Genomic DNA, 72,089 nt, shown 5'->3' with positions numbered 1-72,089 from the left:
CCGAAATGCGACCATGTTGCTGTCGGGACAGGCACAGTAACACACAAGGCAGACATCAAAAAATTCCAGCTAGCAACAAGGAAAAGAGCAGAAGATAAGATCATCGGAGGCAAGATCATCCGAGTGGAGGCGCATCCCATCCCCGAACACCCCCGACCCCGAAGACAGGGAGGGTGGCCCTTGTGGGGGATGCAGCCGGGTATGTGACGAAATGCTCTGGCGAAGGGATCTATTTCGCGGCAAAGAGTGGGAGAATGTGCGCAGAGGCTATTGTGGAAGGGTCGGATAATGGGAAGAGGATGGTGAATGAAGGGGATTTGAGGAAGTACTTGGAGAAGTGGGATAAGACATATTGGCCTACGTACAAGGTGTTAGATGTGCTTCAGAAGGTGTTTTATAGGTCGAATCCGGCAAGGGAGGCATTCGTGGAGATGTGTGCTGATGAGTATGTTCAGAAGATGACATTTGATAGCTACTTGTATAAGACAGTAGTCCCTGGGAATCCATTGGAGGATCTCAAGTTGGCCATTAACACCATTGGGAGCTTGGTCAGAGCAAATGCTATTAGAAGGGAGATGGACAAACTCAATGTATGATCAGTGATCAATCACAGTATACTTATATTATCTATGCCCCTATATATCATGTCGTCTTGATATATACAAGTGATTATAACTATAAGCTAGCTTTAAAATTTACTGCAATCCAATTATCGGCTCTTGGCCAAAGGTTTACCCCTTACAATAGTGGAATGGTAAATTATTTCTCTGAGATTTAGTGATATTACACTATTATTATAGTTAAAACTTAAAAGTGATACTACTATTTCTTGAAGTTTAAGTAAGGATATTTTACATGATACTTTCATATTTTGCAAAATGTAAACACTTAATTCCTTTGAAAAAAAATGACATTAAGTTGATGTAGAAATATAGATAGGACTAATCATGAGTATCTATGCAATGCTCATGTATAAATGGAAAAGTACAGGGTTAACTATGTTATAAACCAACTCTTCTATATATGTGCATTGAATAAATAATTTCATAATAAATTTTAGTATAATAAAATTTAGTGCTAAAATAAGACAAATTAGTTTACTTCAAAATAATAAAAAAAATTATTGCAGACCAAAGTGTCTAATAAAAAATAATCATACTACATGTACTAAAAAAAATTAACCATTAAATCACTTACATGTATAAAATACATATTAAAATATAAAATATATAATAAAAATAAACTAAATATTATATATTTATATATAAATATATATTGATTAATTTAATAATTAATTTTGATATACATATAAAATTTTTTATTCCAAATTTAAATACGTTCCACCAATTTAAATATTTACTCTTTATAAGTTATTACTTGTGTTTCTTTTTCTAGTCTATACCATTCTTTTAGTTAAAAGTATGACTAAAATAATAAATAGGACAATTTACCTAAATAAATAAATTGGGTGAAAGCTTTACTCAAATACACAAAACAGAAATTCCTTACGTACATGTGCATTTTCACACTTCTATGTAAACCGTGGGAAGCTACCACGGTTTCTGATCTTAACATAAACCGTGGTAAGCTACCACGGATTATGGTGTTTGTGGTTTGTGTGTAAACAGTGGCAAGCTCCAACGGTTTACGAAGAGAGAAAGCTAAGCATAAACCGTGGCAAGCTCCCACGGTTTATGAAGGAAGAATTTTTATTATAAACCATTTATTTTTAGATGTTTGATTGCATCAATGTGGTATCATTTAGACTGCGCATGATAATTGTAACAGAATACATGTATATAATAGAAGCTCAAACCGCTTAAACTATCAAATACATAGCAGATAATATATTAGACAATTCTCAAACCTTTTTAACTATCATTTTCTGTTACTTCATTATTGTGTCATGTCATGCACCCATCAAAACTAAATCTAATGTAATCTAATCTTCACTCTCAAATCTCAATACTCACTGCTCAATACACAATAGTAAAACAATTTTGTTAAAACATTCATCGTATTTTTTTTAAGTTTTGGATTATAAAATTAAAGTATCAATTATATGTATAAAATATGTATTAAAATGTAAAATATATAATAATTGATTATATATATATATAATATTTTTTTTTTGAAAAAATACAATATCAAATTTTTGAAATGTTAGACAATGAATACAATAACTTTTAAGGAAATTTTTTTGTTTTTTAGGACAAAAAAAAAATATTCTTCTTAAATTAACATTAGATCTCTGACAAGTACTCTTGAAACCTCATTAGATCTAATGTTAATTTAAGAAGAATATTTTTTTTCTCTTAAAAAGCCAAAAAATTTCCTTAAAAGTTATTGTACTCATTGTCTAACATTTCAAAAATTTGATATTGTATTTTTTCAAAAAAAAATTTATATATATATATAAAATCAATTATTATATATTTTTGTATAAATATATATTATTTTATTTATTTTTAATATATATTTTACATTTTAATATATATTTTATACATATAATTGATACTTTAATTTTATAATCCAAAACTTAAAAAAAATACGATGAATGTGTTAACAAAATTATTTTACTATTGTGTATTGAGCAGTGAGTACTGAGATTTGAGAGTGAAGATTAGATTATATTATATTAGTTTTGTTGGGTGCATGACATGACACAATAATGAAGTAACAGGAAATGATAGTTAAAAAGGTCTGAGAATTGTCTAATATATTATCTGCTATGTATTTGATAGTTTAAGCGGTTTGAGCTTCTATTATATACATGTATTCTGTCACAATTATCATGCGCAGTCTAAATGATACCACATTGATGCAATCAAACATCTAAAAATAAATGGTTTATGATAAAAATTCCTCCTTCATAAACCGTGGGAGCTTGCCACGGTTTATGCTTAACTTTCTCTCTTCGTAAACCGTTGGAGCTTGCCACGGTTTACACACAAACCACAAACACCATAATCCGTGGTAGCTTGCCACGGTTTATGTTAAAATCAGAAACCGTGGTAGCTTCCCATGATTTATATAGAAGTGTGAAAATGCACATGTACGTAAGGAATTTCTGTTTTGTGTATTTTAGTAAAGTTTTTACCCAATTTATTTATTTGGATAAATTGCCCTAATAAATAAAGATAGTTTACCAAAAAAAATTATAGAATGATAACATAAAATAATAAATTTATGTTGCTAGGTCTCTTAGATTACTTAAGCATCCCTTGTTGGTTAGCAGCGGATGTACATGTGTTATCTTACTATAATTTGAAATTTTTTTAAATAGTATATGATAATAATATTTATTTGTTCTTACTAAATTATTGAATTTGACCTTATAATAATTTTTTATTCAATTTTTGATACTTTATAGCCAATTTAAAAATTTTATATTAGATCTCATTAGAATGACCAATTCTCAATTTAAATAAAATTTGTGTTTTCTCTTAGAAATCGACTCGAAAGAATATTATTTATCTTTTTTATATTAGTTTTAATTTTTTTCTGTAACAACCGCATTAATTGAAAGAACTTTTTTAACTATAAATTTCAATAAGAGTCTGCTTTTAATTGTATGAGAAGTAAATTTTTAAATAAGTATTTACTTATTTATATATATATATATATATATATATATATATATATATATATATATATATATATATATATATATATATAAGAGTAATACTACACATCTAAGTTTTTCTATGAACTAAGCCTAACTAAATTAAACAATAAGGCTTGGAATAATATTAATCATTAGATTAATTTGGTTGGACTTAGTTAACCAAAAAAACTTGAATGTGTAACATTATTCTATAAAAAAAAGAGATATTTTGATTCTATTGTTAAAAAAAATTACTCACTTTTTTTAAAATATAAAATCTAAATAACAAAATTCTAAATTATATGTTATTATTTAAATTATTATTTTAGTATTTTAATTTGTAAATTAGATATTTTAAAGACTAATCATATTATATGTATATAAAAAACACCTAAATAAAATTTATCTTCTCCAAACCCTAGCAGAGAAAGAGTACGTACTCCGTACTCAGAGAGAATGAGAGAAGGAGAGAGCGGGAACGAGTGTTTGAGGGCGAAACACAGTGAGGATGGCGGCCATGCCGTCGGAAGAGATAAGGGGGAGAGTGTGGGTGGGGGTGCATTCGGTGTCAAGGAGGGTTTTTCACGAGGGGGTTTTTCAAATCCTACAAAGATCTCCTTTAGAGATAAAGTCATTGGTTCAGAGAAATCGAAGGCGTTTGCACTTGCAGGATCTCTATCTGGGGATAGTATAGCCACGGTGGTGGGCAAGCAGGGCGATTCCCAACCTCCATGTGTAAACTTCACTGAAGAAGCCAAGCTTTGTTTGGCAGAGCCTTATCGAGAAGCTTTAGTGATTAAGGTTCTTGATAAAAATTATAGTTACACAGCTCTTTCACACAAGCTTCGGATGGTTTGGCGCATCAAAGGTGGCTTTGATCTGCTTGATGTGGGGTTTGGGTACTTCATGGTAAAATTCGATGCATGTGAAGATCGTGAGAAGGTCATGCTTGGTGGCCCGTGGTTGATTGAGGGGCACTATGTTGCTGTAAAACCGTGGGATATAGATTTTCGGCCATGTGAGCAATCCTTCGGGTCTACGCTTGTATGGGTTCGGATTTCGGGGCTTCCAATCTGGTGCTATCAGGAACAGGCCATGATGCGTATTGCTTCTGCAATAGGAGTTCCCATCAAAGTGGACTTAGCCACTAAATTGGCTGAGAGAGGACGATATGCCCGAGTATGTGTTCAAATAAATTTAGGACTGCCAGTGATCAAGCATATCATTGTGGAAGGCGTAACTCATGTAGTGGAGTATGAAAGTTTAAATTTAATTTGTAACTCTTGTGCACGTTATGGTCACGATATGGCACAGTGCTTGGGTAGAGACTCTAGGGAAGGAAAGAGTGTTGATTCCGATGCCACCAAGCCACGGGATGGTACAAAGGCAGTGCCACATCCTGAGACCAAAATTCACAATTCAAATGAAGTAGAACCTAATGTGGTAGGTGGCGTTACTGGCGAGAATCCTGCATCGAATTTGCAAGAAGATTTGGAGGCTAATAATTTGGAAGGAAATAATGTTGAGGAGGCTTGCATGCATGATGAACCAGGCTGGGAGCAAGTTGTGAGGAAAGGTAAAACCAAGCTGGGTCAGAAGCAATCTAACAAGGTCCAAAGAGGTATTCAATCCAGAATCGATTCGGGTAGAGTAATCAGGCCCACCATTCACTTCTCTCACACGAATGGATCAAGCTCCTATCGTGCTAGGGTCGGGTCACGAGTCAAGGTCGGACACAGCGCTTCCCGTGTTGGTGAGACGTCGATCTCCTCAACCCGATACACCCCAGTGCCTTGCGGGTCCTCTCTCCGGAAACGACCAAGGCCGGGGTCCCTACAGAGCTCGCCAGTTGAGAAGAATGGAGGCACGGTGGTGGAAGCATCGTCATGTCTTCCTGCAACCGTGAAGGAGGGTGTTACCGTGGCGGTTCCATTGGAGAAGGAAGGCGTATTGCCGGCTGTTACTGCGTCGGTAGGCGGGATTAAGGAGATATTCCAGGGAGATCTGGCAAACCTGAAGGTCACGGGAGTCACTTCCACTGGGCAAGCCTCGGTTTGAGGTTGGTGAAGCACTTTGATTTCCTTGTTTTATATTTTTATATTTTATATTATGGATAGTTTAAATATAATAGCTTGGAATATTAGGGGTGCTTCTAATAAGTTAGCCCGGGTGAATTGTAAAGAGCTGGTTAGGAAATTTAAACCTGTAATTTTTATTGTGGTTGAAACTCACTGTCCTTTTCAACACTTGAAAATGTTCTGGGAAAGACTTGGTTATCACCCTATTGGTATAGTGGAGGCGTCAGGACACAAGGGGGGTATTTGGTTACTTTCTGCAATACAGGGTGTTCACTGTAAATGGGTTAATGCTTTCGATCAGTGTGTTACAGTTGAGGTTCAGGTAAATAATGTGATTTGGAGGTGCAGTGGTATCTATGGTAGTCCTCAATTTAATACCAGAGTTTTGCTATGAGATTATCTTGTTACTCAGTCTTCGTCTTTCTGCGGGCCATGGATTGTTCTTGGTGATTTTAATGAAGTACTATTCTCTCATGAATCTAAGGGTTGCCTCTTCTCGAGTCATCATGCAGATCGGCTTGCTGCCTCTCTAGGGGATAGTAATCTGTTTGACTTGAAGACTATTGGAAGACAATTTTCTTGGTACAGAAGGGTTAAAAATGGTGTTGAGGTGGCGAAAAAACTTGACCGGGTTTGTATCAATAGTGGCTGGCTATCTCTCTTTCCAGAGGCTTACGCAGAAATTTTAAATAGGCTTCAATCTGATCATTGTCCTATCCTAGTTCGCTGTACAGGTCGTCCCCAACCGAAAAAGAATAGACCTTTTCGGTTTATTGCAGCTTGGGCAACTCATCCGGGGTACAGAAATATTGTGAACCAGTCATGGCAGGCTGGCTACAGAGAGATGCATGGCAAGCTTTCAGAAGTGCAGAAGAACTCTTTGGAGTTTAATTCTAAAGTGTTCGGCAATATTTTCGTTAGAAAATGCAAATTGGAGAGACAGATTAATTTTCTTCAGAAGCGACTTGAAGTAATGGAAGATTTGTCTATGCGACAAAAAGAAAAACAGCTGATTGAGGAATTTAATAACACGCTTGTGCAGGAGGAACTTCTATGGTTTCAAAAATCCAGAGAGCAGTGGGTAAAATTTGGGGATAGAAATACCAAGTTCTTTCATGTCCAGACTCTTGTGCGGAGAAAGCATAATAAGATTCATGGTCTCTTTCTTCAAGACGGGGTGTGGGAAACGGACCCGGATGTCCTTAGAAGGGAAGCTGAATCCTTCTATAAACGCCTATTCTGCCAGTCGGAGGATGTAGACTTAGGTTGTCTTGGTGATGTGCCGCTGCCTTCCCTGAATGATGAAGCCTGTTGTAGCTTCACAGCGCCAGTTACTCTGGAAGAAGTTAAGTCGGCTGTTTTCAGTATGCATTCTTTTAAGGCGCCGGGCCCTGATGGGTTTCAGGTTTTCTTCTTTAAAGAATACTGGAAGATTGTTGGTTTTGATGTTTGGACTATGGTTCGTCATGCGTTCTCTGGTTTGGATATGGATCCAAGGATGATGGAAACTCTTGTGGTTCTTATTCCGAAGGTAGAAAACCCGGTTTCCATGAAGGATTTCCGACCAATTAGTCTCTGTAATGTGGTTTACAAAGTTATAAAGAAGGTCCTGGTCAATAGACTTCGTCCCCATCTCAAAGAGATTATTGGGCCCCTTCAAGGAGGGTTTATCCCGGGGAGAGGAACCCCTGACAACATCATTGTAGCACAAGAGGTTCTCCATTTCATGAAGAAGACAAAGTTAAAGAAAGGCACCCTGGCCTTTAAGATTGATTTGGAGAAAGCGTACGATAGAGTGGATTGGGGATTTCTGAAACAAACCCTGGTGAGTTTTGGCTTTCCTCCTCCGACAGTCAATCTGATTATGCGTTGTGTCACTGCTTCCTCACTGTCTATCCTCTGGAATGAGGATAGATTAAATAGCTTTACTCTGAGCAGGGGTCTTAGGCAAGGAGATCCTATATCACCGTATCTGTTTGTGTTGTGTATGGAGAGATTGTCCTGTTCTATTAATCAGCAAGTTGATAAGGGCTTGTGGAAGCCAGTTGCGGTTTCTAGAGGGGGTCCAAGAATTTCTCATTTGATGTTTGCCGATGATTTGCTTCTTTTCTGTAAAGCTGAAAAACAGCAAGTTCAAACTGTAATGGTAGCTTTGGAAAATTTCTGCAGAGCCTCTGGGATGAAGGTTAATGTGGAAAAATCTAAAGCGCTATGCTCCAGGAATGTTTCAGCGACAAGAAAAGAGATTTTCACTGGAGTCTCCTCCATCAGATTCGTTCAGAACTTGGGCAAGTATTTAGGGGTGAACCTTAATCACTCTCGGGTGACACGCGCAACTTTCAACGATGTTTTGGACAAGATTCGGGGAAGGCTAGCCAGCTGGAAAGGAAGATTGCTTAATAAGGCAGGCAGACTCTGTTTGCTCAACTCGGTAGTGACTGCGATTCCTACTTATCGCATGCAAGTATCTCTCTTCCCTAAAGGGGTAACTAATAAGATAGAATCCATGATGCGAAACTTTCTATGGAAGGGTCAAGCTGATGGTAGAGGCCTGAATCTAGTTAACTGGAAAGTGTTGGTCACTCCTAAGAAGTTTGGAGGTCTAGGAATTAGAGATCCTTTTTGTGCCAATATTGCTCTTCTTGGAAAACTAGTTTGGAAACTTTTTCACCATCCCAACAAGCTATGGGTTCAACTGTTGACGAAAAAATACCATTCTTCTAAGGATGATTGTTTTAGTCAGTCTCGAGGAAGGGGATCTTATGTTTGGAAGAGTATATGTCGAGCTTGGGATATCCTAAAGGAAGGTTTTAGTTGGTGCATTGGGAATTTGGAACAGAACTTTTGGTTTTCTAAATGGAGAAGAGAGGGGCGACTGTGTCAGGAGATGGATTATGTTCACATTTCTGATTCGGATCTCAGGATCTTGGACCTTTGGTCATCTGGACAGTGGAACCTTGAGAATATCTATTCTCCTCTGAATCAGTCTCTGCAGAGCAACATTAACTCTTACAACCCAGATGTTCAAGCTGGTTCAGAGGTCGGTTGGGGTTGGACTGGTGCGGCCTCAAAGGTTTATGATGCTCATAGTGGTTATTTATGGCTCAGTAAGAAGATGTTTAGTTGGGAGGATAGGGGTAATTGGCTTTGGCTTTGGCGTCAACATGTTCCGAAAAAGCACAAATTTTTGGCCTGGCTATGTCTTCGGGAGGCTCTTCCTACTGCTGCATTTCGTTTTAGAAGGGGCATTTCGCACACGGATAGCTGTCCACGATGTTTCTCAAGTCAGGAGTCGGTTTTACATTGTATTTGGGATTGTCCAAAAGCCCAACTTGTTTGGCAAGCTTTAGGGATCCGATCAACCAGTGGATTTGATGAGTTGGTTCTTACATAATAGCAAACAGCGCCCCTTTAGATTCTTTTCTGGTCTCTGGTGGATTTGGTGTTCGAGAAATAACGAGATCTTTCATCCTCACGAGCATTGGACCACAGACAAGGTGATTGGTATGGCTTTGTCCTTAGAAAAGGAGCTCCGAAATATTTTTGAGTTGCAACGACTATCTATCCCCTCAACGATTAGTGGCTCTTGGATTCCCCCCTCAGTGGGTACCTTTAAGATTAATTGTGATGCTAGCTATCCTGGCAGTGGTGCTCGAGTTGGTTTTGCTTGTGTTAGCAGAGATTGGAAGGGAAGGTGGCAACGAGGCTGTCTGGGAACAATTGAGAGTCGTAGCATTTTGCAAGGAGAGTTGTTTGCTATTTGGAGAGGCTTTCTTTTAGCATGGGACTCGGGACAAAGAGACATTATATGTGAGACAGACTGTGTGGAGGCTTTTACTATTGTCAATAATTTACAAGATTGCTCTGGGTTTATTGATCCTTTGGTGTTAAAAATCCGAGATATCATGTCTTGGAAATGGCGTGCTGATCTTCGGTTGATCTTGAGAGATGCAAATACAGTAGCAGACATCATGGCAAAGTCTGCAATGAGGACTATTTCTTCCCAAGTGGAGCTTCCATTGCCTTGGAAGGAGTTTGAGAGTAGTATTCAGCGGGACTGCCTTTCTTAAGCAGTTTCTTGTTTTTTTTTTTTTTCTTTCTTAGTTTTTGTTTATTTTCTTTTAAGTCACCAAAAAAAAATATTATATATATATAAAAAATAACCATCTTTATACATATTGAAATAAAAAATACACATTAAAAATAAATTAAATAATACATATATATTTATATATAAATATATAATAATTAATAAATAATTTAATAACTAATTTTTATATACACATAATATTTTTATTATAAAAATTGTTATTATATTATATATATTTTACCTCTACTGTTAAAATTTTATGGATCCGTCCTATTGGTTAGTAGTGGTGGGTTTCAGATTTGGGAGAATTTAGAATGAGAGAATTTTCCAGTTTGATGATCTTACAAGAGTAAGTGAATAACACACTCCATGGATACGTGGTTTGTTGAGAATTCGAATCAAAGGGCCACCTCTCTGTATTCCTCAATTCAATTCTTCATGACGGAATTTCAATTAGCAACCACGTGACCAAATTCTTTGGACTTAATCAAACATTCACATTTGTGATCATATACTTACAGCATTGTAACAACAAAAGCCTTAATAGAAGCCTTGCTCAGCCAAGCCTCCCTTGGTATGGTATTGATTTTGGTAACGGATTATCCAATGGACAATTTACTAATGGCCGGACTGTTGCTGATATTATTGATAATTATGTTGATAGGAGAAGGCACATAAATGATCATATTTTTAATAATTTCAATTTTTGTTATGTTATTCAAAATATCTGTTGATACGTCTCCCACATCCTCGGTCGTCCGGAATATTCGGCACGCAAATATCTGAGGCTGACGTCACATCAAACAAACTCGAAACAAGAGCAGATAAGTTCGGCCTCACCTACTCAAATAAAAATACACGTGCATCATAAAGCTCGGCCCCGTATCAGCCGTCCGAAAAACTCGGCACGTGATCAGGACCAAAACAGCATCACTCAACTGAAAATAAGAAACGTGCTCAACTAGTTTATAGCACCAAAACAGAATATCATAACCAACCTACAAACTAGGACTTATCCACATAAAAACGGTAAAACAATCCCTATAAAACCAAACTAATAGTCTCGACTAAGATCAGGTTCTATCACTCTTATTCTCTCACCCTTTTCTCTTAACTCACTCACCGTGAATCACTACTGACTTGAGCGTCGGAGTATCTTGTGCAGGTATTCCCGCCGCGGTGTTTGACTTCCGGCCGACGTCAAGCTCTTCCTCCTCGGTGTCAACTCACTCGGAAGCGCTTAAGCTCGGTCTCCCTAGTGTTCGGACGAACCACTTGGCGCCCACCGTGGGGCCCGGAGTACATCTAACCCCATTTTTTCCTTCGTCTAGTCTTCTATTTTATTTTGCAGGATTCCCGATCCTCGGACATGGCTGACAAGGAAAATCCACAACTCTCACAGGATGACCTCCTGGCTCAGATCGCCGAGCTTCAGGCAGAGGTACGGAGGATAGCCGAGCTCTCAACACAAAACAATGGAGAGAACTCCAAAGGCTCGGCTCAAAGTGCGGCGGACCCTTTAAACATCGTCCCGCCAAAGGAAAAGCTCACCCTCGACAACCCTTTCTCCGAGGAGATCACGAATTACCAGATGCCAAAAAACTTTACGCTGCCCACCGCGCTGGAGCCGTACAAGGGGTTCGACGACCCCCGAGCCCATGTGAAGAAGTTCCAATCGATGATGTTCTTCAACGGCCCGAACAATGAGCCCGTCCTCTGTCGAGCATTTCCCACTTACCTAGATGGTGCTGCGTTACTCTGGTTTTCTAAACTTTCTGTAGGTTCGATTTCCTCCTTTGAAGACCTCGCCAGATCATTCATTGATTACTTCGCTGCATCAAGAATCTATGTACATGGCTCGGACTATCTCGGCACCATCAAACAAGGTCAGCACAAGAGTCTGAAAGACTACATGACCAGATTCGCTGACGCCACTATGGAGATCCAAGACTTGGACCCGGCCGTTCACCTGCACGCTCTCAAGGCCGGCCTCAGGCCTGGCAAATTTCGGGAGACCATTGCCATAACAAAACCAAAGATGCTAGAGGAATTCTGAGAAAGGGCGGCTGGGCAAATGGAGATTGAAGAACTCCAAGAAGCCCAGAAATCAGACAAACAACCACATCGGAGAGATGAGGAAAGGACTTTCAGATCACCAGGCAACAGTGACACCAAGAAACCTCCCAAGCCCGCGTCAAAGTACAACACATACACCAGATTCAACACCAGAAGAGAGAACATCATCAGAGAAATCCTCAACGCCAAAATCATAAAGCCACCAGCCCGAGCAGGGAACTACCAGGATCAACGATTCGTGGACAAGACAAAGCATTGTGCCTTCCACCGGAAGTTTGGTCATACTACAGATGACTGCATCGTTGCAAAGGACCTCCTGGAAAGACTAGCACGCCAAGGGCTCCTGGACAAATACATCGAGACCCGGAAGGGCAGAAGAGGAAACTCGGACAGGATAGAGCATAAGCAAGCAACGGCCGACGACAAAAAAGAGAGGACGACTCCTGATCCGCCAAGAGGAGTCATCAACCACATATCGGGAGGATTCGCAGGCGGAGGAGGAACAAGCTCGGCCAGGAAGCGAAGCTATAGAGCGATGCTGGAAATCGAAGGAACCATACAACCAAGGAAGGACAAAGAACCAGACGTCACAATATCCTTCAACCAAACAGACTTCAAATCGGCAAGCCCTAACCTCGACGACCCCGTGGTAATTTCCATCCAGGTCGGAGAGCTATTGGTAAGAAAAACATTGTTAGATCCAGGTAGTAGTGCTGACGTTTTATTTTACTCTACTTTTACAAAAATGAAATTATCAGAGAAATTGATACAACCCTCCTCTGGAGAGCTAATTGGGTTCTCCGGAGAGAGAGTCCCCATCATGGGGCACATATGGCTAAAGACCACAATGGGAGAGATCCCTATATCAAAATCAATTGATATTCAATATCTAATAGTAAACTGTTACAGCCCTTACAATATTATACTTGGGAGACCCGCACTGAACATATTCAGGGCAGTGGTGTCCACATTACACCTGTGTGTCAAGTTTCCAGTGCAGGAAAACAAGATCGCTACGGTGTACGCCGACCATCAAGAAGCTCGGCAGTGTCACAACGCTGGTCTAAAACCAGTCCAAACAGAACAGGAAGCTCGGCCCCAGGTTCAAGCAATCCACACGACGGCCAACTCAGCAACACTAGCCGATCTAAACCCAAGGGAAGACCTCGGCCAATGGACAATCTTCAACAAATAACACTAACAGCAGACGACAAACAAAGCACATATGTCGGAGAGGCATTAGAAGGAGCAGACCGAGCAAGACTCATTCACATACTGCGTCAGAACGCCGACCTTTTTGCATGGACACCAGATGACATGCCCGGAATCAACCCAGAAGTCATCTGCCACAAGCTAGCAATCGACAAAACAATCTGACCAGTTGCACAGAAGAAAAGGAACCTCGGAGAAGAGAAAAAACAAGCAGCACTCGAAGAAACCCAGAAGCTCCTCAATGCAGGTTTCATCAGAGAGATTCGCTTCACCACATGGTTGTCCAACGTGGTAATGGTAAGGAAGAACTCAGGTAAATGGCGCATGTGTGTCGACTTTACAAACTTAAATAAAGCTTGCCCTAAAGATGCATATACACTGCCTTGCATTGATAAATTAGTTGATAACGCCTCTGGTTATAAAGCTTTGAGTGTTATGGATGCATACTCTGGCTATAACCAGATTCTAATGCACCCAGAAGACCAAAGCAAAATAGCTTTTATAACAGAACACGGGAATTTTTGTTACAAGGTAATGCCCTTTGGCCTAAAGAATGCAGGTGCGACATATCAAAGGCTAATGGACAAGGTGTTCCAACAACAGATAGGCCGCAATATGGAGGTCTACGTAGATGACATGGTAGCAAAAACACCTATGCAGGGGTCACACTGTGACGACCTAGTAGAAATCTTCAGACAACTCCGAGCATATAACATGAGACTCAATCCAGACAAATGTGCGTTCGGAGTACAAGGAGGGAAGTTCCTGGGATTCATGTTAACATCTCGAGGCATCGAGGCCAACCCAAAAAAGTGCAGGGCCGTGCTGAACATGACAAGCCCAAAAACGGTAAAGGAAGTCCAGCAACTTGCAGGACGAATAGCTGCCCTGTCACGTTTCCTACCTGCAGTGGCAAACCGATCTTATCACTTTTTTCGGACATTCTCTAAAGGCAGGAAGTTCAACTGGACAGACGAATGCGAAAATGCTTTTACCGAACTCAAACAACACTTAACATCACCACCAATCCTCCAAAGACCAGAGACAGGTAACCCACTGTATTTATACCTATCAGTATCTAACCATGCTATAAGCTCGGTTTTAGTAACAGAAACAGGAAGAAAGCAAAGCCCAGTATACTTCATCAGTAGGGTGCTACAACCAACAGAAACCAGGTACCCGAAGATAGAACAACTGGCGCTAGCATTAATCACCACAGCAAGAAGACTGCGGCACTATTTCCAAAGCCACACAATCATAGTACGAACGGACCAACCGCTAAGGCAGATATTAACCAGACCCGAGCTCGCCAGCAGATTGATAAAGTGGTCGATCGAGCTCTCCGAGTTCGACATCCAGTACGAATCAAGGAAAACACTGAAGTCACAGGTGCTACCCGACTTTATATCGGAGATGACTAATGACACACGTAATACAGAGGTCAGTTGGAGCATACATGTGGATGGAGCGTCAAACAAAGAAGGCAGTGGGGCAGGGATACTACTAAAAGAAGGAGACAAGGTGGTGGCCGAGCAGTCCCTACAGTTCCGCTTCAACGCAAGCAATAATCAGGCAGAATATGAGGCCCTACTTGCTGGGCTAAAGCTCGCCCTACAACTACAAATACCCCGAATAACAGCCTACTGCGACTCTTCCTTGGTGGTACATCAAATAAAGGGCGAATTTCAGGTAAAAGATCCTTTGTTAGAGAAATATTGGCTCATAACAAAGGATCTAATTTCAAAATTTAAAGAATTTGATATTATCCATGTAAACCAAGAACAAAACACCAGGGCCGATGTGTTATCTAAGTTAGCCACAACACGGCAAGCCGAAAACACATCGGCACTGTCCCAGCTCACACGTGACAAACCAAGTTTTCAGCAAGATACAATTTTGAGTATTACACAGGTCCCAGATTGGCGAACACCTTTTTTAGATTACATTAATACAGGCACCATTCCAAATGATGAGCCGAACTTGCCGCTCTTCCTCATCACGTTGTAGAAATAACATATTTTATAAAGCTAAAACAGTCATTGCCAAACCGAGCTGCTCGGAGGCCAAAATACAACTACTCAAACAAATCTTAAAGCGCCTCCATTCACAAACAGAAGTACTACATTAGGACATCTACTCTCATTCCTAACAAGCTCACTCAAACAGAGAATCGCTTTCACCATCTTCAATACGATTGTTTCCAACACATAACAATGAACATATCCAAGCTATCAGTTTTTATAAAACAAGTCATAATCAAGCCGAGCTATATGCTCGGCAAACAAAAGTATCGCAACCGAGCTATATACTCGGTACCCAAAACATTATCGCCAAATATTCGGAAACAAAACCCAAGATAAACAGCCACAAGTTTCAAGCAGGCTACAAATATACAAAATAAACAAATACTAAAGGCCTAGTCTGCCTTATCACCTATGCTAGATCCCTCACTCTCAGCAGCACCTTCATCTTCAACAAGTTCACCATTAACAACCACCTTCATGACATCAAGCTTCGAAGGATCAGCTTCCGGGTACACCACCTTGACCTGGGAGACAGCACGGTCAAACCCTTGGGCAAAGGCCTCATAAACTCCACCTTCTAATTCCTTGATCCGAGCAGAGAGTTGCACAACCTCGAACTCCACAACCTTCAATTTTTCAGAAGACTCTTTCTCTTTCTTCTCCATGGAAGCAGAGAGCTCAGCAATCCTTTGATCCTTCTCATGAATAATCCCAGACAATTCTTCCACTCGTGAAGCCTCTTTTTCCTCCCGTTCCAAGGCGAGCTCCTGAGACCGACCAATGGCGACGATCCGAGCACCAATAACCTAGAAGAAAAATAACTTAGTAAACAAACAACATTATAAAGGAACATTCAGCAAGCGCAAATACTTAAGTCATACCTGGAGAAAACGACTAACACCAGCTCGGCCCACCTCATCAATCATTTTCATATCATCAGGAAAACAGCAAAGCTCGTCAGCCATAACGCCAAAAGGATAGAGCTTCGCCCATAAAGATCTGCCATGCTCGTTCTCATCATATCCGTGAAGCCTTTTCTGCGATTCATAAGCAGATTCAACCGCTTGAAGTATCAGCAACGACTCCCCCTTACCATCCAGCACCTCGGCAAGGCTACCTCTAGCCTGACCCCTCTTTCGTTTAGGCTTCGGCCAGGACCATATTGGGCTACTATAGCGGCTGGCCCCTTCCCCACATTAGACGACACTTCCTTCTCACCTTTTTTCCGTTGGCTGAAGTACGACTTCAACCCCGCAATAGTGATTGCAGGAGCTTTCTCAGCTGTAAAATAACATGCAAACAAGTCATAAGAGACAAGGAAAATCAGAAACACAATACAAACATAACAAAGTGCAGTTACCTATATGATCATACACAGCTTGCCTATCGAAATCCCATTTCAACATCTCGGCAACTGACAACAAACCCTTCGGACCCAGAGACTTAAACAAAAAATCCATGACAATATCATCATCAAGTAACCTATCGTCTACATCCAGGGCCTGGTAAGGTTTGGAGCACCAAAACAAGGGAAACTTTTCAACCAAATGCTCGTTCAGATAGAAGGGAAAATCCTCGGGAACACTCCTAACCTTAACAAACATTGATTTGAAATCCTTAAATGAAGACTTATACAAACCGAACACCGCCCGACGAGGATAGCTACTAAGATTTACCCACAAACCTCTATTCACTCTCTTTGCTTGAAATAAGGAGAAAAACAACCTAAGAGACGGCGGACACTCTAAAAGCTCCATCAAAACCTCAAAAGCTCGAATGAAACCCCAGGAGTTGGGATGTAATTGGGTTGAGGCACAGTTCAACCAGTACAAAACACCACACTCAAATTCGGTAAAAGGAAGTCTTACCCCCAGCTCTGTGAAAAGGCAACTGTACATATAAAAATAGGACCAGTCGTCTAACCGGTCACAAACACGATCCTCCTCCCCACAAGGCAGCAACTCAATCCTAATATCACTACCCGGCCTAACCCAGACACCCGACCCTAATAGCTTCACAGACTCTTCATCATCAAACTGGGATTTGCGTTCTCTCACCCTAACATCAACCCAATCGTATGAAGCACCCACATTACAGTTCTCCATCGAAGACAAAGAAAGAAAAAAGCAAGTAGATGAAGACGAAAGAAGAATTGACACTGACCTTGCTTGCTCATTTCTCAGACAAGAAGAAGAAAATAACCTCTATCCCAGATTACAGCAGTTGGAAAGAAAAAGAAAACGCAAAGTAACATAAAACCCACAAAAGAAACGGTTACTATGCCCTATGCATTTACTTCAGATTGGCAAAAAAAGAGGGAAGCATTGAAACCACCACACAAACCAATGGACAAGGGTACCTAGAGAAGCGGAGCGGTTTTTCACATCAATCATTTCACACTGGCGCGAAGTACGAAGCCACTCACACCGCTCTGATTTCCCAGACAAAACCAAGCCGAGCTTGGGGGCTACAAAGACCATACGCAACCAACAAAAACTCGGCAACCGAGGATTACAATATTCTTGGTCCGAAAGCTCGCCTTAGTCTTGTCCAAACCGAGGCAAGCTTGGGGGCTATGATACGTCTCCCACATCCTCGGTCGCCCGGAATACTCGGCACGCAAATATCTGAGGCTGACGTCACATCAAACAAACTCGAAACAAGAGTAGATAAGCTCGGCCTCACCTGCTCAAATAAAAAGACACGTGCATCATAAAGCTCGGCCCCATATCAGCCGTCCGAAAAGCTCGGCACGTGATCAGGACCAAAACAGCATCACTCAACTGAAAATAAGAAACGTGCTCAACTAGTTTATAGCACCAAAACAGAATATCATAACCAACCTACAAACTAGGACTTATCCACATGAAAACGGTAAAACAATCCCTATAAAACCAAACTAATAGTCTCGACTAAGATCAGGTTCTATCACTCTTATTCTCTCACCCTTTTCTCTTAACTCACTCACCGTGAATCACTACTGACTTGAGCGTCGGAGTATCTTGTGCAGGTATTCCCGCCGCGGTGTTTGACTTCCGGCCGACGTCAAGCTCTTCCTCCTCGGTGTCAACTCACTCGGAAGCGCTTAAGCTCGGCCTCCCTAGTGTTCGGACGAACCATCTGTCATTTTAAAATTTCGATAATAAAATGATTAGAAAAATATTTGCTGATCGAATTATACACTTTTAGATGACAACATTGGCCTCCCTAGGCCTCCTGCATTCCTAGACCCATCTTCAACCCCAAAAATTATTCTAGAAAATGGAGCAAACTATGCTTCTGGAGTTCTGGTGGTGGTGGCATTTTGAATGAAACTGGGCAGTATTTTGTGAGTTCCACTGTTAAGTTGCATTCTTATTGCTATAGTGTTTGTTTTGTTATATATTTTAGCCATTTAGAATGCACATTTATAAGATAATTGTGCATGTTTGCAGATCCAGAGGTTTTCTCTGTACAAACAAATTGAGCTGTTTACAGGAAGCTCGATATGTTGTTGCATTAGGGAGCAACGATTTTATCAACAATTACTTGATGCATGTTTACAGTGATTCATGGACTTATTGGACTACTTGATAGGAACACTTAGACACCAACTCAGGGTTTATTTTTTTCATTAATTTAGTTTAATTATTACTCTAACACAGAAAACAATTTCTTCTTTCTGAAATTCTGTCAGCTAATGACAAAATTCTCGTGAAAAAAAAATCATGCGTGCTATTTTATGAGGTACAAATAAATATAAAGAGTGTAGTTAATATATGTTTTAATGATACATGATAAGATTATGTGCTATTTCTCCATCGGCGATCCACAGCTCCTCCGTTTATGCCCGCCTCCTTCATCCCGGGTCTTCTCCCTCTGTCACACTCCTTCACCGTCTCTGATAAATTTGCTTGCACAACTATATATGATTGGAATTTTTTTGTAATATGAATATAATTTGGATACGCCAAATCCTAACTTTGTATGTGTTTATGTTATTTAATTAATTGTAGATGTGTTTGTGTATCTGTATAATTTACGTATAAAGTTTGTGAGATCAAATAGTGAGTTTGAGTATTTGTTTTAAGGGGGACGCTTCAATAAAGACGTCTAAAACGTCTTTTTTTAAAGATGTTTTTCAATAATTAAAATTTAACACATATAATCGGTTAAATCGTGTTACTTTTTGTCAAAATTAGGCAGATAAATTAATTTGACCAAAAAATGGTTAATCAAATTTTGAATCGGTCTAAATTAATATTATTTTTCATAAAAAATGATTACAATACCTCTATTATAGAAAATGACTAAAATACTCTTATTATATATATTAACTTTGAAAATTCTAAATTCTATCCCTTTTTTTCTTCCGTCGTTATAGGATTAGGATTTAGAGTTTTTAATATATATAGGGATATTTTAATTAGGGATATTATAGTTATTTTTTATAAAAAAATATTAATTTAGACCGATTTAAAATTTAATTTATTAATTTTTTGGCTAAATTGATTTGTCCAGTCTAATTTTAATAAAAAATAACATAGTTTAATTAATTATATATGTTAAATTTTAATTTTTTTAAAAACATCTTTAAAAAAAGACGTTTTTAACATCTTTATCTAAGTGGCCTCTTTGTTTTAAATGTATTATGCTTGTTATTTTAGATGTGTCATTAAATATCTAATTTTTATTATTTTGTTGATTTTGGATTTAAAATATTAGTGTAGTTTTAGATGTGTAATGATCTAATTTTAAATATATTTATGTTAATATTATATGTGTTTATATTTTTGATGTGTCATTTTTAATTATGTGAGTTTTAGTTATCTGCAGAGAAATATTTATATAATCAATTCCGTTAGGAATTAAGAGGGGTATAGTCAACAACAAGCCAACAAGCATATATAAACTACATTTTATACTACTTAATTGTCATTAATTATTAATTATTTAAATTTTATTTTTTAAAAATACAAAATTAATGATTATTAATTGCCTTTTTTTATTCTAATTCATATTTTGCCATTTATTACGCAAATCCTAATTTCTCTTTTAAGAAAAAAACGTCCAAACTCCAAAAAATACATCAAAACATAAGATAAAGAATCATCCAAATCCTAAGAAAAAAACATACAAAATATAGGAAAAAGAATCATCCAAAACTAATAAAAAGAATCATCCGAAATTTAGGAAAAAGAAACATAAAAAACTAGTTAAAAGAATCATTCAAAACCAAATAGGAGAGGAGAAGAAGAAGAGCCATAGAGTGACCGGCGACGACATCTTGGACGGTGTTGCGTGGATGGTGGGAGACTCGTGGTGGCGCGTTGCGAGGAGGAAGCCACGAAGGTCACGCATCGCGAGTGGAGGAGTCGCCATGGATCGGAGTAGTTGATCGCGCGTCGCGAATAGGGGACCGGCGGTGGCTGCGTTGCAACGGATGGGGCTATGGCGGTGCAGATGCGTCGGAACGGTGGGCGACAGCGTCGACCAAAGAAGGACAGCGATGGGACGCGTGGAAGAGGCCGCGCAGCGCGACGAAAGACGCAACGGTAGTCGATAGGCGGCGGAATAAAAAATGTGTGGAGACGGCAGGCTTGTGGAGGGAGATTTTTTACTGTTTCTAAATAAATAGAAAGAAATTAAGTTTTTTATGGATTGTTTTTATTGTGTATTATAAATGTGATTAGGATAAATGTAGAAAAAATCTTTTTCGAATTTTAAATTTTAATTTTTAAATTTTTATTTATTTATAAAATTTAAATTATAATAGAGTTGATTTATGTTGGCTTATAGAGGAGTTGTTTTTTTATACTTTTCCTTATACAATTAAAAGATACTTGAAGTTTGGATACTTTACCTCAAAACAGAAAAATTCAAAGGAACACTAAAGTGATGCAGAGAAGAGAAAGAGATTGAGAATTAAGAGACACAGTGTGGTGTGAGGTTATTAGAAGAGAGAGAAAATAAAAAATAAGTAATTTTTTTTATTTTTTAAATAATTTAAACTATAAAATAGATATTTAAATTAATTAAATAATAATAAATTTTAAAAATTAGGAGATATAATTAATTAAAAATTAAAATAATATAATATTAAATTTTAAAATTGAGTAAAAGATAATATTTAAAAGATGAGTAGCATTTTTATTACTTAATTTAAGACTTTAATATTTTTTTTCTAAAAATAAAAATATATTGCATTAAATTTAGTAAATGAAATATAGAGTCCATGTCAGGACAAAAATAATGAATGATGGGAATCTTTCAAATAAACCACACTTAAAAAGAAATATAACAGTGAAAAATAGAAAAGAAAATTGTAAAAAGTGAAAGTAGATTTCTTTCCAAAGAATAAGACTTGTGAATTAACTCAATGAGAAGCTACATGGAGGCATTGAATTTCTCAAAAGAGTTTACTAGAAGTATCAAGAATAGAAGTTGGGACAGTGTTGGTTCCTTCAAAAACAAAGAGATTCCTAACTTTCCAACAGTTCCAACATAGAATAGCAAGCAGTTGTTAGTTCCGATTGTCACTACCCATTGAATGAATCTGCTCCGTCGTGGTGTTCCACCAAGACCAAAATTCAGTAATTGGATGGGTAGAGAGGCATAAACTCAGAGAACTATTGGACCAAGCATCTCTTATAGCTGGACATTGCATAAGACAGTTAGGGATTGTTTTGTCCTCTTCTTGACAACATGGACACAGTGTCAGTGTTGCAAAAAATCTCCGGTGAATCTAGGCTAGAACCAGAAGCCGACCATCAAGGCACTTCCAAATAAACAGTTTGATTTTGTGAGGGAGCTTCATCTTCCAAAGGTTTCCAGGGGGCTTTTTGCTGCATATGGGTTGGACAGAGTTCAAGCGAAGGGTGTAAGAATAGGTACATCATTCTATAGCCTAATATGGTATCATACTTCTTTTATTTGTTCAGTTCCCATTGGAGTGTGTCATCTCCACCTTAAATTTTCAAAGATAGAATTCTAGTTGAAATATCACTTGAAAAGATCTCTGTAATTAACGGCTGATTCTAAATTCTTTCTTCAATAATCAGGTCTTTTACTCTGGGAGCAACAATGGCCGAGTGTTGAACATTTATTGGCATAGTGAATGGATTTGGGAGAAGCAGTTATGGGTCATCAAACGTACGAATGTTTATATCGTTACCTATTCTCCAGGTAAGTCCTTTCTCCACCACATTTCTACCTTGCAAAACACTTCTCCATCTCCAAGAAGGGAGTGGTCCAGGTTCTGCATTTATAATATTTCTGTTTCTGAAATATTTACTTTCGTAAATTCTGGCCAATAGAGAATTAGAATGTGTTGCTATTCTCCAATACTGTTTGCCTAACAGAGCAATATTTTGAGCCTTAAGGTCTTTAAAACCAAGACCTCCTTCCTTTCTTGGGCGGGTCATAGCGTCCCAGCTGATCCAGGCTAGTCGCCTTTCATTTCCTTTTTGACCCCACTAGAACTAAGTCAGTAAGGAGTGAATATCAGAGATTAGACTGTCTGGTAATTTGAAGCAGGAGAGAGTGTAAATCGGGATGGCCTCTTCAATTGCCTTTAATAAAACTAATCTTCCCCCAACAGAAAATAGGTTACGCTTTTAACCTTGAATTCTTTTCTGTACCTTCTCCTTAATCATGTTAAAAGTGGCTCTCTTTGATCTATTAACAACATATGGTAGCTCAAGATATTTATCTTGAGCTCTTATGTGTGAAATGTTTAAGGAGGAAGCCAGACGAGCACGAGAGTCAAGAGGAGTGTTATGACTGAAAAAAACTGCAGACTTGCCAAGATTAACTTTCTGACCGCTAAAGCACTCGTACGTAGTTAATAAATCAAGAATATTTCCACAAACAGTTGAATTAGCCTTACAAAAAAGAATAGAGTCATCTGCAAATAGAAGATGATTGACCTTAGGACAACGCCTGTTAATCTGAATGCCCTCAACGAGACTGTTTTATTCTGCTTTGTGTAGCAAGAAAGAGAGACCTTCTGCAAAAAATAAGAAAAGATAGGGAGAAAGAGGATCTCCTTGGCAGAGACCTCTTTGTGGTTTGAAAAAACCATAGGGTTGTCCTTCCACAATCACAGAATAAGAAACAGTTGTCACTAGTTCACGAATCCAAATAATCCAAAGGGATCAAATCCTATTTTCTCCAACATAAAACACAAAAAGTTCCACTCTACTCTGTTGTAGGCCTTACTCATATCCAATTTGAGGGCCATCTCATGTTCCAGACCTTGTTTTTTATTCTTGAGGTAATGCATACATTCAAGTGCCACTGCCACTGCCGCTATATCATTGTGACAAGAGGAGGAAAAAATATCTCTAAAATAAGATTCTGCCACTGCCGCTATATGCCTATATCAGCATTTGAAGAAAGTAATTCGCCATAATTTCCGATCAAGTGCCAGATTTTATTCTGACGAGTGTGGTTACAAAATTTCTGGTGAAAGTAACTAGTATTTTGATCTTTCACCTAAAGCCATCTGACCCTAGACTTTTCATTCCAATATAATTCTTCATTATGGAGAGCCTTTTCTAGTTTGCTTTCTAAATTTGAGATGATATTACCTCCATGGACCTCTTGATAATGAGAGATTCGTCGTGTCGGTCTAGAATTTCTCTTATAGAAATAAGAACTTCGTTGTAAGCATAGCTCCAAACTAACAAATAATTCTCACATAAAACATTTGAGTTGTCACAAGTACAAACCCCAATGAAAAATTAACTGAAGTATTGAAACATCGGGTCGTCTCACAAGGAATTGCAATGAAGTGGTCAATTATTGGCTATGAAAATGCAAGGGGGGTTTGATTTGATAAGAGAACAAGAAAATAAATGGCAAAAAAAGTAAAGAAAACAATTAAAGAAAGCAAGTAATAAAGAGAGACATTCATGGCAAAGATTGAGAATATAGGCTTTCTATCCTAGTCACTAATGACAATAATTAACAAGAATTTATCTTATTTCGTCATCTCCAACAATGGAAGAAGGTAAGAAATGGAAAGAAGAGAAGAAAAGAAGTGTGTGAAGCAAGGCAGTCCACGCGTACGCGTGCGCGTGGTGAGGTGAAAGAGGATCGACACGTACGCGTGGGGTGATGCGTACGCGTGAGTGGAGGCATAAATCTGGCACACTTCACGCACAACTCTCGGATTTTTGGCTGTGAGGTGAAAATTTGGGATCCACGCGTACGCGTGGGCGAGGCGTATGCGTGGATGGTTGAAAAACTTGGTGTCACGCGTACGCGTGGGTCATGCGTACACGTAGATGGTGCTCTGTTTTTCAAAATTTTTTCATATTTTTGCACCAAACCAAGCATTCCAAGCCTCCGAACAACTACCAAAACATCATAAAACCTTATTTGACCTACTAGACTCCCAAATAGACTCAACTAACTAAACAAAACATGAAATTAAACTAATTTTACCAATATATACAAAAGAGAAAAAGGGAAAGATGTTACCATGGTGGGGTGTCTCCCACCTAACACTTTTGTTTATTGTCCTTAAGTTGGACTTATGGGAAGCTCTCATCAAGGTGGCTTGTGCTTGAATCCATCCTTGAACATCCACTAATGCTTGGACTTCCAATAAGCTCCATCATTCAAAGTTGATATCTCCAAGCCTTGATGGAGTTCTTCACAAACCATGAGTTCCCAAAGTTGCTCCACACCTTGTAATCCGGGATCCCACACTTTGTTCTTGCACCCCTCTTCAAGTTGATCATGGCGATATCCTCCGGGTGGTAAGCAGGATGAATTCTCATGAGGGCACCAAACTATCCTCCTAGACCCATCCAATTGAGCACTACACCAATCCATGCTCCTAGTCTTTGAAGCCTCAACCATAATAAGCCTAGATTTATAGCTCCAACCACTAAACATCCTTCTTTTACGCTTAATTCCACAAAGCGCCCTAAGTTGGCCATCCGTCTCAAGCAAACCAAATTCAAGTGGGATAATAAAGCTAAGAGTTAGAAATTTTACCCACTCAAATGAAGAATTAGATGACAACTTAGGTAGAAGAGTTTCCAACGGTCTTGATAAAGCGCGTTCCACTCCCGTCCATCCTCTTCTAGAGGCTTCCACCACTCGGCAAGGTTCTTCGAGCTCTTCCTCTTGCCAAGCTTCCTTAAGTTTGCATTCTTCTTCACCAATGTCCTCTAGCTCTTCCCCATTACTCAAGTCATAAATAGGAGGTTTAGTAAAATCGACCTCCTCATCAATTCCAAGTCCACTGGGGAAGGGTTCATCAAGCTCAAAAGGATCATATGTTGATGCAGAATCATCATATATAAGGGGGCTAGTTGCTTGTACCACTTCTTCCAATCTTTCTTCTTGGTAGCTTTCTTCCAATTCCTTTTCTTCTTTATTGCTCACCAAGTGGGTGGGAAGTGGGTATCTTCTTCTTTAATCCCTATGTCAAGCTCAATGGGAGAGGATTCGATTGTAAGTAGAAACTCATTAATGATTGAATCCATCCCTTGATAAACCATTTCAAAGTCTTCAACCATGATATGCTTCAGAGGTTGCACACTCTCTTCCTCAACACCAATTTCATACTTCATGGCAGAAGGCTCTCCAACTTATGATTCTTCCATGTACTCAACATATCCTAAATCTCCAACCACTACTTCTTCTTGTTCAATAATCTCTACCTCCTCCTCTTGTTGGACTTCTTGCTTTAACTCCTCTTCTTTTTCTTGAAGCTTCAAGTCCATTCTCTCACTAAGCTCCTTGAGTGCTTCTCCACATTCAACAATGGGAGTGCCTTGATCGCATAGACTTAGGCGGGATGAGACCATGTTGCTAACGACTTCCATCATAATAGCAACCTTGGCTTCTATCTCCTCAAGCTCTTCATCTTGCTTCAGACACCTAGCTAAAAGTTCTTGTTGCTCTCGCATTAGATCGTCTGATGAATGTGGTGGTGGAAGAGAGGGTTCATTGTTTGAGGGAAAGGTATTGTAGTTGGAAGGTGGTTCATATTGGTGAAAGTCTTGAGGTGGTGTTTATGAAAATTGTGGTCCTTGGGAGTATCAGTGTTGGAATGGTGGTGGCTCTAAATATGGTTCATATGGTGGTTGGTACGGTAGATCTGGGTTAGGGTCATATGGGGGTGAATGGTGGTATGGGGCTTGTGAATATGGTTGTTGAGGACTATGTTGAGGGAAAGGGTCATATATATGTGTTGGTTGTGGTTGACAATCACAATAAGGGTCATCGCACACATTAGATTGGTATGCATCAAGAGTTGGATTGTACCCATAAGAAACCGGAGGAGGTTGTTGCCAAGAAGGTTGTCCATAAGCTTGGGGCTCCTCCCACCTTTGATCTCCAAATCCTTGATGCAAATCCTCATTAAAGCTTCTATTTCCTACAACATAGTTTGAATCACACTCATAGCCAAAGTGATGAGAATTCATGGTGACAAGAGAAAACAAAAACAAAAACTAACAAGAATTAAAGAAAGCAAAGTCCTACAACTAGCAACAACTAACAAAGAAGCAAAAGGCAAACATATTCACAATATATACAATAGCCAATAACATAGCACCATTGTAATTTTCCGGCAACGGTGCCATTTTGGTAATGAGAAATCGTCGTGTCGGTCTAGAATTTCTCTTATAGAAATAAGAACTTTGTTGTAATCATAGCTCCAAACCAACAAACAATTCTCACATAAAAAATTTGAGTTGTCACAAGTACAAACCCTAATGAAAAATTAACCGAAGTATTGAAATCTCGGGTCGTCTCACAAGGAATTACAATGAAGTGGTCAATTATTGGCTATGAAAATGCAAGGGGATTTGATTTGATAAGAGGACAAGAAAATAAATGGCAAGAAAAGTAAAGAAAACAATTAAAGAAAGCAAGTAATAAAGAGAGACATTCATAGCAAAGATTGAGAATATAGGCTTTCTATCCTAGTCACTAATGGTAATAATTAATAAGAATTTATCTCATTTTGTCATCTCCAATAATGGAAGAAGGTATGATGTTATCCTCACATTTAGAGAAAGTCAAATAAGACTAGCTAATCTCAATCCAAAAGTCCTAATCAACTTACTAATTGAATTAGCAAAAGATTAGCGTCAATGGAAACAATACTAGCTAACAACTCTAGATCACCAACATGAGTTGGGTATTCATGACTCAAGATTGCCTAATTCCTCTTTCCAAGCCAAGAATGCTCAAAATCTACTCTAACATCCTTCCAAGTATTTTGTCAAACACTTGGAAGGCATAAAAGGAAAGCATAATAAATTGCAAGGAAGAATAAAATCTACCAACTACCAATTGCAAGGAAATAATCATAGCAACTCCAATCAACAATGAAAGAACATCAAACATCAATTTGCATTAAAGGAGATCCAAATCCACATGAGCATTTATAAACATAAAAGAGGCATAAAAGGAGAATTAACACTACAACTAAGAGAATTAAGATGTAGGAACAAGAAATTGAAGGTAGAACAAGATGAAAACGAGAATTAAACCCTAGATCTAAGATGGAAATAAGCCTAAGAACCCTAATTCTAGAGATAATGGGGAGCTTCTCTCTCTAGAAACTAAACTACATGATGCCAATCCTACAACTAATTGCTCTCCCTTTGCCCAAGCTTGAATTCTGCATGAAATACCCTCAGAAACGAGTTGGATTTGGGCATGGGCAGCTCAGAAATCGCCCCCAGCGATTTCACTTTAAGTGAGTCACATGCCAAGTGTCACGCGTACGCGTGGCTGACGCGTGCGCGTCGCTGGCCAAAACTCCTACTCACGCGTACGCATGGATGACGCATGCGCGTGGCCCTCAATTCTCCAAATGCTCATTTCTTCATGAACTCTCCACTTTGCATGCTTTTCTATTCATTTCTTTCATCCATTACTTGCCTTATGATCCTGAAATCACTCAACAAACATATCAAGGCATCGAATGGAATTGAACTGAATTAAAATCACCAATTTAAGGGCCTAAAAAGCATATTTTTACACTTAAGCACAAATTAAGGGAGAATTACAAAACCATGCTATTTCATTAAATAAATGTGAGAAAAGGTGATAAAATTCCCTAAATTAAGCACAAGATAAACCACGAAATTGGGGTTTATCACCTCTGCTGCCCGATACTCCTCTAATTGAGATTGAAGAGAATCAATTTTCTCTTTAGAGTTCGTTCTATTAGACTGCTACCATAAGATAAGACTGTGTCGACACTTCTTCAATTTTTGAAATAAAATAAACATGGGGCTGCCTTCTATTCTCTCCTTCCATAACTTATTCACAATCTGTCTTACCTCATCATTAGAACACCATCGTTCTTGAAATTTGAATCACCGTTTAGTTCTCTCTATTCTCGGGCTTAAATCAGTGAGAAGAGTAGCATGATCAGAACCTGATTCAGAAAGCTGAAGAACAATAGTATTAGGAAATAGTTGCTACCACTCAGAACCAACCAGCACACGATCAAGCCGTTTCTGAATTAAATCTGGACCAGACCTCTGATTTGACCATGTAAATGGTCTGCCTACTATTCTAATATCCATTAGAGAGTTGTCATCAATAAACGAATTAAAGGCTTCGATAGAATCTGATGACTTCACTCCCCCACCCACCTTTTCATTCTGGTTAGAAATAGTATTAAAATCATCCATAATTATCACTCGTCCTTGAAATGATTGAATAATAGGTTGAAGAGCCTCATACTGTATCCGCCTACCTTGATCATGAGAGGTCAAATGAACTCCAATAATACCCCAAGAAATATTAGTGCCAACTTCCACCATTGAGGCCACAATGTAAAAGTTGTCATAATTAATAATCTGAACATTGCATCTTTCCTTCCATGACAAAGCAAGGTCACCAGCAACTCTCGATGAATCCGCAATGAACCAATCTTTGAAACCGCAAGATTTAAGCTTTGCTTCTACTTGTTGAGGTTGGTTTTTAGTTTCACAGAGAAAAACAACCTCGAGAGAGTGAGATTTACAAATTTCTTTTAAATTATAGATTGTCTAGAGTCTCTCCAAACCCCAACAATTTCAAACTAGTAGCTTCACTCTATTTTAAGACTCCAATTGCTTGCTTTTTTATTTAGTCGAAGTGAAACTATTATACACTAAATAGTTTTTATGTTAATTTGTCTCATTCACAATAGCTTATTTTTTTGGATGAATCATTCACAAGAACTTGTGAGCCTCCTTTTTTTTTGTTAAAAATTTGAGAGTTTTTTTAATTGTTCATGGTATTTTTTAAGTCTAAGAATTAATTTGTTGTAAATCCAAACTCTATTTAGAGATTTGTCATTGGTCAATAGATTACTATATAGTACATACGCAAAGTAAAATTTGAATTTCTAATATTTATTTAAACAGACTAATAAACTAATTACTAAACGAACCCAACTTAATTAATTGTGAGCCTTCTTACTTTGAAGGCATTAAACATTGGCCCATTTACAATGACTTTAAGCCCATTGTAAGCAAAGGGATTGCTTTAGAGAAAAAATGGAAATTCACGTCCAAATAAATAAATAAATAAATGGTGAATAATGAGATTTTACAAAAATAAAAAACAATGTTATATTAGTTACCAATTTTGGACGTCTTCTATTTTTAATATTAAAAATAAAAAATATTAAATAAACAATTTATTTTTATAATTAAGTCTAATTAATTTTTTTTCTTTCTTATGTCTCTTTTTTTTTTCAATTAAAAATTTTTATTATTAATTTTTAAACTATTAAATCAATTTAATTGAATTTAATTATATATTAAAATAATTTAATCATATAAGTATCACTGTAAAAATAATTGCTCAAAAGTAATAAAAAATAAAAATATCTTTTATACCATAAAAGGATGTGCAAAAGAAATATATAAAAAATTGTTCTAAATATGATTTATCTTCACAAAATGCATACAATTTTATTTGATATATATATATATATATATATATATATATATATATATATAGGGTAGTTGAATAGAATAGATTAGCCACCAATACAAGTTGTAGGAAAATGACCCAAAAGTTTGGCAGCTCTTTTAATATTATTTGGTTTAGTGACACGTAACGTTGTAGGATAGAATAATAACTTCTTTATCACCATGAAACCAAACATATCTCTACTTAACATTCAATCAATGGAGATATCAACTCAAATAAAATACAAATACTGAACCAAAGTATGTCCTTTTTGTTGTCTTTTCTCATCCCTTTCCACAAAGTTTTTTTTTTCAGTGTTTAAATATTATTATTATTATTATTATTATTATTATTATTATTAAAGTCTTATTAATAAAGGTTCTAATGATGTTAATATTACAATTAAAATATGTGGATTCTTTAATAAAGAATGAAATTACACAAAAAAATAAAAAGTATAACTAAAATTTGTATAGAGAAATTAGCAATGCACATAATGTCTTTAAACTTGTTTTGAGTGTCATTCAATTTATTTTTTAATCTGTTTGATAAATTTTTAATAATAAAAATAAAAATACTAAAAAAATAAATAAATCTTTTTAGAAGTTATGATTTAAATATTTTTTAAAAAGAATATTCATTACTTAAAAAAAATAATTTCACATAGTAAATAAATAAATAAATATTTTTATATTATTGTATTCAAACATAATTAATAGATAACAAAATTTACATGAGATATTTATATACAAAATTATTTTTACTTTTCTAAAAAATATTTTTAAAAAATAATTTTAAAAAATATATTTTTTTAAAAAATTCATTCAAACAAATCTTTTATATTATTTATTTTTTTATAGAAAAAAATAATAATCCACGCTATTTATTAAAATATAATTTTTACAATAACATGGTCGAAAAGGTTTACATAAAAAAATATAAGTTAAATATGAAATTTTAGGTTTTTATACATTAAAAAAAATAAAAATTTTCTACTTTTATCCTCTCAATCAATATCTTTAAAACACTTTTCACTTTTCAGTTACATCTCTATTATTGTTATTATTTTTATTATAGTAAAATAGTATATATTGGTGTTTAATTATAATTACGAAGCATACATTATATATATCTACAAGAATTTATTAGCCATTATGAACATATGTGATGAAAGATTTTTATATAAAGCTAAATCAAATTGAGGAATAATCAATAAAAAAGTAAAAATAATATTTGGTAACTAAAAAGAATTAATTAAAAATAGCTAAAATTTATTTTATTTAGTATTTATTAATTATTGTAACAATTAATAAATAATAAATAAGATAAATTCTAATTGTTTTTCTTCGAAAATATTTGGTAAAAAAAAAGTTAATATAATTTGTTTTATAATAGAAGAAATAATAAGGGGAAAAAATGTGTATCCCTAATTTCCTATCACATATTCTAATAATGTTACATTGAAAAAGATGGCCATTTTCAGCTGCACTTTTTTTTTTTTTTTTCTGTGAGAGCTGAAATCTCAGTCAGAGGTATTGTCTCTGAAAATTGTGATGGAGATTTGATACTTCATTCGCAGGGAGATCCATACTCCGCATAACATGCAAAAAAGTAGTTTTTATGAAGAAAAAATAAACAAATCTTTAATATCAGTGACATAAATATTTTCATGGTTTTTTTTTTCATATCTATATATGAAAGTCCCATGGGACTTCCTTAGATATTATTCACAAACAGAAAACCCATCAAAATACAACGATTTACATATAAATTAAATAGGACACCAATATAAAAAGAAAGTTTAATTAGGACAAATAAATAAAAATGTTTTCTAATCATTTTATTAATGTAAATTACTCATATATATATAATTTCACCCGAACAATATCAACTGAATCCTATAACTTACAAGCACTTGATAATTCGTTATTATTCTATGTAAAAACTAATTAATTATATATACTATAATTTAGACTAATAATAAAATATTTAATTTTTGAATTGGTCGGAAAATCAGTTCATTTATTTATTTAAACACAAGCGTAAAACTTCAAGTTTTGATTTGTGTATGAAAAAGCATAAAAAAATAACTGATTATAAACAATGTGAATAATAATAATAAAATAAAGGTGTGATAAAGTAATAAAAAAAAGGGTATGATATTATACATTTGAGTTTGTTACCAACCAAAAACAAAAAATAAAATAGAAAAAAGCAAAATACTTCTACTATTACCTGATGTGGTCCACACGATGTTTAAATGTGGCGAAAAGTCGTAGGCTAATCATTTTTATATTTTTTTCATATGCTACGCATTACAATTTAAAGAATATTTTTCCACAGCTATATGGTAAGAAGTGCATTAAATTTTGAACTAGTAAATTCAGTATGTGTTGAAATCTTGCAAATCTAGATTCAATTCCCTATAAAGGAATTTTTGTCCCAATCAATATATATAATTTATATATGCTAACTTTACATCCTTTGATGGGTATTATTCAATTCAATTTCTTAGTCATATGGTTCAGTGACCATTCTAGATAGGTGACATGTGTATGATAAAGAGCAATAATAGTACTTTGCCCCATAAAATTTAAAATTATTAGTAACAAAAAATCGCATAATGCATGCTTCATGTGATGATGATATATGATGCCTATGCCTTTGAGGACAAAACATTTGTGACAACAAAAGCTTTTGGCTTCTTCTTTGAATTGTAATTATTTAATTTATTTATCTTTGGCTATTAGCTTATGTTCAATTGCAGGCTGAACCCCTTCTTTTTTTTTTCTAAAGATGATTTCAAGAATATGATCTCGAATTGGTTTTATGAAAAATGCTTCTAGAAAACAGTAATTAATTAAAATAGCTGCAATTTTTTTTTAAAATCCACTGACCAAATAGCGGCGGTTTTGAAATCGCCGCAAAATCAGTTATTTGATTTGCGACGGTTGTGCCGGCGGTTCTTTAGAATCCCCACAAAATCAAATTTCCACCCCCTAACTTGCAACGCTTGTTAAATCGCTGATATGTTGTTTTGCGGTGGTAAAAAACCGCCGCAAACCCTATAAAAACCGCCGCTATTCGACGTATTTCTTGTAGTATAAAAATACTAAAAATAATATTTCATGAAAGGAATAATTCTGCTAATATATATATAATAAAATGTTCAATTCTTATTCGGATTGGGTTAATGATTGGTCCATTCTTTTCTTACTTTAGTATTTATAATTAAGATAGAATAATACTATTCATTCTTTGAAGTAGTTGTAAAATATATATAAATATTGAAAAAAATAATAAATTATTTTTGGTAACACATAAAATTATGTTAGTAGTAAAAATTATTTTTAAATATGTAATATATGTCATTAATATTCATTTATTTATTATAATCGAAGTGATTATATATCATATAAAAATTAATATGTAGGTTAACTAATTTTGTAACACGTTCTTTTGGAGGAAAAAATACTGTTGTAATTATATATCTTTACCATAAGTGTAAATTGTTTTGGAGCTAATTAAATCCCATACTTTCTAGTCACCAAAAAAAAAAAAAAAAAAACCCATACTTTCTTTGCAATAATTCTGGTAATAACCTTTTAGGCAAGTAACAAGAAATTTTAGTTTTACTTTTTCTCCATTATCACCCTTTTGCAAAAAGTGTGTTTTAGCATTTAGATTTTCAACACATCATTTCTTGATCCGCCATCACTTTAATTTGTTCTAGAAAATTCAGTTAAAAGTCATTGTTATATGTTGAATTATAGTGTGTGTTAGTTCCTCTTTTTATCATTGTCATTAATTTAATTGTATAGGTGATTTTATTTGTTAACGTGTTTTCCCACCTTTTAGTGAAAAAAAAGGCTCAACAAAAGGGTCTTGGTACCGTGGCTTAATTTGGTTTATATCTTAATGACGACAAGGCCATAAATTATTCCTTTTTGAATACGAGTTGTTTAACCTTTTTCAAAATTGTTTTTCATTTTTTTAAAAAGAAAAAAATATATATTTACGTAATATTTAATTATTATGAAAAATCATGATAAATATAATTATATTACTATATATATCATGTATAATTCAATTGGTTGGAATCCCAAATTTATTTAATAGTAAATGATAATATATATCCCATACATAATTTGAGATGTTAATAATATGTAATATAAAAATTTAAAGGAAATAGAAAAATGTTAGGTATACAAATTATTTTTTACCCTTCATCACATATATACACATAGGAATATTTACTTTTTGCTATTTTAAGATTTGAATCTATTAACATTTATTATTGACTTATAATCTCATTATTTTCATCCTAATCTAGCTAGAAGGTGTCCATGCTGATTTAGATATTAATTAAAGGGAAGGGATGAAGATAAGTATTGTGATAATGACCCTTTAACTCTAGCTTAGCTTGATTGTCTGCCATCTTTTTATATTTTAATCTTAATTTGTTGAGTTATGTTGATGTGTAACTCATTCGAACAAGGAGAAGGGTTCTTTCAAAATTTTTTATTATCAATTGTTTTAGAACTTTATAGAATATCACCAATTTTACATGATTTTCTCGTTAATTATTTCTTATCTCTGGAACACTAATAATCTTCTTATATAAAGCTCCTTAAAAGGCGATTTAAATTGAACAACCCTCAATTTGTTTTGCAAGTTATGCTTCAATACATGGTAGAAATATGACAATTTTTTAAATGTTTTGTATGTGAACACCCAAAGTTTTGCATACAATTCTAACCCATATCATTGCACACCTTTGAATTTCATTATATAGCTCTAAACTAATTAATTGTTACCCCTTAAATTATATTCATGATTTTAAAATTAATTATGTTAAGTATATATTAAAATTAACTACTAAAATTAATTATCGATATAAAATAATTTTTAAAATATAATTAATTTTAATATAATAGTATTTTTATTTTAGAAATTAGATGCGCTCCCATTTTTTGAATTAATCACCAAATTTAGTACTTAGCATTTAGCAATGCAAATGTAGCCGGCATCTATCACCCTAACACACAGATAATAACTATGGTTATTCTATATTATCTGTTTTTTTAAGTTTGGTCAAAGCAATGCATAGGAATTTAAAGTTTATTCAAATTGTGTAGTCTTCTCTTTATAATTCATTAATTCTATCATTGTATTAGGTATACAGAAAAAAAGGGTTAATTTTTTTCAATAATGTGAACTTTTTTTATATGCAATTCTAAATCAATTACACGTGAATAAAAATTCTTGGTTGACAATTATTTGTTCTAATTCAAAACTTGTATTGCCACTTGACCAAAATTTTTATAAAATCTTTTATTTACGCTAGAAGGAGGGCTTGAACCTCCGACCTTGTGGTTAACAGCCACACGCTCTAACCAACTGAGCTATTCCAGCTTATTAATAATAAATTTCGAAGAAAAAAATTATAATGTAATAAATAAATAAAGAGAATGAAGAAGCGGTTAATTGAATAATGGATGAACTGAAAAACCAACGACAAAACGGCTCCCACAGTCTCATTCTCTTCTCTCTTTCAGTTTCCTTCTTCCTTCGCTTTCTCTCTCAACACAAGAAGCTCAATTCTATTCATATATATACATAACCTTACACCAAACAACAACCACCACATTTCACATTACATGCACCCAACAACACCACCTTCTTCTTCTTCATGGCGGGTCTCTACTCTTCTTCGCACAGACCCACCTATTCTTCTTCGTCTTCTGCTTCTTCATCTTCGTCTTCGAGGCTTCTCCTCTTGCTCACGGTGCTGCCACTCACCTTAGCCTCCTTCGCCTTCGTTCTCCAATGGCGCGGCGGAGTCACCGACCCTCTCTCCCGCTGGTCCCCCGATCAGCCTGACTTCCCCGGTATGTCGTCCGACGCCGACGGAGGAGCCAACTCCCATCCCGCCGGAACCTCCCACCTCCAAAGCGCCAGCTCCGACTGCGCCACCATCCTCCTTGGCCACTCCTCCAATAACCACCCTTCCTTTCCGTACTTCCGCGACTGGAAGCTCGATTACTCCTCCGATCTCAGGCCCAAGGTCTTGTTCTCAATTCGAGATCCAATTCCATCGTCGTTTTGCTTTGCTCTCTTCTGCGTTTTAGTCTCAATTGTGATCGTTGCTTTCGGTTGACCCTTGCTTTGGATCTATCTGCATAAACCCCTTTTGGAAGATTGAATTTTGAAATTTCCGTCTCATCAATATATGATTTTTATTATTATATTTTTTTAATATTCATCAGTGAAGTTTAAATTTTTTCGTTAAAGAAAAGCTCTTTTTTTTTTCCTTGGTGTGGCAGATATGCATAACAACGAGTACTTCAGCTGGTTTGGAACAGACTCTGCCATGGATCTTCTATCACAAGGTCATTGGAGTTTCCTCTTTCCTCCTTTTCGTGGAAGGGAAGGCTGCATCACCTAATGTATCTAGAGTCCTCGAAAGCATTCCTGTGAGTTCAAGCAATCTCTATCTTGCATTTTAAATTGTTATTATTAACTTTTTTAATTCAATTAGTACTGTTGTATCAGTAATCAATTTGTTTTTATGATTTTGGTTAGGCTATTTTAATTTATGCTTTGAACCTTTTTGATGCTCAAATGAAACGTCTTTTTCTTGTTTCAGGGGGTTAAAGTTATATATAGAACTAGAGAGTTAGAAGAACAGCAAGCTAAAAGGTATGCGTGTTCTACTTTGGAAACTTTTTTTTTTTTTAAATTTTTGGTGTAATCAATTTTCTTTCTTTCTTATTAAATGGCCTTTTCCCCTTTGGTGGAGCCACTGACTGTTTAACAATCATCATGATTGAAACAAAACGTAAAGAACAAGAAGTTTTGTGCATTATTGACCAATTGGCCATGTAGACTTAATGCTAGCGTTTTTTTTTACTGGGTTTAACGTTTAACATGTATTGTGGATCTGGCTTGGCTTATTATTCTTATTCTCTGTAGATTTGTCCCCATAGATTTGTGGCAGAGACATTTTAGTTTGCAAATATTCTAGTATGTTTTATCTAGTCATGATAAATGTAACGGTTTGGTAGTTTCTACTGGAAAATTGAAAGATTGAAGCTTTCAATGCATTAAAAAATTTAAAAGCTTCAATCTTAGGTAATGTTAACAAGTGCCATAAGCCAAATAGTAATATTTGTGAGCCAAACCCTAAAAGTAATAGTAATGTTACTGGATTGTTATTGTGAGCTAGTGGTTACTTGTCCTAAATGCAAAATGTTCCAATCTATTGTCTCCCCACAACAAAGGAAGCCAAATACAACCGCCAGACTGCTCTCTTTATTATGGAATGCTAAATTGTGATATAAACAGCCCATTTAAGATAATGTTATCAGTTTCTTCCTTAGTGTGGATTCTTTAGATTCCGATATTCTTAATGTTTATGCACACAGGATTCTGCTTTTTAAATAATGTGCCAAATCTTTTGTAATCCCTGTGTTAATAAGTATTTTGTTACCTACCAGTCGAATATGGAATGAGACTTGGTTGGCTAGCTTCTTCTACAAACCATGCAACTATGAGTTGTTTGTGAAGCAATCTTTGAACATGGAAATGGCTATTGTCATGGCAAGGGTATGGTTTGTTTTCCTTGTGCTAAATTATTATCTCTATATAAGTATATATGATATTAATCCCTTGAAGGTCTTACCTTTTCACGATGCTGTTATGTTCAGGAGTCTGGAATGGATTGGATCATTCATCTGGACACTGATGAGCTAGTATATCCAGCAGGAATACAGGAGTACTCTTTAAGACAGTTGCTATCTGATGTTCCTGGAAATGTTGATATGGTTATTTTTCCAAATTATGTGAGTGCATGTGTTTTATTTAAGATTCTGAAATTACTATCATTCGACTTAATTAGATGATCACACTGTGTTCGTTTGCTGGAATAATGTTTCGTTCAGGAGAGCAGTGTTGAGCGAGATGATATCAAGGAGCCTTTTAGCGAGGTATATACATAGATAGCTTTTGTAAGGTTTTGAACATATAATTGAATCTGTTTCTGAATCCAGGCACTTGGCACATATTTAACATGTAAATATAAATCCAATCCAGATTTTACTTTGTAGCCCTTCTGCTGCTCTGGTTCATTCTGTTCCAACTTACTCTGTCCCAAATGGAAACAAGTAATATTTGACATATTTATCTTATAATGTTTTCATAGGTTTCAATGTTCAAGAAGAACTATGACCACCTTCCAAAGGATGTATATTTTGGAAATTACAAAGAAGCAACTCGTGGCAATCCAAACTATTTTCTTACTTATGGAAACGGGAAAGCTGCTGCTAGGGTTCAGGATCATCTCCGTCCAAATGGTGCTCACAGATGGCACAACTATATGAAGACACCTAAGTATGTTGATTCTGCTTATTTCATTGAATGCATTTGTATGAAAATTTGCAACATTCTTTTATAGTCAAGGGGACATATTGTTGCATCTGTTTGTAGTTTGTAGTTTGGTGTCTAATTATATGCCAAGTTGTCTTGTTCGAAGATTAAAAATAAAAATTGTGTTTGCTGGTCTCATATTGAACAAGTCACATTTGCCTCTTCAAGCTTAGTGCAAACTGTTGGTCTCATATTGGCTGGTCTTGACAATCTTACAGCATTTTATGCTACTTTGGCGAGCCTCGGGTTACTAGTCAGCATTGACTTTTTCTGATTAAATTGACATAGCGATAAAAAAATACCCCCAAATTCTAATATTCTATTAGTGGTTTCGAACTTTCTGAACATAATTTGCACTGATCCAGATGTCATATATGTTCACAGTGAGATCAAGTTGGATGAAGCAGCTGTTCTGCATTACACATACCCCAAATTTTCCGATTTGACCTCAAGACGTGATCGGTGTGGCTGCAAGCCAACTAAAGAAGATGTTAAAAGATGCTTCATGTTGGACTTTGACAGAGCTGTGAGTTCTTTTTCATGCTTGCTTAGCTTCTGGTTCTGGTTTGAAGTATTACTAGTTTTTATCCGAACTTTGGAGTGAATTATGAGTACCAGATTATCTTTGATTACTACATTCTTTTTCTTTTCCCCATTTTCCTGTTGATTGGGGTGATCGCTGCATTCTTATATTACAAGATTTTGTACATCTATTGGCATGTATTTAAGTCTTGCACACAGGTTTCCTGGTTAAGTCATAACAAAAGTCGTGTCTTTTCTTTTAAGTTTGCTTTAATTCTGTGCATGGTTGGGTGACACACTGTCATTTTTTCCCCCTTTCTTCAAATCATATAGTCGTCTATTTTAATAGTTATTCTATGAAGTCGGTACAACAGCACATCTTTTCTTTTTCCCTCCTTTGATGACTGAACTCCATGACATGATGTGAATGTGTCTCTAGTTTTCTTTTATTCCTCCTTCATGGTTGGATAGGTGAAGTTCTGGATTTTCTTCACGTGCATGGGTACGTATTTTGTTTTGATGAATGCATTTAATGTATGATGTAGGCATTCATAATTGCTTCAACTGCAACTGAAGAGGAGATGCTTCAGTGGTAAGTTCCCCGAGCAGATTCAACTTCACTTCAAATTCCCAATTTATTTGCATTTTAAAAAGGAATTTTCATTTGATATAGGTATCGCGAACGCGTTGTGTGGACAGACAAAACACTAAACCTGAAGCTTTTGAGGAAGGGCATCCTGACTCGCATTTACTCTCCCATGGTATGGTCACTTGCCTGACATCCATGTTGTGGTTTCTCTCCAACCAATTTTATATATTCATCATCTGCATAGTATCTGAGTAAACAGTCTGAACTTTCTTCCAAAATAATTATCTTCTCAGGTTATCATTCAGAGTTTGAGGGAATCCGGAGTTTTTCGTTCTGTGATCGCGAAAGCAGCCGAAACAACACTATCAAAGGACAACTTTTTAAAATCTGTTGATATTAACAACTCAACTAGGAATGGCAGATCAGAAAACATTTTCTCTAGAAAATTCGATGCAAATGGAGTATCCCAATCAACTGCAAGAAGAATTTTGGAAGTCATAGATGATGGCTTAACCCCTTCAGCAGTACCACCATTATCTCCACCCAGACTTGATCTCTCTAACCCCATTACATCTTCATAGTTTTTTTCAAAAAAAAAAATTTTTCCTGACTCCTTACCATTGTCAGAACTTTTAAGGAGGATTTATACTTGAATTGTGACTATTAAGGTGAGCCATTCAGTTTTTTGGATTCTTGGAAATTTTTTCCGATCATTTATCCAAGCGCTCGTGTAAATTTCAGGTTTAGATTTTTAGGCATAGTATAGGAATCACACATAAATTTTGTTAGCAATATCTTCATGATTCTTTTCTTCCTTTTTCCCTTTCATTTTTTAGAGACTTGAGTTGAGCCATATTGGCTGTGGTCTTGATGGAAAATAGTGGCTTGTTGAAACTCTTTTCACACATTGGAAAACAATATTATACTGATCAATATTTTCTTCTCCCAGTTGGAGGCTGAAATGATTGATGAAAGTGAGAAAAATTGTGAATGGTGTATTGCCAATCATTTATAGTTCAATATGTTGTTGAAGAATTGATTTTATTGTTACCGTTGATGTAAAGGAAGGTGATAGTTTTACCTACGTGGAAACAAATAATCAAATATAGGTTTCTTTACATGGCAATTCTAATCTGGTTTCTTTACATGGAAGGATGATAACGTATTGGAGAATGGAGATTCAGATGATAATCATAGTTTCTGGAAAGATTGATAGTTACATTCACCAAAAGTACATAGAGAATCACCTACAAAACAATGCCTTGGATTCATAGCTAGCAACAAGGTTGTCATTGTGAATCTAACGTTTAGGACACAGACAATATTATCTTGTGGTATGCATCAGAGTCATAATCTCTACTGATTCGAGCAACCAAGAAAACAAGGAAATCAAGAACGATTATGATATAAGTCTAGTCATTCAATTTGTCCATTAGGCAGGGAACTTTGTTACATGATACAACAAGAAAAATGATATCTTCAATTTATATATCTCACCAAAAAACCATCCTATAGAAGCAAGTTACAATTTTGTTTATAACGGCAGCGATAGTTGTGATTCTCATCACCAATACAGAGAGTGTATCCCATCTAATAGCCTAATCAACATCCATAGTTTGTTCACTACTCATATTGGTGGACCACAATTTTATGGTACGATCATGTGAGACAGTAGCAATATAACTGCCATCTGCAACCAACAAACAAGAAAAGACAGAGTCAGTGTAGGGGAAAATAAGATTCTCTGAGATGTATATTGACAAACGAAAAGGTTATGGTGTATCTTGTAAATTTCTATACAAGAATATCCGTATGCAAAATAAAAAGATAAAATGAGCATCATAGTTTCTACTTCCTAAGCCTGGGTGATCTTATAATCTTAAAATGAGCATTTTCAGGGTTCCATTGCATTTTCTGTCTTGGTTTGCATTCCCCAACAAAATTACAGAACTCATTGTAACATTTTTTTTCCGCTGCAAACTATTAGCTAAATTCAGTGGCACTTCAAAATGAGATCACTTTATTTGATTAATCATTTGGGATTCTATGGTCAACAGATAAGAGCAGTGAAACATGGTGCATGGATATACTCATAGAATAACAAATAAGCAACAAGAGTGTGAAAATCAGAGCCATATATTATGGATGCAATTATTCCTTTCTAAGTAGAAATCATACCACCAAGAACATCCACAGAAGTAACTTTTGCTTCATGCCCAGATAGCGTCTTCACAGGCTTGAAATCACGGGCTGACCACACCTGATGTCAAAATATGAAATATAAATAATTAGAACCAGAAGAAAATGGACTACTAAAAATATTGAAATTCTCTCTTCGACAGATCGTTGCTGTTTCACATGAGTGCATACCTTAGCTGTCATGTCATATGAGGCAGTTACCAAAAAGTAACCTTCCTGAGGCTCAAACTTAACTTGTGATATTAAGTTGGAGTGAGCAGGGATGGTGTACATGGATTTCTTCTTTCTCAAATCCCAAATGCGACAAGTGTTGTCTTCACCGCCTGTGGCTAAATGATATCCATTAGGTGAAAAGCTAATGCCAAGAACCTGAGAACAGAAACATAATCATAGTCAATCTTTTGCAATTCGAGAGCATTAAAAGACTGTATCATCTTATAATGTCTCACCGGCTTGACATGACCTTCAAGTGCAAGAATGCTTCGCCCAGTTCGGAGATCCCAAACACGAGCCAAAGCATCCAGTCCACAAGATGCAGCTAACGATCCATCTTGATGGAAAGCTAAACCATATACACTCCTACTGTGACCTTCTTGAAGAAGCAATTCCTCACCTGTTTCTATGTCCCATAATCTCCATGTCTTGTCAAAGCTAGCAGTGCCTAGGTACTTTCCTGATGGATGGAAAGCAATTCGTGCAAGACGGTCAATATGACCCTCGAATGTCTTCAGTAAAGATCCCTGGTCATTCCAATATTTTGCGGTCCGATCAGCAGATGCAGTCGCTAAATGGTTGTGCACAGGAGAATAAGCAACATCAGTCGCACGCTCTGTGTGTCCCTTTAAGGTACAAGATTTGATGACTTTAGGCATGCTCCACAACTTGGCAGCTCCGGTTAGAGAACTGAAAAACCAAAACATTATCAGTTATATAATTTCACAGGGCAATCATGGGAAATGGGGAGTAAAGTTACACAATTTGTAACAAAGACACACCAAGTAGCAAGCGACTTTCCATCTCGTGAGAAGGAGCAACCAGAAAGCGGTCGATCATCTCCGATTTCACTGAATTCAAGACTCAAATTAGCAGCCTGCTTTAATGCCCAATCCATCTCCGCATCCACATCTTCATCCGGATCATCTTTTCTTCTCCGGGCACGTTGAAGACGCAATGCTGCCCTAACCAAAGAATACTTAGCAATATCAATCCTAGCATCACGGAGAGACTTTGGCCCTTCGGTGTAAAAGGGATACTGTATCTCTTCCTCGTCCCCATCCTTCCCGGCAGTAGCCGCAGTCTCTTCATCCTCATGAGCCTTCATCAGCTTCTCCAGCTGGCCATCGGCATCCAGCTTCGCCATAATCATCCTCAACCTGTCCCTCCTCTCCATCTCCCTCTCACCAAACAAAGTTATGGGCTCACCAAGCCGGCGAAGGCGAGCACGCACAGCCATGTCATTGGTCGGAACAGCCAAAGCGGCGGCACGCCTCTTCATCATGAGCTCCTGCATTGCTTTCTCCTGCCTCTCCCTCACCAGCCTACTCTCCTCCGATATCTCATACTCCCCGGCACCCTGGTTAACCCTCCCACCGGCATCATCGTTGTCCGAATCAGAATCTTCCGAACCAACCTCGCCATTTTGCGCCACAGGTGGTCTAATAGGCGGCGGGCGAGGAGGGAGCGGCGCCAATGGACGCACCACAGGAGGGGCCGGAATTGGGGCTATGGGAGGCACAATAGAAGGGGGAGGAATGGTGGGAATTGGAGCCATAGGTGGCACAGGCGCAGAAAGAGGAATAACGGGTGGTGGAATAATGGGTTGAATTGGGTGTGGTGGAGTTGCAGCATTGACGGAAACATCAGAGGAAGGTCCTATGGCGGATTCAGAAGCAGTATTTGATGGAACATTTTCTTCATCCACTTCCATGATAAATAATTAACTCACAAAAACACAAAACCCTGAAAAATTCATCACTTTAAGCTATTATTAATTCTTGCAGCAGTAACTATTTATACACAATCTAGCTATCAGAAATTGAGAGAGAAAGCGAGAGAGAAGCACCTGCAAGCGAGCGTGGGAGCTGCGACTGCGAGAGAGGTGGTGAGAGTGCCGGCGATGGTGCCCTTTCTTTCTGGCTGCCAGATTCTCTACTACTTCTGGATGTTAAACCCAAAATCTTTTGTATTTTTTATCGTAAACTATGGACAAATTCAAAAAAAATGCAATTTTTTTATATTTTTATTTTTTTTAAAAAATTTTTAATTTATTAATATTTAAGTTATCTATGTATTATCTCTCAAAATATTATGATTTCACAAGTTATAATATATGATATTAGTTATTGTTATATATAGGAAAAATATTACTTATTTTCGTATTGTTTGAATTAGAAGAATTTGTAGAAAAATAAAATGTTGGAGAAGAAAATGGATAAAAAAAATCAATTTTTCATTGTTTGGATCAACAAAAAAATTCAATGAAAAACAAAAAAAGTGTATGCAGAACTCATGTAAATTTTCAAAGTTACGAAAAACGGGGAAAGTGCAAACATGGATAAAAGTATCGAGTTATCCTTTAAATTATAATTTATATATAATATATAAAAATATTAATGTAATTTTACTCCATTATAACTTTCTCTTTTCTTACTTTTTCTTCTATCTTCTTTTATTTTCTTTGCATTCATTTTTTCTTCATCTAAACAACACAAAAAATATATTTTTCTTTTCATTTTTCTTTCCTCTCATTTCTTTCTTTTCATTTTCGTTCCTCTTATTTTCCATCTTATATCCAAACAATAGTTTAGTATTTATCCATTTATCTCCTATTAATATTGTTATAACAAGAATACATGTGACTTTATGAAAAGGGATATATCATATATCCTAGATTTTGATTATTTAAGAATTTACCAAGTGGTTGAAATAGCTCCACGTCACGTCACGAGCCAACGAATGCTATCAATAGGGATGATCACAAAAACAGCAGAAACATGTATTTGCAGGAATTGCTCGTGATTTAGGGTTAGATGGAGACCTGTGAAATTCTCACGATCTGCTACGTGAAAATGGATGGGGACTAGGGGGTGACAAACGGGATGAAACCCGTCGAGTCAGCCTGCGTAATCCGCCAAAAAGGATGGGGTGGACTGAAAATTTGAGACCGCCAAATTTTAAAATGGATTTTGGCGGGTTTCGGTGGGGCGAGGCGGGGAAGGCTTCTCTGCCGAGCCAAGCGTTTTTTTTTTGTCAGAGCCATTTTTTTTATAAATTTCAATAATGTTATTGATCTACAAGAGGATAAAAATGATAATTGAAGATATTCTAAATTATATTTTGGATTATGTTTTATGTTTGATTGATTATAAATTTGAAGATGTTTAATTATATATTTTGGACAATATTTGTTTTGCTTTGGACAATGTTAGTTTTATTATTTTATTTTAAAAAATTTGATTTATAATTATGTTTATTATATATTTATAATTATAAAGACTTTAATGTTTGTAAATTTAGAAATTATGATATTTTTATATCTTTAGAAATTATAAATTTATTGAAATGGTTGTGAAATTATATATATTGTTTAATATTTATTGGTTTATAAAAAATAAAAAAAGAGAGAGAGAGAGATTTGGCGGGTTTGGTCCGTCAACCCGACAGCCTACCGTTAGGCGGGGCGGAGGAAGAATTCAGTACCGTCGCACTAGGCAGGGCGGGGCGGTCCAATCCGCCAGATGGCACGCTTTTGGCGGGGTAGGGCAGGCTTCCCCATTTGCCACCCCTAATGGGAACACGGACATAAGTGCCTGCCCCATGAAACCTATTAAATATACGCGAATATAAAATTACTAATTTATCCTAATTTAAATATGTAAATAGTATAAATTGATACTTTTTAGTATAAAACCAATAATAAAAGTCATTAATTAAGTTAATTACATAATTAAAAAATTATGAATAATTTTTTAAATAATTAAAAAATAAGATCATTATTTTTACATATTACAAAGTTTATGGAAAAAATTTTGAATAATAAATCAGTTCTTAATAAATTATACATTAATTCTGTAAAAAAATAATAATTAATACATTAGATATTATTATTTACGTACTAATATAATATATATTATCGATTATTAAGTTTATAATTAATTTTTAACCCAATTTTTGGTAACTAAAATTTAAATGATTGAAATTATTAAATACTGAATATTTCGTATTTAACCAATTTTATTTTTGTTATTGAAATTAAAAAAGGATGAGTTGTTAATCAATTCTAAATTTAAATTTAGATTTGAGTAAGAAAATAAAAATATTTTAAATTTTATCTCACTAACTATAATTAATTTTAAGATAAGAAATTATTTGTACATCATATATATTGTAGGATAGTATAGTTATTTACTATTTTTTAACGGTAAATATTGTCAAATAAAATAGTATAAGAAATTAGAAGAAAATGTATTTACCAGTTCAAGAAATATTAATTTATTTTTTAATAGAATAAATTATATATTGAATAACAAAAGTTATTATTGGTTTCTCTTCACACTTATTAATACTTAACGATGGTATTTCGGTACATCATCTTACCAAGAAATATTAATCCATCTAATAACTTTTGTAATGACATAAATTTATAAATTAAAAAATTTAAAAATCATTTCATAAAATGTGAAGTTTCAACAACTAATAATGTTGATCATATTGTTTTGACTTCAAAAATGAATACGATACCAACAAATAAAATTGTCCCAAGTAAATTTTAACAAAGACAAAAGTCTATAAATATTTTTATTAATGAGAAATTAACCTATTTTAAATACAAATATAATTTTTTTTCTACGGATTTCCTAACTCGGCAAGTCGAGAACTAATCCACCACATATTAATGTTCTATTTATTAAGGGTCAGCTGTTAACTAATAGATTGTTATACAGACAAAGCGAGATTCGAACTCCAAATATTTGTTTAAACGGATAAATGAGATGACTATTCAACCAATCCAAATTGATTAAAACAAATACTAATTATTTTTAATAATAATTACTATATATAATTTTTATTTAATTTTTTAATAAATTTTTTTTATATAATTTTATGTATCATCCCGTGCAGGACACAGAAACATACACTAGTTTATATATAAAAAATGAGATATTGGGTTTTGTTGCATTAACATTCGGTGCATAATATAATTGAATGAAAATTGAAAATTATAATTAAATTTGTAAAAAGAATATATGTTATATATAATACTTTTATTTTATTAATGATTCATTTTGAGATGTTTATAACTTGGCCCGACCAGAAACATAAATGAAGAAAAAGATTAATATAAAAATATTTCTAGACCTTCAACTTCAAGAAAATTTAAGTAATGCTTCTCTAGTCATTAAATAATCTTTTGCCACAATGATAATAAAGCTTTCTTCAACTGAGTAGGATCAGTCACATGAATCAAAGGATGAAAATTAACATTCTTTATTCAAGTTCATTTCTGAGTGTCAATATTGATCACACAGAACAAACTATGAGCAGCAGAGACAAACAAATAGAGGGGCCATAATATACCATCAAGATCACAAGAATGAACATATTATAGCTCCACTTTTATCTATATACATAAACCTCTAAATAGGGTAAGGGATAAACCTATAACTACAACCATGGATCCAACATAAAAGCTATCTAATAAATTGTATTGAAAGTTTGAAACAAATGCTGTCTCATCCTTCCTCTCATATCAAATCTACTTTTACCATAAAAACCTGTTGTTTTATTATTATATGTATTTTACAATGTTTTCTAGAGAACAAAACTTATGAATCTCCAAGCTACCTTCACAAAACTAGCAGTTTCATTAATATGCCTTTGAATCTTTGATCCTTAGCTTCTCTTATGTCTTCACTTGCCATGCAGTAGCAGTAGGTACCTTATCCACATGAGCAAAACTTCCTCTTCTTCTTCCTCTGTTGTTTCCTCTTCCTCTATTCATAGGATTACCGTGATGATGTCCATTAGTTTTAGACCATGACATGTTCTCTCTCCTTCTATTGGACCCATCCCATGCACCCCAATTCGTGTTCCCGCCGGTTCTTCCTTTTCCCATGTTGTGGAAGTCCATGTCGTACGACTGCTCGTGGTTCCAACCCCAAGCATCATTCCCAGAATATTGCCATTCATATTCTTTCGCGGGTTCAGCTGGAGGAAAATAATTCTGTTCCCAAGAGTCTGCTCCCTTGTTCTCTTGCAGGTCATAGCCCCAACCTTGGGCCACAACAGTGGAAAGTGGATCAGAAGGCTTTTCTTCTACGTCGACATCCCATCCAGTAGGGCAAATAGGCAGATCCTGGACTTGAGATTGGTTACCACTGCTAACTTCGTCTCGAGCATCATCCTCGAACCTGGCTTTCTCCAAGTCCAGAAGAAGTTCAGGGTCCACGCTTGAGTTCCAATCGACATTGTCAACATACATGTTGGGATCGGGCAAAGATATGTCACAAGGGAGGCCTTTGATCTCAGCCCAAAACCTACTTTTCGCATTGTCAAATGCCTCTTTGCCAGCAGAGTCGTCCCAGTTTACCACATTGCTATGTAGATCCATATACTTTTTGCATTCTATTAGTTTTCCCCACGGCACTGAACCAACCGTAGTGCAAAACTTCTTTTCCCAGGCTGGCACCGTTGAATGCCAATTATCTGAGAAATAAGAAAGGACGAGGCAATTAGCTTGTAAGGACATATTGCTGTCAATCACAATAAAAGAAAAATGAAAAAATGTCTTACAGTCCAAACAACTTTGAAAACAAAGGAAATAATGTGAAGATTCAGGAGCAAGGGCAATGCCTTGGAAGAACAAATGGATACAAATCACATTCACAAGAGATCAACATGAAAGATGAATATGAATACATAGCATACCCTAAATGCATCAGAAGCAATAACGGTGGTCCACTAAAAATTGATTCAGTTATAACACTAGCATCTTTCAAAGTATTTTCCATTGTATCAGTTTGCATCGCTCATACAAGATGCCCTCTCAAAATCAATCATTCTATAAGCAGAGATACTTCAAACAGATGTGTAAAAAGAACGGAAAACTTGCAACACTTGAAGCAGAAACTAAGAAATGATTAAGTAAATGCTTAAGTACTTCCAAGATATACCAAGGCTGCATTACTTCATATGATTGTTTGATTCAACAAAAAACCATTCCAATTAGCAAGACCTACCAAGCTTCGGTACAAAAGCCAACCAACAACATTTTTTATAGAATACAAGTATAATAGATGAACCATTAAGTATCAATCACTGAATGGGGCAGGGATTCATCTCAAAAAGGTGCCTCCAAAAGATTTGATTAGTAGATACCTAGACAGCTTCTGTTCGGAAAACGACAGACTATGTTTCAAAGGTAGATCAAACAGGAAATTTAGTAATTCCTGCAATACTGCAACAACCTAAATTTTGCCAAAAAGGCAAAAACAAGAGTCTTTGTGTTCAAAACACCAAAGAAGTCAAAATTTCTATTTGAAAAAAAGATACCCTAAAAACAAAAACATAGTTTAGTATAAGCTTCGCCAATTAAATGAGTTAGGGTTTTGTTTTCAAATTGTCACTGAAAGATTCAATTCATAGGTATCCACTTGGAATTGCGCAAGCACACACAGTCTGAGTTTCACCACATCCTGAATTCGCGGAACCTCGTCTTCAAAAGGAAGCTTAACAAATCTATAAGCCTGTCGGTTTCAACAATTCAATGACATGAAATTGCAACCTAGCAACCTACAAATCAATCACATTCATAAACTCATCCCGCCCAAAATACTCGAGTCACTCAGGTAGCTTAAAGCCTTTAATAACCAAGATCCTGGGCCTTATAGCACAGACAAAAAATGGCAGGGTTACACTATGGAACACACCATCTAAACCACAACTCAAACACATGGTGGACAAACAAACTCAACCATATATGTAATTGAAGTCAGTTCCAAGAAACCTATAACCATCACAAATCAATCAATCATTCAAGAACAGGCATTTATAGTTAACAAGGGAATCCTATTCTCTGAAAACCAAAAGCCAAATTGAAGACTTTTCATCAAAGGTCGGTGATGTAATCATGTTGTGGTTCACAATTCTATCACCTCAGCCACTTCTTGAAGCCAATCTAATAGATAATCCATGCAACAACTAAAGAATTAAAAAATTAAATATATAACAACAAGAATAATGAAGAAAGATCCCTTCAAGAAATCAAGACAATAATAATAATGATGATCAAAATTTTAAAAAAATAAAAATCAGTAATACTAACCGAAGGATGGCTTTCTTTTGGAGTTAAAATTTGAGGATCGCCAGCGACCCACTTGATGATGAGTCTCACCATGCTGTTTTCTCCAATTAGCCATGCCAAGGACCGAAATTGAGAAAGACCCAGGGAAGAATAACAAATAAATTTTCAATCTTGGGGCAAAAGGGTAGAAGAAGATGATGATTATGACAACACAGGAATCGTGGAAAATCCTAATGAGGTGTGTGTCAAGAAAGAAGAAAACGGTGCGTGTAGAGAGAGAGAGAGAGAGAAGAAATAACTAGAAGAGAATGAAATTGTAAATGGAAAAGAAGGCGTGAACATGAACAACACAATACAACACAAAAGAGAGACCCCACAGAAAAGAAACGCTACTACGAGGTTTCTTGTAACTCTTTCTTGTGTTGTGTTGTTTTGTTTTGTTTGAAGCACAGTGCGTGTTTAATTGCACCCCAAGCTTCTTATTTATAGCACCTGCTTTTCCCTTTTTACTTAACTCACTTTTATTGTCGTTAATGTAAAAACATTACTCCTATGCCTCTCAAAGTCCCAAAGTCAAATTTAGCGGTTTTATTTTCCCTGCTTTTCATAAGGGAATTAGAGGGGGTGTACGGCCAATCCGATCCGTTTAGCCCGAAGAAGTATAGGGTGCCGATAAAATATGTGTACAATGTGTACAATAAGGTTTAGAAATGCTCGATTTAATAGGCAGATATTTATTATTTTTAGTATCCGGATGGTTATTCTGGATAATATGGGTATATTGTGTTTGAGAAGTTAATAGTATTTTATCCTGGATATTTATTTTTTAACTTATATTGGGCCAAATAAATAATTCATTGTACACATTGTATAAGTACTCTATTAACACCCTAACAAGATTCGTTTAACCCAGATCATAATAGACTAAATATTAATGAATTGAACCGAACTAATTCATAATATATGTGAGCTGTTATGAGAGAAATTTGTGTTCGCACTCCGCTTATTTGCAGTTTTTATAAACCAACTTAAATTACAATTTTTTTTTGCATTGTTATTATCAAATTTATGAATTATAACTAAAAAAAATTAGCAAAAAAATAGGCTATAGAAGAAGATACGAATCTTTTACAGCAATCAATTAATATTTATATTAATTTTAGATATAACTGAAGACTTAAAAAATAAATACTGAAGTGAAAAAAGATTTAAATGAGTTATTAGTTTTTACTTTTTAGCCTGTATAAATATATTAGTTTTTACTTTTGAGCTCGAGAACCTTCATGTTTCCTCTACAAATCTCTGTGCTGCTTTCTCTCCATCTACTCTTCACTTGTGGCACCGTCGTCTTGCCCATAGCTCCTTAGGCAAATTACGTCCTCTTATATCTACGGGTGTTTTAGGTCAAGTTCAAAATGAGTCTTTAGATTGCATTTCTTGTCGCACTGCAAAACAACCTGCCTTATCCTTTAATAATAATTCCTCTATTGCATGCTCTCCTTTTGATCTTATTCATTCTGATGTTTGGGGACCCGCTCCCACCGCTTCTATGAGAGGGGCTCGATATTTTGTCCTCTTTATTGATGATTATTCCCGTTTTACTTTGATCTATTTGATGACTAATCGTTGTGAGTTGCCTCAGATTTATATTAACTTTGCCACTATGGTTCGAACTCAGTTTTTAAAGGTCATTAAAATTTTCAGACGTGATAATGCTATGGAATATCGTGACTCCAAACTTTTAAATTTTCTCGCTGAACAGGGTACTTTGTCCGAGTTTTCTTGTCCTGGTACCTCTCAACAAAATGGCAGAGCTGAGCGTAAACACCGTCATATTCTTGACTCTGTCTGTGCGATGCTTATTTCCTGTTCCTGTCCTGAGCGTGCTTGGGGTGAAGCTGTCCTCACTGCTGTTCATGCTATCAATAGACTCCCTTCTTCTGTTCTTGGTAACACTACTCCCTTTGAGCGTCTTTATCGTACTTCTCCCGATTACAGTTCTCTCCGTGTTTTTGGTTGTGTCTGTTTTGTCCTTCTTCAGCCTCATGAACATAATAAGCTTGAACCTCGGGCTCGCATGTGTTGTTTTCTTGGGTATGCTTCTGAACATAAGGGTTATCGTTGTTGGGATCCTATCTCTCGCCGTATTCGTATATCTCGTCATGTTGTCTTTTGGGAGCATCACATGTTCTCTAGTTTTTCCTCCTTTGAGTCCATTCCTTCTACTCCATCACCGTTTTTTACTAACCCAAATGTTGATCTCTTTCCTAGTGATGATACTACAGGGTCTACCCCAAGTCCACCCCTCGAGGCTCCTGATTCTCCACCTTCTCCATCTCCCGATGATTCCAGTCCGGACGGCGATCCCGCTCCTAGCATCATGTCTCCTCCTCACACTCGTTCTTCTAGGGTAAGGAATCCCCCTCCTCATCTTCTTGATTATCATTGCTTTTCTACTATTCTTCATCAACATGAACCTAAGTCATACAGAGAAGCCTCCACAAATCCAAATTGGCAACAAACAATGCAGGAAGAAATACAGGCACTTGAAAAAGTACACACTTGGAATTTGGTTGATCCTCCTTCTGATCAGGAAGTTGTGGGCAGTAGATGGGTATACAAGATCAAGACTCGCTCTGATGGCTCTATTGACCATTATAAGGCACGGTTGGTTGCTCAAGGTTGTACGCAAGAGTATGGTATTGATTATGAAGAGACTTTTGCTCCTGTTGCTCGCCTTACGTCTATTAGAGCTCTCCTTGCCATTGCTGCGGTTAAAAGATGGTCTCTCAGTCAGATGGATGTGAAGAATGCATTCCTTAATGGGGATTTGAAACAGAGAGTCTATATGAAACCACCTCCAGGATATCTTTGTCCTTCCAGTAAGGTTTGTCTCCTTCGCAAGGCACTTTATGGACTCAAGCAAGCTCCTCGTGAATGGTTTGACAAGTTCAGCACTACCATATGCAGTCTTGGTTTTATTTCTAGTCCTCATGAGAATGCGCTTTTCATTCGTAAAAGCGACCATGGAGTTGTTCTTCTACTTTTGTATGTCGATGACATGATCATTACTGGAGATGATGTTGATGGTATCTCTGATCTCAAGACCTCACTTCACCGTACCTTTGAGATGAAGGATCTTGGTTCTCTCAGCTACTTTCTTGGTCTCGAGGTCATCTCCACAGATGATGGCATTTATCTCTCTCAGGCTAAGTATGCTTCAGATCTCCTTGCTCGCGCTGGGATTACAGATAGTCGCACTGAGTCTACTCCTCTTGAGCCTAATGTTCGATTTACCCCTATGGATGGCACTGTTTTGGATAATCCGACACTTTATCGCCAGTTAGTTGGCGGTCTCGTCTACTTGACTGTCACCCGACCAGACATTGCCTATCCAGTTCATGTCCTCAGCCAGTTCTTGTCTGCTCCTCGTACTACTCACTATGCGGCAGTTCTTCGCATTCTTCGGTATGTCAAAGGCACTCTTTTTCATGGCCTTTATTTTTCTGCCCATTCCTCTTTGATCCTTCAGGCATACTCTGATGCTGATTGGGCTGGTGATCCCACTGATCGTCGTTCTACTACTGGTTATTGTTTGTTTCTTGGCGACGATCTCATCTCTTGGCGTGCTAAGAAGCAAACGTTCACTGCTCGCTCAAGCACAGAAGCTGAGTACCGTGCCCTTGCTGACACCACTGCTGAGGTTATCTCGATTCGTTGGCTTCTCGAAGATCTGGGTGCTCCTCAGTCGTCCCCTACTGATGTTTTTTGTGATAACTGCAGTGCTATTCAGATTGCCCATAATGATGTGTTTCATGAACGCACCAAACACATTGAGATTGATTGTCATTTTGTTCGGCAACGAATCCTTATTGATGCTGTTCGTCTCATTGCTGTTGGGACACTGGATCAGACTGCTGATATCTTCACGAAAGCTCATCACCCGACTCGCTTTCGGATTTTGTTATCCAAACTCAAGTTGGTATCCTTAGCTCCCACTTGAGTTTGAGGGGAGATGTTAGAGAATCATTAGAATCAATTTAGATTAATTAGCATCGTCTATATTTATATAGCATATCTGTACATTAATTGTAGGATTCTATGTCTTTATTACTTTGATTCATTTAGCACCTATAAATATCCCTTGTATATTGTACTTCATACACACTCAATTATACACTTTTCATATTATTCTTTCAATCTCTTGTTTCTATCAATATTTTTGTTAATATTATATATATTTAAAGCAGATAAACTACAGGTTCAACCTATTTAGGCATTTAGTCCATGAATTAAATAGTACAAATTAAAAATTTTTTAAAATTAATTTTAATATGTTATAAAAATTATTTTTGTTTAAAAGTATTATTTTAAAAAAATTTTTTTTTGTATAAATTATACTTTTAAAATGTGGTTAAGCAAATATTTTTTTAAAAAATATTTTTAATCTTTTCCTTTGAATAAGTGTCATACGAAAATGGTAAATAAAATGTTAGTGTGAATTAAATTAACTAATTTAGTAAAATATATAAATTATTTAATAATTTATTATTATTATTTTTATATAAATATATTTTTATATGAGTAGTTATCTTTTCATATATGTTAATACAATATAGTTATACTTATGCCAATTATAGTCGATACTGTTTTGACAGAAATATTTTTGCCATAATTAACAATACTCTTTTTGTTAAGTTAATTAAAAAAATCTAAATACATAATTAACTAATAAAAGCCGTACTTTTATAGTTTTATATATACGTAAAGAGTATTTAATATATGAATAATTATGAATATTTTTATTTTTATTTATATAGATCCTTACTCTATACGAAAGTTTTAGTGGTCAGAAAGTAAACTTATCTAAATCAGCTGTGTTTTTTAGCAACAATATTCCAGAGAAAATGAGAACTGTCTTAGCTAATAGACTCAACATTAGATACATAGGAGCATAGGACAAGTATTTAGGACTCCCTTCAACGGTTAATCGGTCGAAGAAGCAGACATTTGGGACTATTAAAGAAAAAGTGAGAAAAAAGATTTAGGGGTGGAAATGATACTTACTATCTACGTCAGGTAGACATGTACTAATTAAGGCAGTCAGGGAGGCCATTTCTATTTACACACTCTCTTGCTTCAGGCTTCCAGATACTTTACTTTGCGAGATTCACAGTATTCTCACCCAATTTTGGTGGGGGCAAAAAGAAACAGAAAGAAAGATGGCGTGGATTAGTTGGGACACCATGTCTAGACCAAAGAAGGAGGGCGGCCTTGGCTTTAAAGGTCTGCGAGCTTAGAATCTAGCGCTACTTGCTAAACAATACTGGAAACTAGCTACGCATCCTCAATCATTAATGTCCAAAATTTTTAAAGGCAAGTACTACCGTTACAACAATATCATGAGAGCAGAGACAAAAACTCTACCTTCTTGGGGATGGAGAAGCCTTTTGGAGGGCCGCAAAGTTCTAGAAAAAAGCATATGCTGGAAGGTGGGCAACGGAAACAGCATTCGCGTTTTCCAGGATCCGTGGGTAGCTACATCCCAACCTTTCCTTGTCCCACATAGCTCAGTCATCAGCAATCAGATTATGGAAGTAGCATGGGTGAATGAGCTAATCATGCCTAGCAAACAATGGAACCTGGAATTAATCAACAATAATATTTTCTCTTCAGACATGGCTAATCGTATTTCGCTAATAAAAATTGAGGAAGGTGATGATCATTTATTTTGGGCCAGAACCAAAAGCGAAAAATATGAAGTCAGCTCAGGTTACCAAATTGCCTACCTGTTCTATCACTCTCCAATTGATTACAGCCCCGAATTGATGCAGCACAAAGACACATGGTTGGAGCTCTGGAAAATGCCTCTACTCCCAAAAATCAAATTTTTTCTCTGGTGATGTTTGCACGAGAAGCTCCCGATTTTGGAGAACCTCCACCGCCACATCTACACAATATCCCCTCTCTGTAGGCGCTGCAATCTCAGCCCAGAAACCATTAGTCACTATTTATTCTTCTGCCAAAAATCGAAGGAGGCTTGGGATAGAAGTTTATTACCTGGGTTGGTTTGTGGAGATGGGTCCTTCTCCTTCTAGCGAACGTGGTCGGAAAGTGTAGGCAAGCTCAAGAGGCGGAGAAACAACAATCGTGACTTTCAGATGCTGGCGATTATGTGTTAGCAAATCTGGAAATCAAGAAACCGGCTCATCGTTGAAAATGATATTGAAGGAATAGAACAAATCCTTACTTTAGCTAGCAACCTTCTTCAAGACATGCAAGGTCACATACCTTAATTTTCTACTGGAGTGTTTCATCTTCTTTTCCAAAGCTTTTGCGTTTTTGCTCGTTAAAGAGCTTTTGGGAGATCCCCAATTCTTGTATTGCTGTCCTAGTAATGGACAATGCCTATTTTATCCAATTGAATAAAATAATTTATCTTTGAAAAAAAAACTAACTTTTTTATTAAGTATTAGTTTTTTAATATTTCTAATTTTTTTAAAGTAATTTAATTTTATAATTTTGTAAACATAATAAATAGAGTAATTTTTTATTTTGTAAAAAATTAAATGAAAAACACAAATCAAACATGCATAATACATATTAGCAAATTTAAAAATAAATAATATTGTATATATGATAAATAGTGTTTAACAATAATAATTCTCTAATGAAAAAACTTCGGGGTGCCTTGTTACTAGGATTTTTTGAGTGCTCTGCTAGGGTTTCTGAGAAATCTTAATTGTGAAATTTTCACCACGTGTGATCAATTGAATGGCAGCAATCGCTGCTCTCAGACTGGACAACAGCCATGCACCAGGATTTGAGGAGGATTAGATAGTGCAATTTATTGATGAAGACATAAAAGAAGGTATCGAGAGATGTTCAAGGAGCTTAGTTAGGAGACTTCTTGCTGACAGAGGTTTCAATGCAGGGACTTTAGAAGCTGCTTTATTTGCAATATAGAGGCAACCAGAGGGATTCAAGGTAATTGATCACGGAGAAAACTTTTATCAATTTTTCTTTGATAGTGAAATTGATCTTCTAAGAATTGAGAAAGGCGCTCCGTGGCTATTCAAGAACTACATTCTTAATTTAAAGAGGTGGAACGATGAGACTGCAATTAGAAAGGAAGAATTTACCCATGTTCCCGTATGGCTGCAACTATAGGGGGCTTCTCGAACAATGTAAAACAAGCAGTTTGGGAAGAAGAATAGGAGAATCATTGGGGGAAGTTATAGATTCAGACCTGTTTAAAATGAAAGGACGGGAGGAAAAGGTGCTCAAAATCCAAATTATGATGGACATTACCAAACCGCTGCGTCAATCACTTAAAATTGTGGGCAGTAATAGAAAAGTGATAGAACTCAAACTCAAATATGAGCGCATTGGTAACTTTTTGTCATTATTGTGGTCATATAGGACATGAAATTCGAGCTTGTAATTTGCATTTAGAGGATTCGGCGGCAGGCAATGTCAGGGAAGAACAATGGAAACCGTGGCTAAGGGCTGAACAAACTGGTTGGAGAATTGCAAGCATGAAAGAGAATAAAAATCCTAACAATGTTGAGAGGGAAGAGAATAGGAGGCAGTAGCAGAAAAATACTATGCCAGTCAGCTTAATCAGAAGTTTTGCGAGTCTTTCGGTCCAAGACAATAATTCTCAAACCAGGGGGGCTGACGTGAAAGGAAAGAAGGAAAATCTGAGGTATGGAGGAGAGGAGGTAGGTGAGGAAGTGGATGATAGTGGAGGTACTATAGGAAAAGGAAGGAAAGATGGTGGAGAAGAACATGTCCTTCAATTTTCTATTGGAAGTTCAGCGGAGGTGATCAGCAAAAAAGAAGGCAAAAGGCAAAGCTTGAAGTAGTTGGCAAGGAAGGGGTTTAAATCAAAATCAGTCTCAGGAGTAAAAAGAGTTTCGGAGGATTCAGGAAACCTAAGTAACAACAAGAAATTTTGCCAAGAAGATAACACATCAACTGTAAGGGGAGAGGGTGCCACCCAAAAAGAGGCACCCAAGGAGATATGAACCAAACCCCTGATAGTTCACAACATCCAAGGGATTATTAAATCCCATTTTTCCGAGGTAATGTTCCTTTGCGAAACTAAGAATAATGCCTCGTTAGTGGAGGGTGTGATGAAGAAAGTTGGTTTTCAGTTTTGGAAAACAGTAGATTCTAATGGCCTCTCGGGTGGACTGGTGGTAGCATGGAAAGCAGGGGTGGAGGTGCAGATTTTACGTCAAGAGAGCTTCTTTATTCAATTCTCTTATAAGAGTCAACAAGGTGGACAACAATAGGAGGCTATAGGAGTATACTTCAGCACGGAAGAGCGAAGAAGGGAGGAACAATTTCGTCAACTGATGCAGTCATGGAAAACAGCAGGGACAATATTGCGGTTCTTGGTGATTATAATGCCATACTAGCTAGCCATGAAAAGGAAGGAGGTAGACCTAAATCGAATACATCTATCCAAACTTTTAATGATTTTATTAATGAGGGTAGACTATTGGATCTAGGCTATGAGGGGGAGAAGTTCACTTGGTGTAATAGACAATTTGGCAGTAACTTGATTAGAGAAAGACTTGACAGAGTGTTGGTGTCTAAAGATTGGAGAGAAGAATTTTCCAATGCTTATGTCTCTCATTTGAATGATATTGGGTCTGATCATAGGCCTTTGCTCCTTAGCACAGAGAGACTTGAAAGAAGAGCAAAGAGGAGATTCCGGTTTCAGGAAAGGTGGTGCAAAAAATCTGAAGTGGTGAATTTGATAAAGAGCTGTTGGAAACATACAATTATAGGGTCTCCTATGTTTAGACTAGCTGGGAAACTCAAGTTATGCAGACACAAGTTGGTGGTGTGGCAGCAACATTCTAATTCCAATTCCCAAAGCAAAATCTCTGAGTTAAAGGGACGATTAGAAAACGAGAAAGAAAAAGCTGACCAAGCCAATCCAGTGACAATCCAGTGTTTGGAGGCAGAAGATGAATTAGAAATGGAAGAGAGATACTGGAAAGAGAATTCAAGAGTTCAATGGCTTAACTGGGAGGACCGCAACACTAAATTCTTTCATTCTAAGTTCAAGACAAGGAATCGTAAGAATAAGATCCATATGTTAGAGGATGAAGAAGGGCATATAGCAACGGATACAGAGGAAATAGCTTCTATTGCTCAGAATTACTTCACAAAACTATTCTCATCCAGTAAACCGAGGGACCCCACAGAAGAAATTCGTGATATTTCACCTAAGATCAATGCTACCACCAACCGTATGTTAACCAGGCCAATCACAGAACAAGAGGTTAAAGTTGCTGCTTTTTCTATAAACCCATTCTCAGCCCCTGGTGATGATGGTTTCACGGCCAAGTTTTTTCACTTTTTCTGGAAAACAATTAAGGAGGATGTGGTACAAGCGGTCAAGAGCTTCTTTGCTAAAGGTAAACTTTTAAAAGCTTTTAATCATACAAATATCTGTCTTATTCCAAAGATTGAAAATGCTACCTCTATGACACATATTAGGCTCATAAGTCTTAGTAGTGTTTTCTACAAAATTATTTTTAAAATTTTGGTGCACAGACTTCAGTTGGTTATGAACAGAGTTATTAGTGATTCCTAAAGTGCTTTTATCAAGGGTCGTTTGATCAGTGATAACGTTTTGATAGCACATGAATTTATGCACTTTCAAAAGAATAAGATATTTGGTCAGTATGATTTGGCTTTGAAACTGGATATGAGCAAAGTGTATGACAGGGTTGAATGGTCTTTTCTTTGGGAGATAATGAGAAAATTTGGATTTTGCAACAAATGGATTAACTAGATCAAGGAATGTGTGATGACGGTTTCTTACTCTTTTACTGTGGATGGACAACCTCGTGGTTTTTTCAAACCATGTAGGGGATTGCGACAAGGCGACCCCCTCTTCCCATATCTATTCCTTTTTTGTGCAGAGGGACTATCCCATCAGCTCCACAGAGGAGAACAGAGACATGAATTTTTTGGATTGAGACTAAGTCACAGCTGCCCAAGACTCAGTCATCTATTTTTTGCAGATGATTCTATCCTTTTCTGCCGAGCCTCTGAGAAATATTGTCACAGTCTTATCAGAATACTGAAGACATATGAGGAAGTGAGTGGCCAAGTGGTGAACCTGAATAAATCATCTGTGTTCTTTAGTCGGAATACCCCGGGACCTACTCGAGATCACCTAGCTAATATCCTTCGAGTGCCTCATGTGGGGAACCAGAACAAGTATCTGGGACTCCCAGCGGTGATTCAGAGGTCAAAAAGAGCTACTTTTAACTATATCAAAGACAAGATAAACCAGAAACTCTAGCTATGGAAAAGGTCTCTCTTGTCTTCTTCTGGCAGGGAAATCCTAATTAAAGCTGTCGCAACGGCGATTTCGATTTACACCTTAAGCTGTTTCAAGCTACCAGACACTCTACTAGAAGAGATTTAAAAAGCTATTATGCAGTTTTGGTGGAGACAAAAAGGTAATGAACGGAGGATACATTGGGTGGGATAGAAGATAACGTGTAGACTGAAATCACAAGGTGGACTCAATTTTAAAGACATGAAAGCTTTTAACCTTGCAATGCTTGCAAAGCAAGTATGGAGGCTTTTAACAAGACCTCATTCGTTAATCTACAAGGTCCTAAAAAGCAAATACTTTAGATTTTCCACATTTTTGAGTGCTGAGACAGGAACAAACCCCCCTTGGGGATGGCATAGCATCATAGAAAGCATAAAGGTGTTGGAAAAAGGAATTCTCTGGAGAGTTGAAAATGGCAGATCAATCAGAATTAAAGAAGATTCTTGGGTCATGAACTTTGTGGCTATTACTCCTAATCCTACCCCAACCTCATATCATGCTCCAAAATGGGTGTCTGAACTAATTCAATAAAATGACCAGTGGAATCAACAAAAAATAACAAAGACATTAAGCCCAGCAGTAGCAACAGCTATTTTACAAATAAATATCTAGGGAGGAGAAGATAAGGTTACCTGGATGATGAACCGAACTGGTGCATACTCGGTTGCATCTGGGTACAGCATTGCTTTCCAATTCAATCTTCCGCCGCTTGAGTTTCTTCCGGAACAATGCCACTCAAAACCCCTTTGTTCTAGCATCTGGAATTTGAAAAGTCAACCAAAAATTCGAAGCTTTATTTGGAAATTACTACACGATGCCTTACCGGTAAAGCTCAAAGTTAGTGCCAGAATTGAAACAGTGAACTCGACCTGTCCTAGGTGTGGTTCGGCGGAAGAGTCAGTCCACCATTGTCTGTGGTTCTGCACTGATTCGTTGGAAGCTTGGCACTTAGTAGATTTTCCCGTCCTAAACCCAGATGAACACCTTTGGCGATGTTGAAAAGAAGTTACAAAAAAAATGGAAGCTTTCAGTGACAAATCAGATCGAATAGAGCTAGCGGCTAACCTTCTATGGCAGTTTTAGAAGGCCAGAAATAACTTCATCTTCGATGAGTACAAAAAACCTCCATCCCTTTGTGTTGAAGAAGCTCGTACTATGCAACAAGAACAAATGGGAATGAACTGAATTTACTAATTCTTCATACTTCTTTAATGTAATAAACTTTTAATTAAATTCGGTTGGTGGAACTTTTCTTTATTTATCCCAGTGCATGTAAGTCCTTAATGGATTTTTTCTTAGTAATGAAATCATTATCTTAGATTAAAAAAAATGAAAAAACTTCTCACTTATGCCGTATGGAGATTTATTATTGTTAACGCTATTTATCATACGATATCTTCCACATTTAAATTTGCTTCATTGTGGCTATTTTCAAATTGTCATGCTACGTATTTTATATATATTCATCCAATATAATATTGCAGATGATATCATATTATCATGAGACAATAATATAATAAGAATGTAAGATACAAGGGTTTAATAGGTTCGTGCATAGCTCGGATTTGTTATCATAATTATTTTTATTTTGAATTATGATATAGGATAGATTGTTGTATGAGGATTTTAAAAAATAAAATAAAATTATTTAAAAATAGATATACTAAGATAATTTTTTATATACTTTAGTATAAATAATATTTTTTTGTGAACTTTCTATTATTTTTCTTCATAATCGATAGATAATTCTTTTATAGGCATAAAGTTAATTCAATTGTCTAATAATAATAATAATAATAATAATAATAATAATAATAATTGATCCGTTACTAAAATTGATCTAATTTAAACAGCTCGGAATTAAACGTCCGCAAATCCCTCTAACCAAACCACTACAAATTCCAACTATCAAAGTACTAACAGAAGACTTCGTCAAAATAGCAACAGAGATACGAATAACAAACTTGATACGAATAACAAACCTCACAACAACTCAATATATATATGAGTAAGCTACTAAGCTAGAGGTACACAATGTTTTATTCTGAATTACTTCACACTCTTACTTACTTAAGCGTTGGAGTCTCTTTGCAGGTGCCCAACGCCGCCTCCTCGGCAAGTAGACGACGCTCTATCCTTCCGCTCCAAGGAAAGCCGGTCTGAGCTCCAGCAGGACGAGCTATACCTCGGAGTGTCTAGATTCACACAGGAATATTTGGCGCCCATCGTGGGGCCCCGACTTTTTCTAACCCCACAACCCTTTATTCTATACATTTTCTACTCTTTTTTGCAGGCCACAGCATATGGCGGACGAGCACAGCCATGCTCCTTCAAATATTAACCAGGCTGAACTCCTGGCAATCAATGAGGCCCTTAGGGCCGAAAACCAGAGAATGGCCGAACTCTTACGCCAGAGGCAGCACGACCATAGCAAAGGAGGAGAACACAAGAACGCTGATGACAAAGACAACAACGATGAGCACACATCGGAGACAAAACACACTATACCTAATCCCCCGAAAACAACCACCAAAAGAACCAATCCCTTCACAAAGGAAGTCATGAACTTCGAAATGCCCAAAAACTTCACCCTACCAACGACTTTAAAACCCTACCAAGGAATAGGAGGCCTAAATGTCCACGTCACTAAATTCCACACTATGATGTTCATGAACAAAGAATCCGACCAACTTTTTTGCTGCACCTTCCCAACCTTTCTGGACGGAGCCGCCCTAATTTCATTCTCCAACCTCCTTGAAGGTTCCATCTCCAATTTTGATGAGCTGGCCGAGCAGTTCGTCAACTATTTTTCCGCATCCAAAATATACGTCCACAATTCCGACTACCTGAGCGCTATCAAACAAGGGCCAAATGAAAGCCTGAAAGACTATATGACCAGGTTTGCAGAAGCAACTAATGAAATACCTAACCTAAACCCTAAAGTCCACCTTCACGCTCTAAAGAGCGGCCTTCGCCTAGGGAAATTTCAAGAGACCATAGTCATAGCAAAACCAAAGACTCCGGCTAAATTTCGAGAAAAAGCAACAACCCATATCGAAATTGAGGAATTCTGAGCATTGCGAAGAGTTACCTCGAATAGAGAGGACGAAAGACGAAACAAGCATTCGAGCAATAAAACAGACCAGAGGTCATTCAGATTGACACCCAAATTCGACAGCTACACTCCCCTTAATACAAAAAGGGAAATGTTATAAAAGACATCCTGCACTCGAAACTCATCAAACCCCAAGCAGGGCCGGTACATACTAAGACCAGCGATATGTAGACAAATTCAAATACTGCGCCTTCCATTAGAAGTATGGACATACCACGGATGACTGTGTAATAGCGAAGGATGTCCTCGAAAAGCTAGCCCGCCAAGGACTATTGGACAAATATATCGATAGCCGCAGACGAAAGTGGAACATAGAAGACCTCGGCCAGCAATCTAAAACAATTGACAATTCACGAGATAAAGGGAAAAAGGTAGACAATGATATCAATCCACCTCGCAGAATAATAAATTGTATTTCCGGTGGTTTTGCAGGTGGCAGATGCACAAACTCAGCAAGAAAAAGGTCGTACCGAACCATGATGACTATGACAGAGTCAACCTTATCCCAACCCATCAACAAGGACAAACCAGAGATCTCGTTCATCCCTAAAGACTATAAGGCAACCGACCGCAACCTGGACGACCCCGTAGTCATCACAGCACAGGTCGAAGAGCCGCTAGTAAAGAAGATCCTGATGGATCCAGGGAGTAATGCAGACGTGTTATTCTATTCAACGTTCCAAAAGATTAAACTAAGCGATAAGACCCTCCAACCATCATTCGGAGAACTGGCAGGTTTCTCAGGTGAGCGAGTCTCCATCCGAGGCTACATCTGGTTGCAAACCACTTTTGGAGATTATCCTGACAGTAAAACCATAGAGATACAATATCTCGTTGTCGATTGCAAAAGTCCTTATAATATCATTCTAGGCAGAGCTTCCTTAAATGCATCCAATGCTATTGTTTCTACTATGTATTTGTGTACTTAAGTTTCTCTCACAGGATAACAAAGTTGTAACCATCCACGGAGACCAGAAGGAAGCCAGGCAGTGCTATAACGCCAGCTTGAAGAACGAACAATCAAGACAACCCGAACAGCAGTATGTCCAGGCAGTATATAATTAAGAACAATTACCTCTCCTGGCCGACCTGGATCCTAGAACTAACTATCAAAAATGACCGATGCCAACAGACGACCTTACTAAGATTTAGTTAACGACCGAGGAAGGAAAATATACATACCTTGGCAATGCACTACAAAATGAAAAACGGGATCAATTAGCCGAGCTATTAAGGCACAACGTCGACCTATTCGCATGGACCCCAGCAGATATGCTAGGGATAGACCCCAACGTCATCTGTCACAAGCTAGCTATCAACCCATCAATCCGACCTATAGCTCAGAAGAAAAGATACCTCGATACAGACAAGAGGGCAGCCTCCCTGGAGGAAATCCAAAAACTCCTCAATGCTGGCTTCATCAAAGAGCTCAGATACTCCACTCGGTTAGCCAACGTGGTAATGGTAAAAAAGAACAACGATAAGTGGAGGATGTGTGTGGACTATACAGACCTTAGCAAGGCCTGTCCAAAGGACGCATACCCCCTCCCGTGCATTGATAAACTGGTTGACAATTCTTCTGGCTTTCAATGTTTAAGTTTCATGGATGCTTATTCTGGCTATAACCAAATACTAATGCATTCGGGTGACCAAGATAAAACTGTTTTTATCACTGACAATGGTAATTTCTGCTATAAGGTTATGCCGTTTGGACTCAAAAATGCAGGTACTACTTATCAAAGACTTATGGACAAAATTTTTACAAACCAAATTGGCTGGAACATAGAAGTCTGTCGATGACATGGTGGCAAAATCAACACATGCAGCAGACCACATCAATGATTTAAAGAAAATATTCCAACAACTTCGAACGTACAATATGAAGCTAAATCCAGAAAAGTCCGCGTTTAGAATTCAGAGTGGAAAATTTCTCGGCTTTATGCTGACCTGCCGAGGTATTGAAGCAAACCCCGAAAAATGCTAGGCAATCCTTAACATGAGGAGCCCAAAGACGGTCAAAGAATTTCAACAATTAACTGGCCGACTTACAGCATTGCCAAGGTTTTTACCTTTCATAGCTCACCGATCACATCATTTTTTCAAGACTCTACGAAAACAACAAAGGTTCAAATGGACCAAAGAGTGCGAAGAAGCCTTCGCCAAGCTCAAAACTATACTATCAGAGCCACCAATCCTTCAAACCCCAGAGGTTGGCAAACCACTTTATCTCTATTTATCTGTTACTAATCATGCTGTCAGTTCTGTCTTAGTAACAGAAATAGGAAAGCAACAACACCCGATATACTTCGTCAGCAAATCCCTTCAGAATGCCGAGGTCCGATACCCGAAGCTAGAAAAACTGGCACTGGCTCTTGTAACAACGGCCAGACACTGTGGCATTACTTCCAAAGCCACACCATTGTGGTCAGAACCGAGCAACCCCTAAGGCAAATTTTGAGGAAACCCGAACTGACAGGAAAATTAATCAAATGGTCAATCGAGCTGTCAGAATACGACATCCAATACCAGTCCCGAAGAGCCATTAAATCTAAAGCACTAGCTGACTTCATCGCAGAACTCACCTTAGAAGAACCAAGCCCTACAAATAACAAATGGACACTATACATTGATGGAGCCTCAAATAGTAAGGGCTCTGGAGCAGGAATACTACTTGAAGACGAACAAGGAACAGCTTTAGAACAATCCCTACAATTTACCTTCCACGCAAGCAATAACCAAGCAGAGTACGAAGCGCTCATAGCAGGACTGCGACTGGCCCACACCATGGGCATAACACAGCTAAACGTCAAATGCGATTCCCTATCTGTGGTACAACAAGTAACAGGTAACTTCCAGATAAAGGATCCATTATTAGAAAAATACAACACCATCGTCAATAACCTTGTCAATAGTTTTCAAAAATTCAATATATCCCACATACCTCGGGAACAAAATGATAGAGCAGATATCCTTTCAAAATTAGCAACAACAAGAAGTCAAACTACGACACTTATATTATCTCAACTAACGCTTGATGAACCTAGTGTTATGCTAACAACAATTTCAAGTATCTTGCAGGAAGATGACTGGCGATCACCTTTCATAAGTTACTTGCAAATAGGTAGCATACCCAACAACATTCAAAATAAAAGAAAATTTAAAAGAAGAGCAAGTTTCTACACAATACTCGGAACCGAACTATACAAAAGAGGTTTCACAAGACCTCTCCTAAAGTGTCTAAACACGGCAGAGGCCGAACTGGCAATGGACGAAGTTCACGAAGGCGTCTGTGGAACACACATAGGAGGACGAAGCTTAGCTGCCAAAATCCTCAGAGCATGTTATTATTGGCCAACGTTACAACAAGACTGCATGAATAAAGTTAAACATTGTGATCACTGCCAACGTCACGCACCAATCATCCACAACCTAGCCGAGCAGCTACATTCGCCCGAGGTATGCTGGCCATTCAACAAGTGGGGGCTAGACATCCTCGGACCTTTCCCACCCGCTCCAGACCAAGTTAAATTTTTAATTGTCGCCATTGATTACTTTACAAAATGGATAGAGGCAACACCATTGGCAAAAATAACTTCCGAAAAATGATTTATTTTGTATGGAAAAATATACTCTGCTGATTCGATATTCCTCAATCCATTATTACTGATAACGGTAGACAATTTAGCCGAAGCTGCCAATAAGATGATTTTACAAAATTTCAAAATAGTTCAACAATGCTCCTCTGTCGAACATCCACAAACTAACGGTTTAACCGAAGCTGCCAATAAGATCATTTTACAGGGCCTTAAAAAGAAACTCAAAGACTCAAAAGGAGAATGGACCGGGCTTATCCCTGAAGTACTATAGAGCTACAACACAATAGAATAATCATCAACAAAAGAAACCCCCTTTATGTTGGTATATGATGCGTGAACATCTTTCCTATCTTTTTCTAGTGAATTTGCATCTAACTTGTTGAGTTTAATAAAGAATTAATTCTCTTTTAACCAATATGGATGCTACTTTGAGTCTTTTGCAATTTTGTTTATTTTAGGTAGCATTCGGCTGGATTTGATGGAGTTTCTGCAGCACAAGAATCAAAGGAGATGGCAGCGAGGAGCGACGCGTGCGCATGACTGACGCGTACGCATGATTTGAAGATTTTCTCAGCGACGCATGCGGGTGACCGATGCGTTCGCGTGACTCGCGAAAAAGACCATCGACACATACGCGTGGTGACATGCGCCACGTGCAGAAAACGCAGAAAAACGCTGGGGGCGATTTTTGGGCTGTTTTGACCCAGTTTCCAGCCCAGAAAACATAGATTAGAAGCTGTAGAATGGACAAAACAAGTGGTCCCCACCCATCAACTGAAGACTTGTTAATTAATTCAAATTTAAATTCAAATATTATTTTTAGGAAAAGAGATTATTTTAGTTTTAGATAATAGATTTTAAATTATTAGGATTAGATATAAAAGGGATTCCAACAGGGTGATTCCAAAAAAACAACAATATACCATTCCAGACTACCAAAATACATTTTATCAGAATCCTATTTTTCTCTGAACCATGAGCCACTAATCCTCCATTGTTAAGGTTAAGAGCTCTGTCTATTTGTATGAATTGATTTTATTGCTTTTTCTATTTTAATTCATGTATGAATTTATAATTTAAGAATTATTTTCGCTCTTTATCTTATGAATTTGGGTGGAACGGAAGTATGACCCTCTTTCTATTTGAGTTCTTCTATAACTTGGAAAATCTCTTTACTTGAACAACATCTTGAAAACATATTCTCCTAAATTTTAATTATCTGGATTTAATGGGATACATGACATATAATCCATCAATCCTCGTGGGATCGACCCTCACTCACCTGAGGTATTACTTGGTACGATCCGGTGCACTTGCCAGTTAGTTAGTGGGTTACAAACACCGCACCAAGTTTTTGGTACCGTTGCCGTGGATTGACTGTGATTAACAACTATTAGTTGCTTGATTGCTTTGATTAGGCGTTTTGATTTTAATTAGTTATTATTAATTTTTATTTTTTATTTTTGTTTATTTTCATTCCCGTAAATTTTTTTTTCTTTTCTTTGTTCTTTCGTTAGCACCCCTCCCCTGTTTCGTTTTCTTTATTTTTTCTTTTATTATTTAATAAATATAAAATAAAAAAATTATATATATATATATTTACATTAGTACTAATAAATTTTGTTTTTACTTTCTGAAATTAAGTTTGGTGTTACCTAGTTAAATTTATTTTAATTTCTCTATTTAATTTTCTCTTTAAATCTTAGAATTTTTTTTATTATTTATTGAGTAGTAAGTATTTTTAATTTATTATTTTACACAGGTTGCCTCACTGGGAATTTTCTGCACTCTGACGTAGAGAGTTCCATTTTTTTATTGTCTTCCGTTTGTTTATGCGCAGGAACAGAGACAAAGAACATCTCTTAGACTTTGATCCTGAACCTGAAAGAACTTTTAAGTGACGTTTACAACAAGCAAGACTTTACAAGGCTGCAGAGTCCACTATGGATAATAATAATGTTGTTAATGCCAATGTGGCTAATCCGAATGTGGATGATCAACAAAGGAGAGTGCTTGGCTCTTACTCTGCTCCTACTGCAGATCTCTATGAAAAAAGTATTGTGGTGCCTCCTATAGCTGCAAACAACTTTGAGTTGAAACCACAATTGGTCACCTTGGTGCAACAAAACTGCCAATATCATGAACTTCCTCATGAAGATCCAAATCAGTTTATATCTGATTTTCTGCAGATATGTGATACTGTAAAGACAAATGGAGTGAACCCAGAGGTGTACAGACTCATGCTCTTCTCGTTTGCTCTGAGGGATAAAGCAAAGCTATGGCAAGATTCCCAACCAAAGGAGAGTTTGAATACTTGGGAAAAGGTTGTTACTGAGTTTCTCACTAAAATTTTCCCACCAAAGAAGCTGACTAAGCTTAGGTTGGAGGTTCAGACTTTCAGACAAAAGAAAGGTGAAACTCTTTATGAAGCTTGGGAGAGATACAAGCTACTGACCAGGCAATGCCCTCCAGACATGTTCTCCAAATGGACCCAACTAGATATCTTTTATGAAGGTTTGGGTGAGATGTCCAAGATGAGCTTAGATACTTCTGCAGGCAGTTCACTGCACAAGAAGAAGACACCAGAGGAGACTATTGAGCTGATTGAGTTGGTTGCAAGCAACCAATATCTATACTCATCTAACGGGAACCCTGTGAACTTTGAAACCTCTCAGAAGAGAGGCGTGTTGGAAGTGGAAGCTGTTAATGCTCTTCTTGCTCAGAACAAGCTTATGTCTCAACAAATAAATTTACTTACTCAACAAATGGGTGGCATACAAGTCTCAGCTATCAACACTCAAAATCCACCCCAAGAGACCTCATATGACATGGCAGGTAACTTTGTGCAAAATGATAATTATGATTATGCTCAACCCTCTTCTGAACAGGTCAATTACATGGAGAGTGGTCCTAGAAATCCCAACAATGATCCATATTCTAAGACATACGATTAGGGATGGAGAAATCACCCAAATTTTGGATGGAGGGACCAACCTCAGAGACCTAAGAACTTCAACAATAGTTCTCAGAGCAGTTTTCAACAGAACAATTACAATAACCGTCAATTTCAGTCTCAGCAGCAACAACCACCTCAGCAGGCAAATTCTAAATCCCAAGAAGATTCTAATTGGGAGATGATGAGGAGTTTCATGCAGGAAACCAGAACCTCCATTAGAAACCTGGAAGTGCAAATGGGCCAACTAAGCAAGCAAATACCTGAGAGGTCTGCAAGTACATTTCCAGGTGATATAGTGGTGAACCCAAGAGAAGATTGCAAGGCTATTCAGTTGAGAAGTGGTAAATTAGCTGGCTCTAAGACCAAGGCCAATGAAGAGCTAGTTGAAAAGGAAGCTCCAGAGGAGAAGAAGGGAGATGTAGAGCACGCCCCTCCTAAACGTGCAGACAACCCGTTTCCTGACTCTCTTGATACTTATCCCACCTTACCACAGGCTCCTGAGTACAATTCAAAAATTCCATATCCTCAGATGCTTCAGAAGGCGTCCAAAGAAAAGCAATTCTCTAAATTTTTAGATGTCTTCAAGAAGCTGCAGATCAACATTCCTTTTGTAGAGGCTCTAGAGCAAATGCCTCTCTATGCTAAATTTATGAAAGAATTGTTGACCCACAAGAGGAATTGGAAGGAACAAGAAACAGTAGTGTTAACCAAGGAATGCAGTGCCATAATTCAACACAACCTTCCTGAGAAGATGCCAGACCCAGGGAGTTTTGTCATTCCTTGCACCATTGGAGATATCGGCATTCAGAGAGCTTTATGTGATCTTGGAGCTAGCATCATCTAATGCCACTTTCAGTGATGAAAAAGCTTCAAATTAAGGAGGTAAAACCCACTCGTATTTCTCTTCAACTTGTTGATCTTTCTATTAAATTACCTGTGGGTGTGGTTGAGGATTTACTTGTTAAAGTAGGACCATTTATCTTACCTGTTGATTTTGTTATATTAGACATGGAAGAGGAGGTAAAACCCTCTATTATACTTGGTAGACCCTTTTTAGCTACAGGTAGAGCTCTGATTGATGTGCAAAAGGGTGAATTAACCCTGAGGGTCAATGAAGAACAGGTGGTCTTAAATGTTTTTGAAGCCCTTAAGCACCCTAATGATTCTAAAGGGTGTATGAAAATAGATGTTATTGAACCACTTGTTCAAGAAGTACTGGAAGCTGAGGTACTTGATGATGTTCTGGATCCTATTTCAGAATATGAATTAGTTGAAGTTGAGGATTCACCACCCCAAAAGGAGTGATGAACACGCCAATAAAGGAGGAAGACGTCCCCAAGCTTGAGCTCAAACCTTTACCTCCTTCTCTGAAATATATGTTCTTGGGTGAAAATGATTCTTATCCAGTGATAATTAGCTCTTCTCTGAAGCCTGAAGAAGAAGAGGCGCTTATTTCAGTGCTCAGGAGCCATAAAACAGCTCTTGGGTGGACCATTAGTGACTTGAAAGGGATTAGTCCAACCAAGTGTATGCACAAGATCCTCCTTGAAGATGATGTTAAACCAGTTGTGCAACCACAAAGGAGACTTAATCCAACCATGAAAGAGGTTGTCCAAAAAGAGGTAATGAAATTATGGGAAGCAGGTATTATTTACCCTATTTCTGACAGTCCTTGGGTAAGTCCTGTGCAGGTAGTTCCCAAGAAAGGAGGGATGACAGTGATCAAGAATGAAAAGAATGAGCTTATTCCTACAAGAACAGTCACAGGATGGAGAATGTGCATAGACTACAAGAGGCTCAACACTGCTACAAGGAATGATCATTTCCCCTGCCTTTCATTGATCAGATGCTTGAGAGGTTAGCTGGTCATGCTTTTTATTGCTTTCTAGATGGATATTCTGGATATAATCAAATTGCAGTGGACCCTCAAGATCAAGAGAAGACAGCATTCACATGCCCCTTTGGAGTATTTGCCTACAGGAGAATGTCATTTGGA

General features: G+C 36.8%; 4 protein-coding genes, 2 non-coding genes and 1 pseudogene across 6 annotated transcripts; 3 read left to right on the top strand and 4 right to left on the bottom strand.

Moving 5' to 3' along the window:
- The window catches only part of LOC112758526 (geranylgeranyl diphosphate reductase, chloroplastic-like), a 2,646-nt pseudogene extending 1,875 nt beyond the window's left edge, over window positions 1-771 (top strand).
- A 34,585-nt stretch (window positions 772-35,356) lies between these two features.
- On the bottom strand, window positions 35,357-35,430 carry TRNAN-GUU (transfer RNA asparagine (anticodon GUU)). The gene has a single exon. It is a non-coding gene; the product is annotated as a tRNA-Asn (tRNA).
- Window positions 35,431-35,504: 74 nt separating this feature from the next.
- Window positions 35,505-40,573, top strand: LOC112755791 (glycosyltransferase-like At2g41451). The gene is made up of 11 exons (XM_025804085.3): window positions 35,505-36,082; window positions 36,342-36,491; window positions 36,665-36,717; window positions 37,515-37,623; window positions 37,725-37,859; window positions 37,959-38,003; window positions 38,219-38,406; window positions 38,827-38,968; window positions 39,510-39,556; window positions 39,638-39,725; window positions 39,847-40,573. Exons 1-11 carry the CDS (start codon window positions 35,708-35,710, stop codon window positions 40,132-40,134), a joined length of 1,620 nt encoding a protein of 539 aa, XP_025659870.1. The 5' UTR covers window positions 35,505-35,707; the 3' UTR covers window positions 40,135-40,573.
- A 365-nt stretch (window positions 40,574-40,938) lies between these two features.
- On the bottom strand, window positions 40,939-43,959 carry LOC112755790 (U4/U6 small nuclear ribonucleoprotein PRP4-like protein). The gene is made up of 6 exons (XM_025804082.3): window positions 43,815-43,959; window positions 42,748-43,711; window positions 42,202-42,655; window positions 41,924-42,121; window positions 41,732-41,813; window positions 40,939-41,243 (listed from the first exon to the last, which is right to left on the bottom strand). Exons 2-6 carry the CDS (start codon window positions 43,677-43,679, stop codon window positions 41,152-41,154), a joined length of 1,758 nt encoding a protein of 585 aa, XP_025659867.1. The 5' UTR covers window positions 43,680-43,711; window positions 43,815-43,959; the 3' UTR covers window positions 40,939-41,151.
- Window positions 43,960-47,221: 3,262 nt separating this feature from the next.
- Window positions 47,222-50,529, bottom strand: LOC112756320 (uncharacterized). Its single transcript, XM_025804854.3, has 2 exons — window positions 50,076-50,529; window positions 47,222-48,457 (listed from the first exon to the last, which is right to left on the bottom strand). Exons 1-2 carry the CDS (start codon window positions 50,167-50,169, stop codon window positions 47,655-47,657), a joined length of 897 nt encoding a protein of 298 aa, XP_025660639.1. The 5' UTR covers window positions 50,170-50,529; the 3' UTR covers window positions 47,222-47,654.
- Window positions 50,530-64,813: 14,284 nt separating this feature from the next.
- On the top strand, window positions 64,814-66,627 carry LOC140179965 (uncharacterized). Its single transcript, XM_072220335.1, has 4 exons — window positions 64,814-65,222; window positions 65,268-65,329; window positions 65,801-66,386; window positions 66,620-66,627. Exons 1-4 carry the CDS (start codon window positions 64,814-64,816, stop codon window positions 66,625-66,627), a joined length of 1,065 nt encoding a protein of 354 aa, XP_072076436.1.
- Window positions 66,628-69,510: 2,883 nt separating this feature from the next.
- LOC112761329 (small nucleolar RNA R71) lies at window positions 69,511-69,616 on the bottom strand. Its single transcript, XR_003181729.1, has one exon. It is a non-coding gene; the product is annotated as a small nucleolar RNA R71 (small nucleolar RNA).
- Between the last annotated feature and the right edge of the window lie 2,473 nt (window positions 69,617-72,089).

Source organism: Arachis hypogaea, chromosome 16 (genome assembly GCF_003086295.3).
Source record: "Arachis hypogaea cultivar Tifrunner chromosome 16, arahy.Tifrunner.gnm2.J5K5, whole genome shotgun sequence".
In the NCBI taxonomy this organism is placed as follows: domain Eukaryota; kingdom Viridiplantae; phylum Streptophyta; class Magnoliopsida; order Fabales; family Fabaceae; genus Arachis; species Arachis hypogaea.
This window is presented reverse-complemented; position numbering and strand designations above follow the sequence as displayed.

What these genes read in the sequence shown, in the direction of transcription:
- LOC112755791 (XM_025804085.3), top strand. Translation starts at nt 35,708, where the DNA reads ATGGCGGGTCTCTACTCTTCTTCGCACAGACCCACCTATTCTTCTTCG. An exon ending in TGGCTATTGTCATGGCAAGG is followed by an intron (nt 37,624 to 37,724) that starts GTATGGTTTGTT and finishes TGTTATGTTCAG; the next exon opens with GAGTCTGGAATGGATTGGAT. An exon ending in GAAGAGGAGATGCTTCAGTG is followed by an intron (nt 39,557 to 39,637) that starts GTAAGTTCCCCG and finishes CATTTGATATAG; the next exon opens with GTATCGCGAACGCGTTGTGT.
- LOC112755790 (XM_025804082.3), bottom strand. Translation starts at nt 43,679, where the DNA reads ATGGAAGTGGATGAAGAAAATGTTCCATCAAATACTGCTTCTGAATCC. An exon ending in CATATGACATGACAGCTAAG is followed by an intron (nt 41,814 to 41,923) that starts GTATGCACTCAT and finishes TTTTGACATCAG; the next exon opens with GTGTGGTCAGCCCGTGATTT. An exon ending in TTCTGTGGATGTTCTTGGTG is followed by an intron (nt 41,244 to 41,731) that starts GTATGATTTCTA and finishes TGTTGGTTGCAG; the next exon opens with ATGGCAGTTATATTGCTACT.
- LOC112756320 (XM_025804854.3), bottom strand. Translation starts at nt 50,169, where the DNA reads ATGGCTAATTGGAGAAAACAGCATGGTGAGACTCATCATCAAGTGGGT. An exon ending in CAAAAGAAAGCCATCCTTCG is followed by an intron (nt 48,458 to 50,075) that starts GTTAGTATTACT and finishes CTTATTTCTCAG; the next exon opens with ATAATTGGCATTCAACGGTG.
- LOC140179965 (XM_072220335.1), top strand. Translation starts at nt 64,814, where the DNA reads ATGCTAGGGATAGACCCCAACGTCATCTGTCACAAGCTAGCTATCAAC. An exon ending in TGTTTTTATCACTGACAATG is followed by an intron (nt 65,223 to 65,267) that starts GTAATTTCTGCT and finishes TCAAAAATGCAG; the next exon opens with GTACTACTTATCAAAGACTT. An exon ending in AAATTGGCTGGAACATAGAA is followed by an intron (nt 65,330 to 65,800) that starts GTCTGTCGATGA and finishes TCATGCTGTCAG; the next exon opens with TTCTGTCTTAGTAACAGAAA.